This window comes from Nicotiana sylvestris, chromosome 3 (genome assembly GCF_000393655.2).
Source record: "Nicotiana sylvestris chromosome 3, ASM39365v2, whole genome shotgun sequence".
NCBI classification, from domain to species: domain Eukaryota; kingdom Viridiplantae; phylum Streptophyta; class Magnoliopsida; order Solanales; family Solanaceae; genus Nicotiana; species Nicotiana sylvestris.
Window position 1 is genome coordinate 129017851 of NC_091059.1, and position 72089 is coordinate 129089939.

At 39.8% G+C, this 72089-nt stretch overlaps 2 protein-coding genes across 2 annotated transcripts; one reads left to right on the plus strand and one right to left on the minus strand.

Moving 5' to 3' along the window:
• Positions 1-25083: 25083 nt before the first annotated feature.
• On the minus strand, positions 25084-25791 carry LOC104231988 (protein 108-like). The gene is made up of 2 exons (XM_009785078.2): positions 25452-25791; positions 25084-25299 (listed from the first exon to the last, which is right to left on the minus strand). Exons 1-2 carry the CDS (start codon positions 25723-25725, stop codon positions 25292-25294), a joined length of 282 nt encoding a protein of 93 aa, XP_009783380.1. The 5' UTR covers positions 25726-25791; the 3' UTR covers positions 25084-25291.
• Positions 25792-32449: 6658 nt separating this feature from the next.
• On the plus strand, positions 32450-33282 carry LOC138888020 (uncharacterized). Its single transcript, XM_070169815.1, has 2 exons — positions 32450-32844; positions 33156-33282. Exons 1-2 carry the CDS (start codon positions 32450-32452, stop codon positions 33280-33282), a joined length of 522 nt encoding a protein of 173 aa, XP_070025916.1.
• Positions 33283-72089: the final 38807 nt, after the last annotated feature.

The window sequence follows — 72089 nt, forward strand, 5'->3', positions numbered from 1 at the left end:
TACTCCCTAAATGAGTGCTTAAGTTTTGGAAATTTGATCGTAGTCGGAACAATGTGAAGACATCCTCGGAATGGAATTCTGATGGTTCTGTTAGCTCCGTTGGGTGATTTCTGGTTTAGAAGCATGTTCGAATGGTGTTTTGGAGGTCCGTAGCTAATTTAAGCTTGAAATACCAAAAGTCAAATTTTTGAAGTTTCCGGTTCGATAGTGAGATTTTGATTCGAGGGTCGGAATGGAATTTCGGAAGTTGGAGTAGCTCCGTAGTGTTGAATGTGACGTGTGTGCAAAATTTCAGGTCATTCGGACGAGGTTTGATAGACTTTTTGATCGAAAGCGTATTTTGACAGTTTTTGAAGTTCTGAGGCTTGAATCCGATGCTAAATTGGTGTTTTGATGTTGTTTTGAGTGTTCCGAAGATTGGAACAAGTTTGAATGATGTTTTAGGATTGCTTGACATGTTTGATTGAGGTCCTGAGGGCCACAGGTGTGTTTCAGATGCTCAATGGGGCATTTTGAAACTTGTTGAAATTGCAGAAAAATTTGCAGCAGCCCAGTTCTGGTTTCCTTCTTCGCGTTCGCGAGTAGGGTCTCGCGTTCGCGAATAGGATCTGGGGTTGGGGGAGTTTTTGTGCTTCGCATTTGCGAAGAGTCTCCCACGTTCGCGAAGATGGGAGGTTTCATACCTACGCGTTCACAATGGTGTCACGCGTTCGCGTAGGAGTAGGAGGATGTGCATCACGTTCGCAACCCGTGTACCGCGTTCGCGATGAAAGAATTTGGACCCAAGCGAATTTGTGCTTCGCGAACGCGAGGGGCCTTCCGCATTTGCGAAGAAGGAATATCTGGGCAGTATTTAAATAGCCCATCCATGAGCCTTCTTCCTTTTCCACCATTTTTGAACGAGATTGAAGCTTTTGAGGGTGATTTTTGAGGAAAACAAAGGGGAATCACTTGGAGGTAACATTTTTGATTTCATAACTCGTTTATATGTGATTAAAGACCTAATTAGTGGTGAAAAATTTGAAAAAAATGGGTAATTAGGGCTTTAAATTAAGAGACCTTAACATGGGTATTTAAGGGGTCAATTGAACTCCGATTTCAGTGTTCTGGTTATGTATAGACTCATGAGAGTACGAGGTTTCTGAAAATGTAAATTTTACTCGATTCCAAGACGCGGGATCGAGGAGCGTTTTGGTCATTTTACCTAATTTCGCGTATTAGCTTAGAATTTATTTGTAGAATCAGTTACTTGAAGTATTATTTACTTTATACACTTGAATTGAATAGATTCGGGCTATTTGGAGTCAAGTACTCGTGGCAAGAACATGATTTCGGGTTGACTTTTGAGCCGGTTCGATGCAAGTGGCTTGCCTAACCTTGTGTGGGGGACATTCTCCTTGGGATTTGGTATTGTGGTGATTGAAATGCCTTGTAAGTGAGGTGACGAGTGCGTACTTGTGCTAATTATTGAAAAATCCTGTTTTCACTTAAGTAGCTTAAATTGTGTTTTCCTTCCTTGCTTACTCTACTTGAAATTTAAATCTGCTGTTAGCTTAGAAAAGCATGTTTAATTTACTTAATTACTTTATTGTTTAAACTGCTATAATTGTATTATGTGAAGCATGTTAGGTTAGAATTACCTATTATACTTGGTATGAAATTTAGCTTAATTGAGTATTCCTTGTGTTGTTGCTGTGTGTTTTACTTTGGGACTACGGGACGGCATCCCGGGATATCCCCTGTACATATTGATGATTTGAGTTAAGGTGCGGGATACCGAGAGATCCCTATCACGTATATTAAGGATACCAAGAGATCCTCGGGATACCAAGAGATCCCTAGTATATATTGAGGATACCAAGAGATCCCCGGGATGCCAAGAGATCCCTGGCATGTATTGAGGGTACTAAGAGATCCTCAGGATACTGGGAGATCCCCGATTATTGTCTTTGAGAAGAGTGGTATTCCTGGTGATTGTTTTCTGTTTCTGTTTCAATTGTAGTTATCCTTATTATCCTGTATTGATTCTTATGGTTATCTTTCAACTGTACTACTTTATCTTATACTGTCACATCTTATATTTTATTTAATCTCAGTAGGGCCCTGACCTTCCTCGTCACTACCCGACCAATGTTAGGCTTGGAACTTACTGAGTTCCGTTGTGGTGTACTCATGCCCTTTTCTGTGCATGTTTTTCATGTACAAATTCAGGTACCTCCACTCAGACTCATCACACTTGAGACGAGGCGCTTGTAGAGACTCTGAGGTATATCTTCCACGTCCGCAGACCGAAGAGTCCCTTTGGGATAATGACAATTCTTCTCTTTTTCTCTTGTTAGCTCAGTTCTGAGTGCATCTCTCTTAGTCTCTACCTCAACCAACCTCTTCTTCAGCCTTTCAATCTCAGCATCCTTAGCCCCACTTTCTTGCACCAAGGAACTGACCTTGCTATTCACTGGTACCTTTTGGATGAACTAGGTTCTTTAGGAGTGACATTGACTTCATAATTGCAAGCATAGTATTAACCCAAAAATGATCCATGCTTGTACTAACCTCCTACTTTTTCATAGGTACATTGAAATGTGCAAGCATAGTTGTGAGAATGAAGCCATAGGGAATGGTCTGAGTTTTGGTGGCATTGATAACTCTATCAAGAAGCTGGATTATAGCTTTCAGTCACTTTCTTCTGTAGGTCTGCGAGGGTTTCCTCTACAGATGAACCAGGTTCATCTCCCCAAATAACCATTGCACCTGCGTCTTTGGTTAAACTCACAGGAGCGGGTGAAGAATCAGCCACTCTTGTCCCCTTTCCCCTCATAGTATTCCCAGCACCCTTGCTCTTTTTTTTCCTTTTCATTTTTACCACCAACTTCTCTAGATTCTGTAGTCTCAACACCTGCTATAGATCCTACCAATCTATTTTCCAATTTTGCAGCAAATTAAAAAATTGTCTCAGGAGAAACTTTAGAATCAGAAGATACCTATTCAATTTCGGAAGAACCACTTTCTTCCCCCTAAGTAGCAGTCTTAAAAGAATCTAGGTAGTTTAATACGGTCAGGAGTCTTGAACGTAACTGGTTCACTTGTAACGGATAAGTTCACAAGAACTTTGGTATTTGGTAGGACTCTGCTCATGATCCAAATATAGTTTTTCAAATTATGTAGAGTGTAGAAAATATACCGTGTTATCTTGATGAACCAGGTTCTTCACTGATAATTCTCTTGTGTAAGTCTAAATTTGCCAAAATAGAGAAAATATCATTAGAGATTAATGAGTCATTTTAACACATGGCACAAGAGTATACTATGGAAAGTATGAGACTGAGCAAGATTTAATCTAATTATACACAATTTACAGACTTTCTAACCAAATTTGTTTTCAATTTTTTTCATTTTTTTTCGTTTAACCTTGAAATTGTCCTTTCAGGTGATCTTAATCATCCCTAATTCCAACTTGTTCCTCTCAAAGTGATCTCTACTTAAGGATTTTGTGAAGATGTTAGCAATTTGCTTGTCAGTAGCACAAAACTCCACAGTGATCAAGCCTTTCTCATAGTTGTCCCAAAAAAATGGTGTCTAAAATCTATGTATTTAGTTCTCTTATGATGAGCCGGATTCTTAGTCATACTAATAGCACTAGTGTTGTCACAGAAAATAGGGATGCAACCAACTTCAATACCAAAATCCATCAACTGCTGCTTGATCCACAATAATTGAGCACAATCATGAAGCAACAACAACATACTCAGCTTTAGCTGTAGATAAGGCCACTGAGGTGCTCTTCCTATCCACTAGGAAACCTACATAATCAGCGTCAGCATATCCCACTAGGTTAAAATTACTACCTTTTGGATACCAAAGGCAAAGGTCAATGGTGCCTTTCAAGTATCTCAATATTCTCTTCACATTAGTCAAGTGGGACTCCTTTGGATTTGCCTGAAATCAAACACAAAGACCTACACTGCACACAATGCCAGGTCTGCTAGTACTGAGATATAAAAGAGAACCAATCATTCCCCTATACAATTTTTGATCAATAGATGAACCAGGTTCATCTATATCTACTTTCGTGGATGTTGCAATAGGAGTGTTAATTTCTTTGGATGTCCCTTCCTAGTTTTGTTACTGAGGAATAGGTTCATGGACAGGTTCCCTCGAGGTTTGAGGATCAGTTCCTCTCTAGTCAGTTCCCCCTATCATGTTGCCTTAGGTGGAAGGACATGTTCCATCACTTGTTCCTTCCTGTGATGCATATTCAGGATGGACTATGGTTTCACCATTTGAATTTCTTATCAGCCCAATCTCTTCATTATCTTGTTCCTGCCTCTTAGAAAGAATGTTAGTTTTTTAATAAAATAACATATACACTTTTTTCTAAACACTATTTCTTTTACTGTATATCTTATAAGCTTTATTATGTGAAAAGTTTCCCAAGAATACTCCCTCATCACTTTTGGGATCATACTTACCTAGGGAGTCTTTGCCATTGTTGTGCACAAAGCACTTGCATCTAAATGCCCTAAGACGGGATATATTTAGCTTTCTCACTTTAAGTGACTCATAGGGAATCTTCTTAACAAGAGGTCTAGTCATGCAATAATTTATGATGTAGCATGCAAAAATTTAGCAAACTTAACATTTTCAAATTTAGTTCCATGATTAGACCTAATTGATGTAAGTTGATTACCTAGTTGTTTCTGAGTTTTTCTAATAAAAGAAGTAAACATGTCAAATGATTCATCTTTAGATGTTAAAAATAATGTCCAAGTAAACCTAGAGTAAGCATAAACAAGCACCATCGCATATCTTTTACCACCTCTGCTTAATGTTCTCATTAGACCACAAAGATCCTTATGGACTAGTTCCATCGTTCTGGTGGTGCTTACCATTTTCTTGCATTTAAAAGAGGATCTTACCTGCTTCCTCCTTGCACAAGCGTCACAAACTTTGTCTTCCTTGAACTTGATGTTTGGCAGCCTTATCACCAGATCCTTGGAGACTAATTTGTTGAGTTGACTCAGACTTGCATGTCCAAGTCTCTTATGCCAAAGGAGGGGATCATTGTCCAACACACTTAAGAAAGTGAGTTCATTTTCTGAAAGTGTGGACAAATCTACAATGTATGTATTGTTTACTCTTTTTCCCTGCAAAACAATCTTGTCAGTGGTAAGATTAATCACAAAACATTTGGTAGAGGTGAATGCTACCAAGTTACCTTTATCACATAATTGTGATACACTAATTAGACTCTACTTTAGGCCATCTATCAAGTAGACATTCTCAATATAGTGAGAATCAATCTTACCTACCTTTCCAACCCCAATAATTTTCACCTTTCTTCCCATTTACAAAGGAAACATTACTTCCTTTGAAGTCCTCAAGTGAAAGGAACTAGTTCTTGCTTCCTGTCATATGCTTTGAGCAGCCACTATCCATGTACCATATTAGGCTTCTCTCCTTCACTTGGCCCCGCAAAAGGAAATCATGGGTTAGTCTTAGGAATCCAAACTAGTTTGGGTCCCTTTCTATAGGCAAAAGGGTAAATAAGACTCTTTTTAGCCCAACCTGGCAGCCTATTTTTCCCTTAAACAAATTCTTTATTCTTTTGACTAGCCTTTTCTTTTGCAATACATTCACTTTTATAGTGACCGGTTTTACCACAGTGTGTGCAAATTTTGTTCTCAGAAAGTGTGAAGTACTTGCTTTTGGGATCCCACTTAGATGCAGGGGTTTCGTAGCTAAGCCCTCTCTTGTTGCTACTATGGTGTTCGTATAGCCATGAATGTGCATCGGAGGACCTATTCCATTTACAGGTTCTGTCTAGCTTGTGCTTAACCTTGTTTAGATCCTCCTTAAGGACTCTTATCTACTCATCTCTTTTGTACAACTCATCTTTTATTTTTCCTACATCTTCTTCTAAAGTGAGTTGTGTGTGATCAGCTTTCTTTTTACCAATTCCTAATTTCAATTTTAAATTTTCAGATCTAAGCTCTAGGATAGTGGTGTCAAGTTCATGAACCTGGTTCTTTAACTTAGAATTTTTATTTTCACTTTCCCTAGCCCTAAGTTCAGATTTTTGCACTTAGCTTTCAAAATCACACACTACTTAGACAGCTATTCCTTTTCATTATTTAGATCCTCATATTCATCAATGAAATCCAGGAGTAACTCAGATAACCTTTCTTTAGATAAAAATTTAATCATATCTTTGAGATGAATTATACTTACCTCAAATTCCTCATCGGATTCTCCAATTTCCATAAGTGCTTGTTCATCTCTATCTTCACCCTCTGAGTCCTCATCTGAGCTTTCTTCCCAGGCATCAACCATAGCCTTTGTTGATCCTTTGTTCTTATTGGGTTGAACCTGCTCCTTCTTCTTGTTCCGTCGTTCAGCTCTTTCCTTCTTCCATTCAATTTCCCATTGAGGGCAGTTTTTGATGTGGTGATCAGTCTTCCCATACTTGTAACACCCCTCATTGGTTTGTTTTTCAGGAACCCTTGGTTTGCTATAGATTCCACTTCTTGAAGGACCCTTTCCTCTCATTAGGTATTTCTTGAAGTCCTTTGTGATGATGGTCATTTCATCCTCCTCTAGATCAGCACCTTAAGTGATTCTAAATGCCAGGCTCCTTTCCTTCTTGGATGCATCCATCTTCATGGTTTGCCTTCTAAGTTCATATGCTGTGAGATTTTCAAATAGCTCATCCAACGTAAGAGTGGCAATGTTCTTTGATTCTTGAATGGCAGTGATTTTGCTTTCCTAAGTGACTGGAAGAACTCTTGTCAAAATTTTCTCAACTTTGTCCTCTTCAAGAATAACCCTTCCAAGAAATTTAAGTTCATTTGTTAGTATGGTGAACCTTGTATGCATCTCCTAGATGGTTTTCCTTTCCTTCATGGTGAAATTCTCATATTGAGAATACAACAGTGTTCCTCTGGACCTCTTCACTTGAGGTATTCCTTAATTAGCCACTTGCAATGTATCTCAAATCTCCTTAGCAGTGGTACAACTTTGAATCCTGCTATACTCGTCTGGACCTAGTCTACACACAAGCCATTTCTTAGCCTTGGAATTTTTTTCCCATTTCTCCAAATCTTCAGCAGTACAGTCAGCTCTTGCCTTTGGCACGTCCACTCTTTCAGCATTCTTCATTGTAGTGGCCAGGGGACCATCAGTAACTATGTCCCAGAGTTCATAGTCTTCTCCTATGATATGGTCCCTTATCCTGTTCTTCCACCAGTATATTGCCCTTCCCATTTTCCAGGTGGTGCACTCATCTTGATCTGTTCCTAAGGTGTTAGCCTCTTCAAGGATAACCTGCTTTGATACCAATTGATATTTTAGACTTCAATACCACACAAAAGGGGGGGGGTGATTTGTATGGTGACCAATTTTTTGCTTAAACTGATTGTGGAAGGACATGGTTCTTCTATGCATTCCTTCTACTACTATTGCGGAATAATAAATATAAAAATTAAAGAACACAAGTATTTTACGTGAAAAACACCCGGCTCAAAAGGTGAAAATACCACGACCTACTACTCAATAGGATTTTCCCCAGCACTTCACTAAATCACTGAGCTAAAATAGCATTTACAAAACTCTTTGTAAACCTAAGGATTACCTCTAATCCCCTTGTAGAAACCAGCTCTAACTGTTGTGACAACTTCAAGTTAACTCTAACTTGAATACTCAAAGTACCTATTACAATTGCTTCTAGATAAAGGTGAAAGGTACAATACGAAAACACCTACTACAATTGAACTAGAAATAAAGAAAGACACATAAAACTCTTTATGGAGCTGGTTCTTCAATCTGGTTCATGTAGCTTCAGGTTTGCACACTTGACTCACACACGAACTGCTTGCAAAAAGACTTGCTATTTTTCTCTCAATTCACATTTAACTTCTATGTTTTTGTGCAACACTTGTAATGTAAGAACATCCTACAATTTATACAGTTAGTAGATGAAGAAGTAACTAGAGTTCTGATGCAACTCTTCCTTGGTGGAAGAGTTCTAGTTGATTTCAACTTCTAACTCCTTCCCTATCTTAGATAGTGTTCTCTTTGATTAAGGAGTCCTTCTCCTTATCAATTATGCAACCTTTTCGATCAGGATATATTAAATACACCAAGTTAAGCTTATCTACTTTACGTGCAACCCACATGCTCGAATCTACCCGTTTTTGTGCACCTGAGGGATGGACTTGAGGGATGGACCTGGTTCATGTCTGAGTTCCTTTGTCAATCTTTAAAACTTAACCTTTATTTGGGCCAACACATGGAAGCTAAATCTTTTTCCCTAATTTCTTTTTGTAGTGACTGTGGTGTATACGTTGCGGCATTTTCAGAATATGTCAGCATTGGAGAACTAGCGATTTCAAAGGAAGACTTTTCTGATATTGATCAACATCGTAGATGCTATGAAGCGCTAATTTGGGATTATGCTAGGAAAAAGTAAGAGCTTGGTGAAATTAGTGAGAGTGAGGTAACTGACATATTAGCAAGAAGAAAATGTGCACCAGCTATGAACGAGAGAACACAAGTCTGGAAGAAGAAGAATTAGTTGCCCTTTTATGTAGGAAAATTATAGTTAAATTGTTTAGTTGTAGCTTGTTTGTAGTAAAGTTGTAGACAAATTGTTAACTAAGAACAAATTGGTTAAAATTATGTATAGCAGATTTGTGCTACAATTGTTTTACCTTTTGTTTTGCTATTTTGTCCAGGAAACTACTACTTAGAAAGAAAAAACTAAGAAGAGCCTTTTTGGTTCAATATTATTAGTACTTGATTCTACTACTTTTGTTTTGTGTTGTTACCTTTTATTTCATTATTTTTAGCATATAATTTCTTTACAACTTAACTAAAATTATGAGGTGTCGTTATGTATTAAGAGAGTGGGCTGGGGAGAGATTGATGTCCCTAGGGTTCGGACTTGCGGATGTTCCTCATTTGATTAGTCTATCTAAGAGTGTTGCAACACTTGCTGATCTTATAGTTGAGTTTTTGAAACTGGGAATGTCATTCCCATTCTCTTACTGTTGCTGTGATAAATCCACCCTAAGGCTGTTGGCTGAAGAAATGTAGTTGAACAAAACAACTACAAACCATTTGCATTAAGAGTTGAAAACATTTCATTATAGGAGACAATCTTTATTCAATTTATCAACATAATTACACCTCAACTATAATTCTCAAGAACACCTCAATACAATTTATCAAAAAGTTGTAGTGACTTTATCAATTTTTATTTCCTTTTGGGAGCATTCTTATAAGATCTTTTGTTATGCCCTATTAGTCCGCAGTTGCCACATAAAACTTTGTACTTCTTTGCATTTACTTCATCGTATGGTTTGTATCTTTGTTTTTGAGTCTCCCTGGCTGTCTTTTCCCAGTATGTGGCTTTACAACTTCTTCAGCTATATATTGTGGCACATTCCATTTGCTTTTGTTAGGCAGCGGGTCTATTGGTATTTCATAAGTATGCAAAAGGCTCTCCCTCATGTAATAAGGAGAACAATAGCTTTCATAAGACTCATTCATGTGCCTCAAAGATGCCAAAGTATGTGCACAAGGAAGTTCATCAAGCTGGAATTGTCTACAGCTACATACCTTGTTTTGAAGACAAACAATAAAGCGCTTCACACCATCTATCACTGTATGGATGTGTTATGTGGAATCCCTCGCCTACAATTTCATTACAAACACACAACAAGTTGTCAGCAACATATACAAAATAACTATAATTATACAATAATTTATCTACAATTAACAGTATATATTTAGTTTGATAGAATCATTGATCTGATGTTACTGGATATAACTTACTCTCATCTTCTGCGATAATGTCCTGTTGTCCTCCAAATCTTTGTTGTATTTTTTCCCAAGGTATGTGAATGTACCCTTTGCTTTCGATAACTTTTCATTAATCCAACTTTCAAGAAGAGTTCTCATGTACTCTAATAGTTCTATTATGGGCAGCTCTCTTGCATATTTTATTACTGCATTCAATGACTCTGCAATGTTTGATGTCATCGTCCACGTTCTGTTCACCGTAGCATGTACGTGAGACCATCTATGATGGCCAATATCGTATAGGTATGCTTTAACACGCATGTCGATTTTGACATTCTTTCATTAAATTCATCAATTGTGTATGATTGTGCCGTGGCAAAGTACAATTCGCTTAACTTTAGATGACCCTTCTTGAACTTTGACCCTACATTTGTCCAAATATGCCACATGCAAGCATAATATGGCATTCCGGTATAAACAGTAGATGTTGCCTTCAAGATACTCTCATTCCAGTCCGAAATAACACACATTTTTTATTTTTCACCATACACATGTTTGAATTGCTCAAAAAACTAATTCCATGCTATATCATTTTCTGAATCAACAACAACGTATGCTAGTAGTAATATGCTACTTATCACACAGGTGGCAAAAAGAAAATCAATTTCTGTAATAAAACTTGATAGTATAGAAATACATACAAAAAAAAACTTTACAACAATATTTCTATAATTAATCTACAATACATGCTGCATCCATTGTGCTAGCTGTTAACATTATTCCCCTATACGCTGACTTCAAGAAGGTTCCATCAACTACTACAACTGGCCTACAATACTCCCAACCCTTGATGGATGTACTAAGTGCAATAAATGCATACAAGAAATAGTCATCTTCAGTCTTCTACAATTTAACTACCAACCCCGGATAAATCTTCTCCAGAATATACAAATAACTTGGCAAACGACTGTAGGAATCAGCAGGATGACCTCTCAAATATTCCAAAGCCTTTTCCTTTGCTCTCCAAACTTGCATGTATGTTAAGTTCACACCATGTTCCGATAACATATCATTTTGTATGTCTTTTGGTGTGTATATTGTCTTAGGATCAACATATTTTGGTATAACCATGCTACCAACTACCATGACAATAGGTTTGCGTTGTATGTATGTATTATTCATCAAAGAGCATGTATGCAAGCTGTTGAATTTTCGAACCTTGAACAATGCTGATTCGTTTATGCGGGTGGAATTGAAGTGCCATGTACAATTGTCCCCAACACATGCCAGGCAGTAGCTAGAGAATAAAAATAATTTAAAAATTATTATGAAAAATGTAGCTACAAAAATAATAGGTTGTTTAAGCACAAAAATCTTATATTAAACAATTTATATACAAAACAACTATAAATTATGTACAATTTATATACAAATAAAGTACAAACTATAAAAAAAAATACAAAAAACTACAAATTAAAAAAAAATATGAATTTGACAATTGAACTGTTCCTTCCTTCTTGCGCTAGACTTCTTCACCCTAACTTGGAAATTATTCATGACAGAATAGTGCTTCATTGCATTGACAATTATTTGCTTGTGTTTGTAGACTTGGCCTACTTCAATAACATTTGGCGTATGTTCTGTTATAATGATACTTTTATATTCCACAATCGCCGGAGATGTTGGCCTATCAATCAACTTCAATATTCCAGATGAATCTACACTCATTTAAAAGTATCTACAATTCAGAAACATATTGTAGCTAATTTGTAGTAAAATTGTAGAACACATGAAATTGAATACTTCAATAGTCATAACAGTTGAACTACATTTGTGTCATGACCCAAATCCCGGTCGTGATGGCGCCCAACACACTACTAGGCAAGCCCGATCATTATTCAACACTTAACCCAATTTATCAAAAATAGCGGAAAGAAATATCAATTAAGCAAGATTAAAGTACTGAAGATTTTAACAAAATACACAATATAATCTCACTAGGACCCGGTGTCATGAATCTGAGCCTCTAGAATACAGAATATCATCCTAATACATGGTATATCCAAAGTCTGATAATGCGGAAATAAAGAGATAGGATAGGAGGGAGAAGATCAATGGCTGCGAACGCCGTGCAGCTACCTCGATACTCCCAGAAGCTGGATCTGCTGATCAACTAGATCTAGTGAGCCTGAGACTGCCCTGGATCTGAACACAAGGTGCAGAGAGTAAAGTGAGTACTCCGACCCAGTGAGTAATAAAAGTAACTACAGTCCGAAGATAAGAAAATCCAGTAAATACACAAAGTAAGCTAAAATCCAAATATACAACAACATATGGAACTAAGCAGCTAAACAACAGTATAAATAGAAATACATGAATGCAATGCAATGCATATGATGGTACATTCCAGTACCCACTGCGGCGTGCAGCCCGAGCCATCCATATTTATTTATCGTCGACGACGCTCACTGGGGGTGTGTACAGACTCCGGAGGGGCTCCTACAGCCCAAGCGCAATATCTTGGTCAGTCATTGTTACCTGACCGGTCAGCCATTGTTACCTGACCAATTTATATCATACAGTGCCATTGTTACCACTGTTCAAGTATATCATCCAGTGTCATTGTTACCACTGTTTCAAGTATATCACACAGTGTCATTGTTACCACTGTTTCAAGTATATCACACAGTGTCATTGTTACCACTGTTTCAAGTATATCACACAGTGTCATTGTTACCACTGTTTCAAGTCACTTTATAATCAGTCCAGAAAATAATATAATAAGCCCCTTGGGCATTTACAAAACAGAAGTTCCCAGCCCGGAATACATTTAAAAATATCATTTAAGTTTTCAACACTTAGAATTATGGCTGAGTTTGCAAAACAGCATTTAAAACCTTGGACTGAAATTAAATGATATGCAAATCATGCTAAGCAGTAATATCAATCCTCGAAGGATTTTACAAATCGGCACAAGGCCCCAAACATGGCATCAAGCCCAGTAATATCAATGAAGTATGTGTATCAATCACCAGTATAGTATAAACATCACACGGGATGGACCAAGTCACAAAACCCAATAGTATCCTACACCGCACTCGCCATGGAGTGCGTTTCACGGCTCAATATAGCGTTACGATGTGAAAGTCCGGGATTTCAAACCCTCAGAACAACATTTACATCTATTACTCACCTCAAGACGGCCAAAAGTCTACTCCGCGATGCCCTTTCCTTTCGAATCGACCTCCTCGCGCGTCGAATCTTGCCAAAACCACAAGGAATATATTACAATAGGTTAAGGGAATATAACCCAATCGAAAAGACTCGAAAAATATCGAAAATCACTAAATTTGCAAAACCCGAGCCCTGGGCCCACTTCTCGAAAAATTACGAAAGTCACATCACCGGATTCCTCGTCTTGCCACGAGTCCGTACATATAAAATTTACCAAATTCGGAGTTCATTTGACCTCTCAAATCACCAAAACTTATTTTCAAATCCCTAGGCCTAAATCCTCAATTTTTCTACAATTTTCATGCTCAAATCCATACATAATTGATGTACTTAACTCAAAATAGGTGGGGATAACTTACCTTCACATTGATGATGAAAATCTCTCTTGAAGCTCTCCAAAAATCGTCCATACTTTTAAGAAATGAAGAAAAGTGAGCTAAATCCGTGTATAAAAGAATCTGCCTGTGCTTCGTCGAGTTGTACCTTGCACTTGTGCTATACAAGTTGTACATCCTATTAAAATTATTCTTCTGTTTAAACACCCATAACATCTTGTATAAATATCCAAATGACAAACAGTTTGAAGATTTAAAAATTAGACTCAAAGATCTTTAATTTGACAGGTTGTACACCATATAACACTTTATATATCCCGAGATATGAGCTTCTAAAGTAGGCTCCCCGAAATTAGAAAATTCTGGAGAACGAGCTCCACCAGTCATATTCAATCGACCGTAACATTCTCTACAGATGTCCAAATTACGATTTCTTTAGCTTTCTGGAAACTAGACATGAAGGGCTACAACTTTCGTTTTTGAACCATCTCAAAATACCTTATATATCAAAAGATATAGGCCTCCGAAGTACGGTCCACGATTGCAGTCCAAAGACCTTCTGCAGAAAATTGCAGCAGAAATTTCTGCAACTTTTTCTTTTCTTTTTGGTCCGAATTTCATTCTGTTAACCTTCCGAAATCCACCCGAGGCCCTCGGGACCTTAACCAATTATATCAACATGTCTCACAATATCATTCAAACTTGTCCCAACCTTCGAAACACCCAAAATAACATCAAAACATCAAAGCATCATCGGATTCAAGCCTATGAATCTCACGAACTTCCAAATTTCATTTTTGATAAAAAACTCAACCAAACCACGTCCGAATGACCTCAAATTTTGCAGACAAGTCCAAAATGACATAACAAAGCTACAGAAACTCTCAAAATTCCATTCCGACCCTCGGATCAAAATCTCACCTATCAACCGGAATTCGTCAAAATACTAACTTTGCCAATTCAAGCTTAATTCTACACCGGTCATCACAAAAATATTCCGGACACACTCCTAAGTCCCGAATCACCTAACAAAGCTATCCGAACCATAGCTCTAACACATAAGTCAATATCCGGTTGACTTTTCCAACTTAAGCTTCCTTAAAAGAGACTAAGTGTCTCAAACCTTACCAAAATCATTCAGGAATGACTTCAAATTTTGCACACAAGTCACATTCGACATTACGGACTTGCCCCAACTTTCAGAATCGCATTCTGACCCCGATATCAAAATTTCTACTTCCGGTCGAATTTTCTCAAAAACCTTCAAATTTCTATATTTAGCCAAACGGCTCCAAAATGACCTACGGACCTCCGAATTCACTTCCGACCGCGCTCCCAAATCCAGAATCACCATATGGAGCTAGTCCCAGTCTCGTAATTCCAAACGGACATCAATAACACTGAAATGCATTTTAAGACAAACTGATGCAATTTCTTCTAAAATGCTATCTTCCACAATAGGCGCCAAAACGCTCCCGGTTTATCCAAAATCCGATCCGGGCATATGCCCAAGTACGAAATCATCATACAAACCTGCTGGAACCTTCGGATCCCAATTCCGAGGTGTTTTACTCAAAATTCCAATCCTAGTTCATTTCTTCAATTTTAAGCTTTCAAAATGAGAATTTCCATTTAGATTTGACTCCAAACTTCCTGAATTTTAATTCTGACCATACACTCAAGTCAATATACCTGAGATGAAGCTGCTCATGGCCTCAAACTGCTGAATGATGCGCCGGAGCTCAAAACGACCGATCGGGTCGTTATAATCTCCCCCACTTAAACATACGTTCGTCCTCGAACATGCTGAGAACTACACTAAAGTAGTCTGAAATCACTTGTTTAACACCTCATGCACCTTCCCGTGCTACCACCACTCAGTTGAGCACATTAGCTCGACAACTCTGTAGGCATACTCCCCTATTCAAGCAAATAAGCCATTAGGTCCAATTCCAACATCCTGAATTTCCTGCCAAGCCTGTTTCCATCATACGACCACCATATCAATCTCCACACGCTGTACCCAACATGGCTGCATAACTTTGCTGAATTCACACTTTGCATCACTTTACTCATAGGACCACAATAACATTCTTTAAACATAATAGTCGAAATTCCACAAATCTGATGCTCCCATTGCATCTCATGACCTACATAGGTCTTGCTCTAGTTTTTACAACACCGATACGACTGAAGAGATGTGCCGAAATTCATAATCAACTGTTGAATCAACAATTCATTGGATCTATACTCCTGACAAGTTCCATTACCTTGTCTCAAACCAAAGAATGATCTTTGCTCTATAATATACTTCATATAATCAGTTTGCACTGACCCCAAATCTAGTAACCTCGTCTCACCCAGTACGAACTGCTCAGGCAATAAGTCACCTCGGATATAATCAAAAATCCCACAAGACGCCACAATGTGCCAGTGGCCTACCAATTCGAACGCGATACAAAAGGAAGGCGAACTCTGGGAGGAACTACTCAACTCGCACACTAACATAGACTTCCTCAGAAAACAGGGAAACAGAACACACAAAAGCAATTATGGGCACTGAACTGAACATCACACTGTTGCGGCGTGCAACCCGATCCAAACAACATACACATGGCGGTGTGCCACCTGATCCACATATAGAACTCACATAAGGAGATATACATCGAGCTGAATAGCTCATCACATCAAAATACCGAATATCGGTCATAAACACACTAAGGTGCATAATATCATTCCCAAGGAAACATATAGCGCTATAGGCTACAAACTCAAGCACAACTGAGGTGCGATACATGATCTAAGTCTCATCCTGCTCATATAACATCACCGCTGAGCGGAACCTCAACACATAAGGAATTTACCAAGCCGTCTCACAACTCATACGGTGCAATATATCTTTACATGAATTAACTGACCACGAAATAAGACTGCGACTATCCTTCCATAAAGAGCGCATTGCTGAAATAAACACAACTGGCCTGACGTAAGGCTCACTTCCACATTTAAATCTATCCACCGACCTCAAGTCGATCCTGATCGTGCCAAGCTAGGCCAATAATCTTTCACAGGTCCATAACCCAATAAACAGAGTGCCCTCCAGGCATAAATTCTCAAATGGATGATATTACCAAAATCCTCATACTTGGTTTAAATTTCTAATTAATCAAGTGACTACATGTCACACTTATACAATATTCCTGTGGGACAAGCTCCCACCATCTTCCGAAATAATTAACGGGTCTGCACATCCAAACCACCGGCTGCACTAACGCTGAAAAGCGATCAAGAATCCCTAACCAGGATGCAAAGCCTTTCTCACAGAACACCGACCTCAGGTGATACTGACGTCAATACCCATCTTACTCAAAACACTGAAACTCATATACTGCTCATCCGAGATCGTGACATCACAGTCATTGACCAAACTGCAACCTTGGTCCTTACTTCAAATTCCATACCACTCACTGCACCTCACGTGCCAATATACGATAGACGCGATTTCCATCACAACTCTGGAACCGCCGATAGGCTAATACTTCATCACATAAGACTTTCCATTTAACTCACTTCAGGAGAACTATAGCAGCATACAGGCGAATCCTCATAATCGTCGAATATGCCAATCTCTAAGTAGTTGTCCAAGCCACCATAACACTTTCTGGGATCCGCCTACTCATAATAGGCCCTAACAAAAGAATGCTTCAGAATAACATCAATCACTGCGGCCGACAAGCCTCACATGCATAACTCGATCACGCTGAACGAACCGATCACTGACACCAGTATACCAACTCAACTATGGCTAATCAATCTACTTCCTTCCAATTTATCCTTGATTGCCTTAGAAATAATAATATCTCCCTTTAACACCTAACTTATTTCAACCAAACTCACCCCGAGTGACCTTAAATCACGAGACCATGCTGTCTCAAATACCATGACCATTTCATGTCTCTCAAATGCTACACCGCAAGTCAAAACATCATAGAACATTCTGTGCCTTTCTTCATAAGCTGCTTCAAAAGCTTGACTCTTAACCGTACTTATAGACTCAAAATCATTAGGCACCACACTTTACCTCTTGAATTAACTAGGACCGCTATTGAGAGCCACCCAGCTCTGACTTGGCCCCGAATGCAACCAACTCTACTGAATTTTATAACATATGAATACCCTCTCGATAAAGCACCTAGAGGGATCACTTCCCTCGAAGCCTGCACCTATACGAGGCATAAATCATGAATCTTCCCTCAAGTCTGAACATGAGCCAATAAGGCTAACCATAACATGCATCCAACAATTGATTTACTCAAATTACCACTCATGGTCCTTTTCCGTAGCTGCAATAACCCACCAATACGCCAATAACCAGAATTCACGCAGGTAATAAACCGTGCAATCAGCTAATCAACAGCAAGCTCCCCAACTTGGCTCGAAGCCATAGATCACAACACATATACTCTATTGCTGTCGTAATATCATGGTGAGATTAAACTCACTCCATCATAAGCTCGTGGAAACACGAATCATCTGGAATTTTAACTCTTCTGCAATTCTTGCATTTACTCACACAACAGTTAAGCCCACTCTCTAGGCGACCATTAATTTTTTACTAAGTCCTAAATTTTTCAAAAATTTCGGCAGAGCCTCCTTTGTAATTGGTCCTATCCACCTGCCAAAGAATCACCAAAACCATCCTAACAACACATCCACAACTTGACAAATCATCACAATGCATATCAATTACATAAATCTAAATTGATACATGGACATGCGTTGCACCTATTTGAATCATAACACATAGAAAATACCCTTCAACCCTCCATTATTGGGATATTCAATCAAGTAGGAACATATTCTTTCTTTAATATTTTCGACCTTCAAGGTGGTCTCCTTGACTCAACGATTTCGTCATTATACATTTACGGAAGCGATCTCATCTCCCAGACTTATCTAACTAGGAGACACGAAAAATATTCTTCACGCGCCCATAACTCGGGCTACTCAACAGATCACAATAAGAAACGAATCACTTAACAGTTCATCTACTATCCAGTAGGCTTCTTCGCCACTACCAAGTCGTACAAATACACCTCGCAACACTAACATACTCATCACGTGGATATCCAACCGCCATTCCGGCTAACAAGGACAATAATGAACATATGAGTTCAAAACACTTGCTCACAAAATCAGCACCTCGGTGCTCAAGCCATTGGCAAAGATTTGGCCTCAAGTCCTCCAGACTGGTCTAACTTCAAACTCACAGAGATTACACCTCGCCCCTCGATCGGGGAATCAAAAGCCATCGAGACACATCTGATACTGAGCGCCCGTTGGTGCATACGATCACGCGGAAGGAATTTCAAAAGTTTCTTTTCAAGCTGAATCAAGGACGCACGATAAGAATTCAAGAATGTGAAGTTTTCCTAAAGGTTCGGCAGCCTCTCGAGGATAAGTACAGACGTCTCCGTACCGATCTGCGAGACTCTACTAAACTGGCTCATGACTCGCGAGACCAAGTAACCTAGGCTCTGATACCAACTTTTCACGACCCAAATCCCGGTCGTGATGGCGCCCAGCACACTACTAGGCAAGCCCGACCATTATTCAACACTTAACCCAATTTATCAAAAATAGCGGAAAGAAATATCAATTAAGCAAGATTAAAGTACTGAAGATTTTAACAAAATACACAATATAATCTCATTAGGACCCGGTGTCACGAATCTGAGCCTCTAGAATACAGAATATCATCCTAATACATGGTATATCCAAAGTCTGATAATGCGAAAATAAAGAGATAGGATAGGAGGGAGAAGATCAATGGCTGCGAACGCCGTGCAGCTACCTCGATACTCCCAGAAGCTGGATTTGCTGATCAACTAGATCTACTGAGCCTGAGACTGCCCTGGATCTATACACAAGGTGCAGGGAGTAAAGTGAGTACTCCGACCAAGTGAGTAATAAAAGTAACTACAGTTCGAAGATAAGAAAATCCAGTAAATACACAAAGTAAGCTAAAATCCAAATATACAACAACATATGGAACTGAGCAGCTAAACAACAGTATAAATAGAAATACATGAATGCAATGCAATGCATATGATGGTACATTCCAGTACCCACTGCGGCGTGCAGCCCGAGCCATCCATATTTATTTATCGTCGACGGCGCTCACTGGGGGTGTGTACAGACTCCGGAGGGGCTCCTACAGCCCAAGCGCAATATCTTGGTCAGTCATTGTTACCTGACCGGTCAGCCATTGTTACCTGACCAATTTATATCATACAGTGCCATTGTTACCACTGTTCAAGTATATCATCCAGTGTCATTGTTACCACTATTTCAAGTATATCACACAGTGTCATTGTTACCACTGTTTCAAGTATATCACACAGTGTCATTGTTACCACTGTTTCAAGTCACTTTATAATCAGTCCAAAAAATAATATAATAAGCCCCTTGGGCATTTACAAAATAGAAGTTCCCAGCCCGGAATACATTTAAAAATATCATTTAAGTTTTCAACACTTAGAATTATGGCTGAGTTTGCAAAACAGCATTTAAAACCTTGGACTGAAATTAAATGATATGCAAATCATGCTAAGTAGTAATATCAATCCTCGAAGGATTTTACAAATCGGCACAAGGCCCCAAACATGGCATCAAGCCCAGTAATATCAGTGAAGTATGTGTATCAATCACCAGTATAGTATAAACATCACACGGGATGGACCAAGTCACAATCCCTAATAGTATCCGACCCCGCACTCGCCATAGAGTGCGTGTCACGCCTCAATATAGCGTTACGATGTGAAAGTCCGGGATTTCAAACCCTCAGAACAACATTTACATCTATTACTCACCTCAAGACGGCCAAAAGTCAACTCCGCGATGCCCTTTCCTTTTGAATCGACCTCCTCGCGCGTCGAATCTTGCCAAAACCACAAGGAATATATTACAATAGGTTAAGGGAATATAACCCAATCGAAAAGACTCGAAAAATATCGAAAATCACTAAATTTGCAAAACCCGAGCCCCAGGCCCACTTCTCGAAAAATTACGAAAGTCACATTACCGGATTCCTCGTCTCAGCACGAGTCCGTACATATAAAATTTACCAAAATAGGAGCTCATTTGACCCCTCAAATCACCAAAACTTATTTTCAAATCTTTAGGCCTAAATCCTCAATTTTTCTACAATTTTCATGCTCAAATCCATACATAATTGATGTACTTAACTCAAAATAAGTGGGGATAACTTACCTTCACATTGATGATGAAAATCCCTTCTTGAAGCTCCCCAAAAATCGTCCATACTTTGAAGAAATGAAGAAAAGTGAGCTAAATCCGTGTATAAAAGAATCTGCCTGTGCTTCGTCGAGTTGTACCTTGCACTTGTGCTATACAAGTTGTACATCCTATTAAAATTGTTCCTTGTCGGACACCTTCTGTTTAAACACCCATAACGTCTTGTATAAATATCCAAATGACAAACGGTTTGAAGATTTAGAAACTAGACTCAAAGATCTTTAATTTGATAGGTTGTACACCATATAACTCTTTATATATCCCGAGATATGAGCTTCTAAAGTAGGCTCCCCGAAATCAGAAAATTCTGGAGAACGAGCTCCACCAGTCATATTCAATCGACCGTAACATTCTCTACAGATATCCAAATTACAATTTCTTTATCTTTCTGGAAACTAGACATGAAGGGCTACAACCTTCGTTTTTGAGCCATCTCAAAATTCCTTATATATCAAAAGATATACGCCTCCGAAGTACGCTCCATTATTGCAGTCCAAAGACCTTCTGCAGAAAATTGCAGCAGAAATTTCTGCAGCTTTTTCTTTTCTTTTTGGTCCGAATTTCATTCCGTTAACCTTCCGAAATCCACCCGAGGTCCTCGGGACCTTAACCAATTATATCAACATGTCCCACAATATCATTTAAACTTGTCCCAACCTTCGAAACACCCAAAATAACATCAAAACATCAAATCATCATCGGATTCAAGCCTATGAATCTCACGAACTTCCAAATTCCATTTTTGATAAAAAAACCCAACCAAACCACGTCCGAATGACCTCATATTTTGCAGAAAAGTCAAAAATGACATAACGAAGCTACAGAAACTCTCGAAATTCCATTCCGACCCTCGGATCAAAATCTCACCTATCAACCGGAATTCGCCAAAATACTAATTTTGCCAATTCAAGCTTAATTCTACACCGGTCATCACAAAAATATTCCGGACACACTCCTAAGTCCCAAATCACGTAACAAAGCTATCCGAACCATAAAATTCGCATTTTGAGCGCTCTAACACATAAGTCAATATCCGGTTAACCTTTCCAACTTAAGCTTCCTTAAAAGAGACTAAGTGTCTCAAACCTTACCAAATCATTCAGGAATGACTTCAAATTTTGCACACAAGTCACATTCGACATTACGGACTTGCCCCAACTTTCGGAATCGCATTCCGACCCCGATATCAAAATTTCCACTTCCGGTCGAATTTTCTCAAAAACTTCAAATTTCTATATTTAGCCAAACGGCTCCAAAATGACCTACGGACCTCCGAATTCACTTCCGATCGCACTCCCAAATCCAGAATCACCATACGGAGCTACTCCCAGTCTCGTAAATCCAAATGGACATCAATAACACTGAAATGCATTTTAAGACAAACTGATGCAATTTCTTCTAAAATGCTATCTTCCACAATAGGCGCCAAAACGTTCCGGTTTATCCAAAACCCGATCCGGTCATACGCCCAAGTACGAAATCATCATAGGAACCTGCTGGAACCGTCGAATCCCAATTCCGAGGTCTTTTACTCAAAATTCCAATCCTAGTTCATTTCTTTAATTTTAAGCATTCAAAATGAGAATTTCCATTTAGATTTGACTCCAACTTCCTGAATTTTAATTCTGACCATACAGTCAATATACCTGAGATGAAGCTGCTCATGGCCTCAAACTGCTGAATGACGCGCCGGAGCTCAAAACGACCGATCGGATCGTTACAATTTGTTAGGTAGTATCATTGTAGATATTCTGTAGAATAATTGTAGAACACATGGAACTGACAAAACATCACCACTGAAAATACAGAGCAAACATGCAATTGTGCTCGAATTAGAGATATTGCATTTCAAATTGAAATCACACACTATTATACACAACAAATACATTCTTAAGCTTTTGTTTTCCTTTTTCGTTTCCATGTATACTCGAACTCCCATATCGTTCCGAATTTTCATTGGAGGACAACGTTTATTGACAATTTATTTGATTTCGATTATTTTTTTTGGAGGTATCGATCATTAGATGCTCTGCAATTGCAGGATTCAATTGACTATAATTTGAATCCTCGCTGACTACAATTCCATCAACATTAAAATCTTTGTATCTCCCAATGCTATCCCAATGACCATTTAGTTGAAACATAGTATCTAAATTTGACATTATATCGCAGAATTCAATATAATTGTAGATAATTATTTGCAATTTTTTTTCAAAACCTTCGCTTATGGTTTTGAAACCAGAGGAGACAGAGAAAATCAGAGAATAGAACTTGATTGTGCGACGATAATCAGAGAAAATCGGCGTAATAACAGGCTTAATTAAATTGCGATGATTGCGTCAGTAAAATCTCCGATGAATCCTCCATGATCCCAAATTCTCGCGTCTAAAAAAGGAAGGCTACTACAAGATTATAGTTTAAATAAATGTATATATTTTGTAGACAAAACTTGTTTAAATCGGATAATTAACTAAACATAAATACTTTTGGTAATAAAGTTTCAAATATTATATAGGTAGATAAAAATCTCTTTAATAATAAAATGACCAGAAATATGGTACTCTTATTTATTCCAGTGGGCTAAGCAAACTTCCAATTACTTCTAGTTAACAATTAGAAGGATCTTCACATATTGGACATCTTCCTTTATAGTTCACGTGCTGCGTAGAAGTGACAAGTCCATGGACCATGAAGGCAACTCTGCCCCAAATCACAACCTGGTCTTGGACAAGCCTTAATTGGTTGATGTTTTAACTTGTATACCCTAAAGCCCTCTATCTATTTTGATCTTAATTTTTGAAATTTTTTAATGTGCCATCTAGTTTTGTGGCACACATTGAATTTATAACCACTTTTTCAATTTTTTTTAATGGATTCCCAAGTTTTGAATATTTATCTTCTTCTTTACTGTTGTTTTCTTCTTCTTTGTTCTTAGAGTTTATTCTTCTTCATCTTCTTTCTTTCTTCTTCTTCTTCTTAGTTGCAAAATAAGTTTATTAAATTTGTTATTTTTTTGGATAATATGCACTTTCGTCGTCTACCATAATTCGTTTTACATTGGTATCTAAAATGCGCAAAGTAATAACAATAGCATCATAGTGAGGAAAGGTCAAACTATGGGTATCTGACTCGTCGAAGATGATACTTTCTTCGAAGTCGTCATATCGTTCATGGGTGATTGATTGTTTCAACTTATGGGTTGTTGTGAACTTTACATTGTTGATTTTCGAGTCGTCGCCTCCACCGATGATCATTTGGGTGGTGCAGGCTGGGGAAGGTGGCTTTGGGGGGCCTTGATGCTGTTCTTGTCCTCGAGTGAAGTTAGCCCTTCCTCGGTTGCTTATTAGTTCTCTCAAATGCCCTTGGTGGAGCATGTTCACTACCTTTTGCCTTAAGGCGATGCAGTCTAGAATGCCGACTACATGGGAACAAATGTTATATAGGTTGATTCTAATTCTTGCTGCCCGCTCGATTCCGAGGAATAAAAGGTGGGCTTGACCACAATTTCCCAAGTAAGAGATAGAATCTCACTAATTGGATTACCTTCAGGAAATCTAGGAGGACAGCTCGCCGAGCCTATGGTGGACGTCGGTTGGGTTGTCGACGATTACGACCATTCAAAGGCATTTTTTTGATGATTGAAATTTTTTCTTTATGATATTTGAAAGTTATGTTTCAAATTAGTTGAGCTCGTTTGGATATTGGATCATGTATTGAATTGTTGAAATTCGAGAATAAGTTTATGTTTAAGAACTTAAGATTCAAAATCTGAAGTTGCTTTCAAAAGATTGAACTATTTAAGATTCTAATTTCTGAAATTACATTTGAAAGATAGAAGAATTTAAGATTTGATTTCTGAAGTTGCATTGAAGAGATTAAACCACTTCAGATCCGAACAGGTACACTTTACAAAATTTTGTACAATACGGGTAAAACCTCAATGGATGGCCCCAAAAGTGGGTATATATGAAAATGCCTCTTAATTTTTCTATTGGTCTATAGTATAGAACAAATATGAGGGTTTAACTAATAAATTTACCGAGAGAAGTAAGTGGCGGTCATTTTAATTGTCATATTTGGTTCTCATAATTGTTGCCAACTCATTTTTTTTTTTTTTTCTGGTTGAAAAGTTTTTTTTTCTAGCTTTGGGAAGTAGGGGAGGCCCGGTAGGGAATGGGAAGTTCCTTTTATTACCCTTTTCCTTATTGTATATGACAGAGCTATCATATGTTATGTAATATATCATGTTTAGTTTAACATATGAAAGCGAAGGCATAATTTTGTTGTGATTAGCTAGACATATCAGATTTTATGAGAAACTTGGATCGGATCGATAACCCTTCCTAACCCCGCAAATTTAGAAACGAGCTCCATCTATCAAACTAAAGAGTCTGTAGTATGAGAATGCGAACATCTTTGTCTTATTGATTTCACAAAACACACAGCGGACTCTTGTCTGACCTACATTACATCAGAGGACACAAAACATCTCCCTAAAGAACAAAGCAAACAAAAGAGAAAGCGAGGGGCGCATATAATTTATTGCCATATAACTCTGCACATTATTCGCCTAATAGCTGTGGTTGTTGGCGTCGTCAACATACAACTCAGTTTGCTGCAACAAAAAATAAAATTCAGTAAGCAGTAAGAATGTTTATTACTCACCTAAGAACTTAGTATGATTTATATACATGGAAGTGTAAAGAATTTTTATACTATTCTTTTTAATGGACGACCTGTTGGTATTTTTATATTACTGATACTGACCAGCACAAGAGAGGGGAGGAAGGTTGCATTGAGCTGGAAGGCGGGCAGAGATACGGAGAGTGTTGCAGAGGCATTCATGGTCCACTGACTGGAGTGCAGAACAACAGTCCGCACTAGGGGTCGGGTTGGTTGTCCCTGGAACCACGAATGGCGCGCACACGTTCAGGTTATTAAGTGATACAGAGCAAGTCATTTGTCCCTGACATTCAATCACTCGGCTTTGAAGCACAACTGCTAGCAGAACAAGGGAAACAATGAACTTCATCGCTGCCATATTAATTCCTTCTTTAAATAACTGCTGTCCAAAAGAAAAGTATTAGCTGAGTTATTGTATGTTGTTCCAGGAAGGAAGCGTAGGCTCCTATTTATAATTATTAAGAAAAGAATGAAACAGGAATGTATCCAAAAATTAAGACCCTTATGCATGAACAACCTAATACAACGTTTTGATACACAGCTTTTTTGTGTTTAACCACACATTTTGTACTTACAAAATTTTTTATACTAAGTTTTGAGACAGCTTTTTTGTGTTTAGCCACACATTTTGCAATTACAAAATTCTTACTTAATTAGCTCTAGGTATTTGGACTTTGCAAAAGATTGATATGCAACACCTATACCGAATGATACAGCAATTTGCATATACAAACTGCTAACCTCAGTGTGCTTTCTAACTTGATAATTGCATCGCGCAACTCATTTCAACAAGAAAGAATTTGAGCTCTATTCAATGTCGTTAATTTCCTAAACCATTTGAATATGTTGGAGTTTGATTTTATCGATAACAAACTTTGATCTGGTTGCAATACTATAGCATCATCAGAACATTTTCTATCCTGAAATCTAGCTAACAATAGTTGTATATACAAATTAAAGATAAATTAATGACCCTTAGAATAGAGGGAATATATAAGATTTGGAATGAGTTAAATTAAAATAATAGTTGAAATTTTATGGTGTTTTTGTGTGAGTTCAGATCCAAATATATATATATATATATATATATATATATATATATATATAATTGAGGGCCATTGATCCGGTGACGTGGCAGGCCTTGATGAATAGGGACTGTCCTTGTCTTTTTTCTCAATTTTTTGGAGTTTTCTCTAATTTATTCTCATTTACCTAAGACAAAAACCACGGTTAATTTATTAGAAAAACCCAAACGTTTCCTCTTCTTTTCACTGCCAGTCGTAACCCTACAATTTTTAATAAGGTCTTTCTTCTTCAAAACGCTGATCTCTCTTCTCTCTCTACTATGAAGAAAAAAAGGTTGTTTCTGTTTTGTTTCATAGATTTCTTTCTTCTAAGTTCGAACGACCCTTTTCTTTTGACTCCAATCTCTGGAAATCCATCTAACCACTGTCAGAATTGCAACACCCGTCATCTGAATCGGAATTCATTTAAGCTGGTAAATTAAGAAGAAGAAGAAGAAAAAAAGCATGGTAGCTTTTTTGTTTTTTGTTTTTTAAATCTATCAAATACAAAAAGTTAATTTCTTCTAAAAATTTTGACCCGAAATGTCTCTGATATTCTTTTACTTTCTGCTCTCTTGATATTGGATTGTGTTTCCGGTATATGTCCTCTCTAAAGGTTCAAAGTTTTGGTAACTTGGCTTCACTTTCTTGTTGATTCGACCACAAAGTGAAAGAGACTCGTCCTATTCTAGGAAAAGATCAACCACTTATCAATTGTTGGTAATGTCTTCCTTCTCCCTTTCTCCTCTAAATTACTTTTTATATCAAGATCTATTTCTACTTAATTATTGTGCTTACTATCCGAATCTTTTCACTAAGACACTAACATAAACTTACGAATTTCGTAAGTTTCTAGACCAATATTAGCTATCTTAATGATAAATATTTTATTGTTAAAATATATTCACACCCGACGTTTGTACCATCTCAATAAATTTATAATATGTTTCTTTACATAATCGTTAACACTTAATTATATCCAATCAATACGGGTTTTTAGATGGAAAATCGACAAACACATTAATTTGCTGATTCTTTTGCCCATGTTCTTTTAGTGGTAAATGAGAAATGGTATTGATTTGTGTCAAAGTTTTACAACGAAAGCAACAAGGTAGACTGGTGCCCTACTCTTTTCATTGAGTTTGCCCTTCATTTGGTTAATTCCATAAAAGTTGATATAATTTTTTTGGTTTGGATTATATGAGTATCATGTAGCTAATTATACGTATTAGTCAATTAGGATACCCGAAATAAGTGTTTTAACTTTTTTCGTGGCTAAATTTTGACAATTATGATTGAAAAGCTTGAAACTTTACTCGCCAATTTGATAACGTTTTCTTACGGTTTATATGTTGGTTGTATATACAAATTTATGTTCTCTTCAAACGAAAATATATTATGTGCTTATTTTCCAACTTTTGAAGTCTTTCCCATCTCTCTCTCGAGAGAGAAGTGACGTGACACCTCTTCTAAGCCAGGATCTCTATTTATTTTATTCTCAAATATTTGTCTTTATTCTATTTTCGGATGTATTAATTTATTATTTAAAAGAAGAAAAATTAATTTGATATGACTTCTCTAAATAGTTGTGTCCAATCTAAATAAGTAATATACGTACATTTTTTCCTTTCCTTAAACTCATTCATAACATAATTACTTCCGTATTTATTCGTTTTTATTTCCCATTGTTTTGATTAGTTTTTAATGTGTTCTTTTGTAGTTCAAGTCTATTGCTTGACTTTTGAGGTTTTGGTTGTAATATATAGGGATTTTAGAAGTTTCAGTTTTTCATCACTTCCCAACATGATCAAAGGGGCATGGGAGTCTGGTAAAGGGAACTTGGTAATAGCTTTTAGTTTTCTCTATTGGTTGGTATATATTTTTTGTTACTTCTTGTATTTCTTAGTTAGCATTAAAATATGTATACCTGTCAATCATTATATATTTGTAAATGGATCTTTCCTAAGATATCTTTACAGAGTTTCTTGCTTTTTAAGTATTCTAATTACGAGTTTATGTTTTGAAAAAGAACAATATTCTAGCTTCCATCTTTGGTATGATTCTGCATTTTCCGAACTTTCTTTGGTCTGGTGTCACTCTAATATTTGCTTTTTCTCTTTGATTATTTATTCTTTATATTTATAGTTCAAGTTGTGTTACTTTATAGGAATGTGGTTTATGCATATTAGAATTTGACACGATCATTATTTTGCTATTCAGATTGGTACAACTTTTTCATATTTGATTGGTGTTTATTTCATGTGTCTCTGTATTAATATTTTTGTTTACATTTTATATCAGGTATTGGTAGAGTAAAGAGTCCAAGCATGTGGACTCCGATGAAAAACTTTGAGCATTGCCTTTTCCCGTTCTATCTGATTTCACAGTGTTTATCTTGAAAGTGGAATTAGCTTTTGGCACAGTATGAGTCCAACCATATAGATTCAGGTGAAACTTTTATATCTTCTTCTTCCTTCCCATTTGGCTTTCCAATATTTTCTCGACAGTGTTATTGCAAGAGACAGACTGAAAAAGAAAAACTTAAATAATCAGATTACTATATATAATTGTTGAAAAGATTAAAAGCACCACCAGTTAAGAATTATAGTCTTCTTTCCCTTTCTTTCTTAAGGCAAAAATTCAAGTAGTGACTAATTATAGAGAAGTTGGATGAATAAAGAAAAAATTGAAAGAAAGAGACAAAGTGGCGGGGAGGGGAGAGGGGTGGGTGAGAAAGGATCCAAATCGGGCTTCAAAGATAATAGATCAGATACTTAGAGTGGGAGAAGGAATTGGTTTCTTATGATCTGCAGAAGCAGTATAGAACCCTTTGTAGATACGTAGCAAAATATATTTTTCAATCTATTTCTAAAGCTATGTCACCATCATTAAATAGTCAACCATTTTTATTTATTTATTTATCTCTTTTGGATTTCCTCTGGATATGATTTTGTTCTAATCTATGTTTGTTTCCTCACTTTGTTCAAAGTGTTTCGAGTTTATTTTGGCAGTAGTAGTGACATTGTTAATATGTCTACATTTAGTCATCTATTTAATGGCATGGAAGCTTTCTCTCTAATCATACATCTTATAGGTTTTATGTTAGTTTACTTAGCATACTTTTAGACCTCTGTCGAACTTGTGCTCTGTTCATAGCGAGTGAGAAAAATTATTAGTAACTCCATTTTATATATAAGACTTATATTAGTTCCATGTTAAAAATGAGTTGAACTTAAAAGTTTAGAGGATTTCAAGGGAAAAAAACCCGAGTATGATATCTTTTAGCTTCATGATTCCTTTGCTTGCTTTAATTTTTTTATTCAATTTGTACAGTACTTAATAAGTTTATTCAAGTACAAAAGCTACACCTTTAATATTCTGATAAGATTTTTCCTAAATTGGATATGCTGATTGAGACCTCCTTCCTGCTAATTTTTCACTATCTTATTAATTTTGGAATTGAATGTTCTGCACTCAATATTGATGTATAGAAGATCTCTTGGTTTTCTGCTTGATATTTCGAGATGGATATAAAGCATATCTATATTGCAGTCTTGCATGTATGATGCTACTGCAACTTACTAATGATACAACTATTATTTTTATGCAGGGTTACAGCTGAACATTCAAATAATAACCCTCCAAAGCAATAATAACAGTTGCTAATGTGAGACATGACCAAATGGAGAATAGTCCTACAGACTATAAAGAATTTATAAAAAGTCTGACAAGAAAACGATGAAGTCTTGTAACTTTTGTTAAAAGAAAATTCATATATATTGCAATTGAAACAAACTCGAATTAGTACTGAAGTGAGGAAGATGTTGTGAAAAGCTTATAATCATCCCATGATGCAAACAAAGGTGTACCATCCTTTTTAAAAAAAAGTCAATTTACTATATCATTCTTTAATTAACACTCTCAAAAAGAATATGTAATTTTTATGATTTCTATTTGTGATAAACGTTCAACTCATTGAGCAAGAGGAAAAAATTTGTCGCTCTTATATTCGTTGCAAGTGCATTACCTCCTTTTGTAAGTTTTATTAGAGAGATTATACAACAAGCACTAAGATTTCATTTGTTCTATACTTGATTGTTCAGTGTATACTTTCTCAAATGATCATGGTATGATAGTGACTTAATTAATTCTCAAATTCAAAATTTTAGTTGTCTTTCAATTGGTTGTTTCCATTTCAATTGTATGTTTCAATTAGTTCAACTATAGATATCTTTTACCAAGTCTATCACATGGAAGACAATTAAACCTCGATTTTTTATTTATCATTTTACTTAAAACTTATATGTTCTATCTCCATTTTATTATCAAAATGATATATTTCATAAATTTAAATGTCTGTTAAAATCGCGCGAAGCGCGAGTAAATTAACTAGTTTTATTTATATTCAAAGAGGTACAAAAGCTAGTTATGAATTTAAATACATGGGGCATAGCCCCTCCATCTAAAAGGACTCTTTTTATCTCCTTTTATCTTTGCGTGCCAAAAACTGAGAAGGGCATAGGTTCTTCCTGTGCATAATTTCTTTTGTTAAACTTTTACTTGTTTTTCAGATGATTTTCCCATATGATCTCAGTAACAGCTCATATAACAGTCCTGTCAAAAAATTTCTGTACCCCAAAAACTTAGATCATTGTATTTTTGTGTCGATAGTTAACCATTAATTTGGAATAATGAGCACCATTTTCAACCATATATAATTTTATATTATAAAATATATATACCTCTATTTTAAATAATTATTTTTATATTACATACATGAAGTATATGTTGTAAAAACTTTATTCTCTCTTATTCTCAGTAACGGACTTGAGTAACGGACTCCCAACTTATTTGTGTTTAGAACCGTATTTTGTGGTTGAACTATTGCATATTTGTTGCCTATTAATCAATGATATTTGGCCCTCGTAAAATTGATGTAGCCAGCAGCTAGGCATCAGTTTGCATGACGACCAACTCTGATTAGTCTTAATACTTTCTGGCTCGTAGAGCTTTTAACTGAATTGTTGCATATTCATATTCGCGCATCTTCTCAACAAACTTTTACTAGGATTTGAGCTCCACTCATATTCATTTACCTATATCATTTGAAATTTGAGTCTAACTCTTAGAGCATGCCTGGAAAGCCGCAATGTAATTGAATTTGGATGTAATTTAACGTGATTACATAGTTTAATTATTTGACCAAATAATTACTTGATTGGTAGGGAATTGAGGCTTGAGAGTTGGCAATTGCATTCTCTAATTATCAAGGATTATATGAGTGTAACCTTTCAAATTCTTCCTCTCCCTCTTTTTTCTTTCATATATTTTTCTAGGAGAAAGAAGACTTCCATATCTCATATGATACGTCTTCCTTTGTCTTATTTATTTATTTATTTATTTGTTATTCCATCAAATTTTTGCTTCTTATATTTATATTCTTGAAAGATAGTTTCGTTACTATATTTAGGAAACTATTTTAGGTAGTTATAAGCTCAATAGAAATGAAATGCTAGAGCAATTAGATAAAGTTCCATATGTTTTCTTGTTTTCAGAATAATTTAAGAAGAAGACGTTAAGAATTTATATTTCACTAGTTTATTTTCTAATCGTTAGTATAAATATTTATTATAAAAATACTTTCAAAGCTCATATTTAATTTTCTTACATTCACATGACTTGATAATTAAATTACATTGTTGTTGAAATTTTTATAATGAATTTAAGTAACAAAAATTATTTAGTTGGAAGATACGGGTTATTTTTATGATATATATTGTATGCTAATTTATATATAAAAGATATTCTTACATAAAAATATTTATTTTAAATACCTCATAACAAATTAATATATGATATTTCTTGTTTAATTTTTTTTGTCATTTGCCAAAACTTTTTATATGTTCATTTGGATTTTTTTATTTAACTATGTAATTAAACTTGTTTAATAATTCGAGGATCAGGTGGGGAGCTTTATCTAAGAATAAAGCGCAGGCATTGGAAGGGCGGTTGATGAATATGGGTGCCTGGAAGAGTGGTGGGGACGCTAGCGCTATGTGGACAACGACGGCGGACTGTACAAGGGAGGCAGCAAGAGAGGTGTTGGGAGTTTCGAAAAGTTACTTTGGCGGGCACCGAGGCGACTGGTGGTGGAATGACGTGGTCCAAGGTAAAGTGGAAGCCAAGAAAGCGGCTTACATTAAGTTAGTAGAGAGCACTGATGAGGATCAAAGGAGAGCGAATAGAGAAAGATATAAGGAGGCTAGGAAGGAGGCGAAATTAGCAGTCACAGAAGCTAAGACTGCTGCTTTTGGTCGGCTTTATGAGGAACTTGGGAGTAAAGGTGGGGACAAGAAGTTATTTCGATTAGCCAAAGCGAAAGAGAAGAAGGCTCGCGACCTAGATCAAGTGAGGTACATCAAAGACGACGACGGTCAAGTATTGATAGAAGAGGCCCAGATTAGGCAAAGTTGAAAATCATACTTTCATAAACTTCTAAATAAAGAGGAGGATAAAAACATGTGTTAGGGCAATTGGGGCACTCCGAGAGTCACCTAGACTTTAAGTATTGTAGGCGCATTAAGGTTGAGGAGGTCGTGGGTGCAATGGGTAAGATGAGTAGGGGCAAAGCGACCAGACCAGACGAGATTCCAGTAGAGTTTTGGAGATATGCGGGTAGAGCAGGCTTGGAGTGGCTGACTGAGTTGTTTAATATTATCTTCAGGACAAAGAGGATGCCTAATGAGTGGCACTGGAGTACAATGGTTTCAGTGTACAAGAACAAATGGGATATCCAGAATTGTGACAACTATAGGGGTATCAAGTTACTAAGTCATACCATGAAAGTTTGAGAGATGGCGGTGGAAGGGAGGATAATGAGGGAGGTGTCTATATCAAAAAACCAATTTGGGTTCATGCCGGGTCGTTCTACTACGGAAGCTATCCACCTTATCAGGAGGTTGGTGGAACTATACAGGAATAGGAAGAGGGATTTGCATATATGGTTTATTGACCTAGAGAAGGCATATAACAAGGTCCCTAGGGACGTCCTTTGGAGGTGTGTGGAGGTGAAAGGTGTGCCGGTGGCTTACATTAGGGTGATAAAGTATATATATGATGAAGCTATGACTCAGGTTAAAACTGTGGTAGGTGACTCAGAGCCTTTTCCGGTGGTTATGGGGTTACACCAAGGATTTGCACTCAGCTTGTTCTTATTTGCTCTGGCGATGGATGCACTAACACACCATATCCAAGGAGAGGTGCCATGGTGTATGTTGTTCGCTGATGATATAGTTCTGATTGATGAGACGCGAGACGACGTTAATGGGAGTTTGGAGATATGGAGGCAGGCCTTAGAGTCTAAAGGTTTCAAGTTGAGTAGGACTAAGATGGATGTATACGGTAAAATCGGAGGGTCCAATTTTCCATCGTTAGGACACCCCGAAGGCTTGAAATCACGGTTGAGTTTTATCCCTCGAGGTCCATCGATGCTCGACCTCGGAACCGTATAAGGCTGACAATTACGGGAAGAAAATGGGAAGTTCCCAAGGTGTGAAGCTGGAACCGACAAGATCTGTTAGGCTAGTCTGAGCCCGTATCTTGGCATTAGTTAGGTGTCCCATATCCATATCTTTGTAATAAATGCACTTGTACTATATTGGGATTTCCCCTGTTATATAAAAGGGATCCTTATCATTTTGTAAACATCTGTTGCTCCATACTAAATATACTAGAACATTCTCTCTGCTCTTTAACACATTCTCTTGATCTTATTACTTAATTTATTGCTTGTACTTATTGTGATTCTATTCATTGTTCATCATTTATTGCTTATTATTGGCCATAAAGAGCCGCCCTTGATCTATTTATAACTGTTACTCACCATCAACCGCCTTCGATAGCTTCCAGCCGAGCTTCGGACCCGACCTCGAGGCCCTCGAATAGGCAAGCTCGAGGCCCCGATTGACAGCGATTCGGTTTGATTAACACCCCGTTCTTAAGCTCTTATTTCTTTTCTAAGTCTTTCACACAACATCTACTGCCTAACAACTAGCATAAAAATAGATCACATATTATTAGAACTACTAAATCAAATTTAGTTGTTATTACTATTATCACGGTAAACAGTTTGGCGCCCACCGTGGGGTTAAAAATAATAGTGATTATTTGTTTGCTGGTTTAACTACATAATGCAAGTTATCTTTCACGCTTTTTCTTGTCCAAGATCTTAGATTTCAGGTCAAAATGTCCGATCAGTAAACAACAATCTTGAGAACCACGGAGAAAATGGCGTAGATGTTCCAAGTGCTGGTGTACCACCAGGAAATCCTGAGAATGCGCCAAAACCGATCTCCGTGAACGCGGTCTCATGCAATGCTCAACACGTCGATGTAAGCTTCCATACTAACAGGAGTGTGCAACGGGGAGACCAACAAGAAGCCTAGGAAACCCCGGCTAGGGAAGAACGGGAGGTTAGCCTTCACGTTATTTTTGAAATGTTGCAGGCACAACAACTAGCGATTTCTCAGCTACAAAGTCACCAGAAAACTCCCAGCATGGTAGCGCCGGGGACGGCTCCCCCAACCGAGTAGATACCGGAGAGGTCAAGCGACAACGGGTCGGTAGCGACTTCGCCATCGTAAAGATGCTTGAGGACCTCACAAGGAGGATCGAATCAGGCGAAAAGAAGATAGAAGCCAACGACAAAAAGGTCGAGACCTACAACTCCAGGGTCGACCAAATTCCAGGCGCACTCCCGATCCTGAAAAGTGTGGATTCGAAGAAGTTCATACAAAGGCCATTCCCAGAGGAAGCGGCTCCAAAACCCATTCCAAAGAAGTTCAGAATGCCAGACCTTAAAAAATACAATGGGACCTCAGACCCCAACGAGCACGTTACTGCTTACACTTGCGCAGTGAAGGGCAATGCCATAAAGGACGACACGATCGAGTCAGTCTTACTAAAGAAGTTGGGGAAACACTCTCGAAGGGGGCCATGATGTGGTATCACAACCTAGATCATAACTCCATAGACTCATTTGCCATGCTGGCAGACTCCTTCATAAAGGCACATGTCGGTGCCATCAAAGTAGCAACAAGGAAATCTGACGTCTTCAAGATCAAGCACAGGGAGAACGAAATGTTGCGAGAGTTCATATCTCACTTTCAAATGGAACGAATGGAACTACCTCCAGTCTCCGATGACTGAGCAGTATAGGCCTTCACTCAGGGTCTGAATGAGCGAAGCCCGGTGGCTTCGAAGCAACTGCAATAGAACCTGGTCGAATATCCCGCCGTGACCTTGTCAGACGTCCACAATTGATATCAATAAAAAATCAGGGCCGAGGACGACCAACTAGGAGCCCCCTCGGGCTCGGTATACCCAAGCAGATTTTTGGCGAAGGATCTAAAACCAAACAAGGAAAGGTACCATCCATACATCGACGACAGGAGAAATGCCCCGAGGCGTAACATACCTCGCAATGACCCAAGGATGGACAGAGGTCAAAACCCTCGGGGATTCGTCAACAAAGCCAATTTCGACAAGAACACGGGGCCAGCAGAGGCACCTCACTTGTCGAAGTATAACTTCAATGTAGATATATCAGACATCGTGTTCGCCATTATTAAAATCAGAGACGCCAGGTGGCCCAGGCCTATACAATGAGATCCTTCGCAAAGAAGTCATAACTTAGTTTGTGAGTTTCACAACACATACGACCACAGGACCGAGGATTGCCACCAGCTCCGAGAGAAAGTTGCCAGACTACTCAATAAAGGCCACCTCCAAGAATTCCTCGACGATAGGGCTAAAAACTAGTTCCAAGAAAGAGAGGCAGACAAGAAGAACAGAACGAATGAGCCACAACATGTCATCCACATGATCTTTGGAGGCATTGATGCCCCACAAGAGCCCGTGATGAGAAGAGCAAAAATATCCATCACCAGAGAAAAGCGAACTCGGGATTACATACCCGTGGATGTCCTCACATTCAGCAATGAAGACATCGAGACCTTGTCTCAGCCCTACAACGACGTGCTAGTAATCTCTTTTCTTGTAAATACATTTCAGATTAAATGTGTACTTGTGGATCTAGGTAGCTCGACCAACATTATCAGATCGAGGGTGGCAGAGCAGCTCGAACTGCTTGACCAAATCGCACCTGCCTCTCGAGTCCTCAACGGATTCAACATGGCGAGCAAACAACAAAAGGGGAAATCACCCTTCCAGTCAATGTGGCCGGCACGATCCAAAATGCCAAATTCCATGTCATCGAGGGAGATATGAGGTACAACGCCTTGCTTGGAAGGCCATGGATACACTGCATGAGAGCAGTACCATCCACCCTCTATCAAAATGATGAAATTCCCCACAAAGGATGGGATTAAGACCATCTATGGGGAACAACACGCAGCAAAATAAATGTTTGCGATACACAATGTGGCCCCAACACTGGAATCTCCACCTTCGAGGTAGTCAACGGATAAGCAAACAGTAAAATGACAATAACAAACTACACTCCCGGCTATACTGACTAAACATAGTAGGGGACCGTACCACGTCCTCATCATAAGCAACTAAAACATATCAGGGCTCGAAACATCGCCGACACCTTCTATACTAAGGTATGACTATTTTCTTCTCTCTTTCAATTATATTCTACACTTACCTAAGTGCAGGTATCCAATCGAAACGGCCGAAATATTCTCCAACTCGAAGGCCTTAGGTTTCAAAAGCACGAGTTGCACTCTTTTCCTTCACCCGGGTTTTTATCCCGAAAAGGGTTTTACCAACAAGGTTTTTAACGAGGCAACATCCATATGCTACCTAAGGAAGACTCAAAAAGTATTCAAGGCTTCCTTTGCAATCAACCTCGAATACTGGGGGGCATCCCCCCGGGAGGTCACCTACTCAGAGAATGCCAAGACACATCAAGTGGGGTCTCGATAGGAAGATAATGTACCAGTCCAAACGGTTGAACGAACTATGTCCGTATAGAACAACTAAGTCCTTAAAAATCAAAGAGATGTATACTTACGCCAAGTAATCAAAGAATACTTCACAAAAGCACTTTGCGTGTCAAGAAAGCTCGACATTGTTTTGCAAAAAATGGCTCCAAAGACAAAAGACGACCCGAACACTCGGGGACTGGCGTCAACAACGCGACCCCCGGGATAGAGCTTCGAGCTCGTAAGCCCTCAATGAGGCAACAACAAGATCACAAAATGGCTCCAAAGCCAAAAGACGACCCAAACACTCAGGGACTGGTGTCAAAAACCCAAATGACCTTTGGGTCAGAAATTTTGAAATTGTAAGCCCCCAATGAGGAAATACCAAGTTTACAAGTAATGGCTCCCGAGTCAAGAAACCCTCGACGACTCGGGAACTGCCGTCAAGCGCCACCTCCATCGGCTTATCGAAATCCGAGGCCATAAGACCACAACGGGCAGCCTCGGTCTCGTAAGACCTACATAAGGAAACAACAACATCTGTAAGACCTCAAGCAAGGCATGAACAATACTTGTGCCAAGTATCCAAAACTGTAAGACCTCAAAGGCATGAAAAATTTGTAAGACCTTACTAAAGGCATAAACCCGATCTCAAAGTTTCGGCTATATATCGAACTTGTAAGACCCCTAAAAAGGCATGCCCTCGATATAGATGCCGAAATTACTTCACTCGGGACATAAATGCTTTGTCCAAACACAAATGACTCCGGTCACAAGGCTGGACCAGCCAAACTAATGCGACTCGGGGATGTCCGACCGTCGCTGTAAATCACAGGCCTTCAATTACTCCGAATATACTTCGAAAAGAACCGGTTAAACAGGCTACCCTCCATATAGGCAAAAGAGCTTTGACCATGTCAGCTCCTAAACACCGGCTTCGAGATACTCAGCCTCTGAGCCAAACCTCCCAAGGTGCTTGACCATCGCCATATAATGACTCACAATCGAGGTTTTTTATTAAGCCGTCGAAGAGTCAGGCAAACACTATTTTAAAAATTCCTTATCGAGGGAAAAATAAAGCCTATATAAAAGGTCGCATCGACCTAAAGCATAAGAGCCACTATCGCCAGCCCACATATATAAAAGGTCGTACCGACCCAACGCGTAAGAGCCTAAGGGCTAGCTTGCAATTCAAAAACTTGAGGGTCAAATGAGCTCGAGTCGTAACCCGATTCGGAGACTGAACCCAAAATAGTTAACTAAATATGCCTAAGGGCAAAGGCATAAGATCCATTGTCGCCATCCCACATACACTAAAAGGTCGTATCGACCAAAAGTGTAAGAGCCATTGTCGCCAGCCCACATACACTAAAAGGTCGCATCGACCAAAAGTATAAGAGCCATTGTCGTCAGCCTAAAAACACGACAATTTGAAGGTCAAATAAGCTTGAGTCAATGCCCGACTCGAGGACTGAGCCCAAAACAGTTGACCTAAATATGCGTAACACCAAAAGCGCGTAAGAGCCTACGGCAAGCCCAATGAGCCTCAAGGCCATACCATGAATACAAGGATTCCACTCAGATCAAAGACCAGTTCATCTGGCTAAAGTAGAGGCGAAAAGAAATACAGGAGAAACAAAACCGCAAGGTTTCTTCTTTATACATACATACAAAAAATACAAGCTACATTTACAACATACTTCGAAAGTATTACGTATGGAATCAGAAAGCAGAATCTACATCCCCCCTGGGGGCTATGGCTCGTCGGAATCATCTTCGCTATCCTCGGCGTCGAACAGAAGAAACCGAGTACCACGCTCGTCTGCCCTCGCTGCGACAACTCTTCCGAGAGGTCAAATCCCCTAGCACGGATCTCCTCGAGGGTTTTCCACCGAGACTTACACCGCGCGTATTCTTTGCTCCTATATTCGTGGTCAAGGATCTTTCTCAGCTTAGCTTGAGCATCGACAACGTCCTTCAAATAGACCGCCACTTTCTGGTCAGTCTTAACTCGGCTCATTACAGCTTCAGCTCAGGAATCCACAATCTCGGCCCTTATCTTCGAGAGCCTGGTCTCGATCTTCACAATCGTACGTTTTCGAACCAAGCTATTGTCACGAGCTAAGAAAAGTTGAACCTAAAGGGCGAAAGCCTTAGCCACAACACCCTCCTCTGTCGAAGCCTGAGCATCCGCCTGAGCCTTTAACTCATCATTCTTGCACTTGGCTCAGCCAATATCATCTCGAAGGTGATCCAAGCCCTCCACCTCTTTTTGCAACTAAAATAAACAAAATATTAATTTCGGGGGCTAGAAGGAGGAACACTCGCTCACTTAGAGCAAAAACTACCTGCCCCTTCAAGTAGTTCTCATAATTCAATCTCCGACTTGACTTATACCGTAAGTATGCCAATTCGACATCCCTTTCATTGCAAAGGAGCCTGAGGGATTTCTCCTCGTCTAGGGCTTTCCGCAGCCTGGCCTCACAGCGAAGCAACTCGGACCTAAGCTTGCCGAAGGCCTGCAAAACAAAACTCAGTAAGGAAGGGAAGGCACGAAACTTGAAAGGCCTGTCCAAAAAACACACCATAGAGTGAAGCCGATGTGCTTCCTCGAAGGTGTGCACATCTGCTAACCTAGTTCCCTCAGCTCCAAAAAAGTTGACCCCGGCTGAGACACGATCGCTCGGTGCATATGATCCCGAGTTTCGAGTGTCCCTCGAAGTGCCTCCAACGGAAAGAGAAAGCGACAGTGGAGGATAAACCGCCTCTCCATAACCAGAGATCACGGGCGCGACAGGCTCAATCAATACTTCCACTCTGGGCCCCCGGCCCAGGTTCACCCTGCCCCGAGCGCCATCCCCCTGCAAAGGTATATCTTGTTTATTATTATCATTCTTTATCCCAGAAGCTAGTGATACTCCTTCCCCCAAAGGGAACACGGGCTCGCCTCAGAAGTCTCCCGATGCCTACAATAATAAGGTTAGCATGCAGAAAGAGAAAGTGCTTTTTCAACTAAAAGAGGGGAACAGTTCACACAACACATACCGTGGTATTTTGCCTCCCACCTATCCTTAGATAAAGCTCGTCACTTACGCTCATTGTGAGACGAATGGGTTGCCAACTTCCGAACCCAATCCGGCAGATTGGGAACCTCACCTGGCATCCACAGAGTCGATGCAGAAGAAGAAAAGAAGGCACATTTACGGGACACCCCTTCGCCATAATTGAAGAACTGTGAAGGCACGAGTGTACCACTTACGTGTATAATTCTATTCCTTAGGGATAATATCTGGGGTTTGTACTCGGACAAATTAACTCCTCCACTCCCGACCCCCATCTTCTTCATCATCAAAAATGAAAGGCATGGCCAACCGACATCGTAAGATTAGCAGACCTCAATGATGAAAAGGCCGGTATAGTCTGATAAGATGGCTAAGCATAAATTCAAGCCCTGCCTTCTCCGCAAATAGCCTCACCATCAACACTATCCACCAAAATGACGGGTGAATCGTAACCTGGTACTTTTGACAGAAGTCAAGCACAACCGTATCAAGGGGCCCAATGTGAAGGGATATGTAAACACATTCAGAAATCCCTCGGCACGGTCCGTAATACCCTCATCCGGGGAAGGTACCTGCAGTATCACCTTTCCCCCCATCCACAGTCTTTCCTCACCGACTCAAGGTGTCCTTCTCCTATTGAAGAAGTAAACTCCAAGTATGCTCCTGTTGGTTTTGAACATCGGGGCACTTTTCCGGTGAAAAGTCCCCTCTCGAAGCAGAATGCTCCAAGCTAACAAGGAGAGAACCGGGGGCGGAACTCTAGACTCCCTGCCAAATGGATCCTGATGTATCAGTCATAACTACAGCAAAATTGGAGAACTGAAGAAGGAATTCAGACCAGAGCGTCAATACCAGAATAATGAAAAGCCTAGCGTAGGAAAAAAAGGTTAACTCCACAGAATGGTAGCATCTCCAAAAGGGCGGAAGCAGCCCTATATATGGAAAAAGTGGCAACGATCCGCCTGCCCCTAGAGGCCTATTAAAATGTTGGCCGAAATCACATTGGGAAGATGTGCCGGTGGGGTCGCCTCGGTCACTTTACAGCCATGTTGCCAATTTGACAAGCGTCGTGCGATGTTTCAGGGTCGGAGACTGATCGGGTCCAACCCTACACCACTAAAAAGTGGCGAGAGCGGTCAAAGCAGTTTTTACCCGAGATGGTCGGGATCGAATCCACAAGGAGCTAGAATTGGAAATTGGATTTCTATCTAAGCTACAAATGCGTAGTGCTCTTAATTACACTTCCAATCATATTCGTTTGTTTTGTTAGTTCTAATTTTTATGCTAATAGTATGCTAAATTAAACTAAGAGTGATTGCTTGTAAGGTTTTCTAAATAGTTAAAGAGGCACTATGGAAGTGACTTTCTCCTAGGTGAATACTTGACGAGATCTAAAGCCTAAGGCAAAGAAGTTATGTTGGGGATTGCGATATAGCCAATACACGGAATTACTCACTCTATAACTCTCGTTAGCTTGAGTGACTTTGCCCTAATTGACTTTCTTAAGAACAATTGGGCGTCAAAATTATGCAAGCAATATAGGCTCAAGTCGGGTATTACTATCTCTAGGTTTAACCCTTTAATTGGGGCTATCAATCTATTGATTACACCCCAATTCCTTGTTGGACTGATATTTCTAGACTCAAGCTCTCTTTATCAAGAAGAGGCCAAGTCAAATAGGCACAAATTAGTGTTTACAACCACTAATTCAACATGAAAAACACAAATCAGTCAAAATATCAACTACTCATAAACATCTAAGCCTTAAATCAAAAGATGCATCAAATACCCACACTAGGATTGAGCCACAACCCTAGCTAATTGGTCTAACTACTCATAATAATGGAAGAAATCAGTAAAATAGATGAAGAATAACCCATAAGATTTAATTACAAACTCAGATAATGAAGATTCAGTGTTAATATAGCTACAAATTACTCAAAATGGAACTAAAACATCGTTCACGTGCTCTGTTCTCTAACAGATTACAAAAGATACCCTAAAAATGTGAAAAGAAAGTATTTATACTTGGCCAAATTTTCTAGACAAAAATACCCCTGCGGAGGTACCGCGGACCGCAAAAAATGCACCTCGGCCGCGGTGAGGCATTTTGGCTTGAATATTCACTCTCTGAATCTGGCCACCGCGGGCCGCACAAAATGCACCGCGACTTCGGTCCGCATAAAATGCTACTTGGGCCGCACTGGCTTCAATTGTCTAAACTTCCAACTCTTTGAAACCGCCTCTTTGCGGACAACATAAAATGGATTGTGGCCGCGAAGAGGCTTCTGTGGCCGCGAGAAAACCTCTGCGGACCGCACTGCATTAAGCTCCAAATTTGCACCTCTATGAATTTCCTCACCGCGGACCGCACTAAATGGATTGCGGCCGCGGTGGGTCTGTTGCAACTGTGCTTTCACTTGTTCTTGGTATTTGTGCATGTTTCACTCCTTTTTGAGCTGGTTTTGACTACTTGTCACCTTTTTGACCAAACCCTGCAAACAAGCACACCATGTAAGCCTTTGGGACTATTTGTATACATTTTAAACCAAAACTCAAGTAAAACAGAGTGTAAAATAAACTAGAATTCCTAGTTATCAACTCCCCCAAACTTAAGTTTTTGCTTGTCCTCAAGCAAACAAAATAAGTCCCACATCCTTAAGAGTAAAACCAAGAAAATTCAGCTGACCTAAAGTGACCTCATCTAGCATCAATTAGGACTAACAATTGCCCTCAAGTCAAATGAATCATTAACAACATTCAACCTTTCAAGCACCATGGTTTTAGTGCGACACAAGAGCATCAAGAGTTGACTCAACCCATCAAGGAAACTCTTTCTACTGCTTTGGTCATTTTAGAACCCAAACTCATACTCCTCAATCTCTTTTAAGCAAACCTCACTTTTAGATTGTAGCACTCAAAACGAGGATTGTGGAAACACACTCATCTCTCTTAAAGAAAAGTCACAAGTCCGGATCTAAGTACCATAATCTTGCCCCTTATGTGCGTCACCACTAATGTAAGCTTCATTAAACTCAAGATCATATAGGGCTTTTGTGGAGATGTAGTGAAGGCTTTTGGTTTAGGGTAGGACATATTTGGTCTAAGTAGGTTCCATCTTCCCTTAAGAACTTTATTTCTTCATTTTGGCATGCATTCTCTTGACTATTTGAGTCATTTACTTCTTTCTTAGGGGTTAGAGAGACACACTGTCACTCTTTCTTGTTATTTTCAAACCTTTTTCTCCTTTTTAAACTTTCCACGCCTTTCATCTCTTTTCTTTTATTGAATCCCTTCATTTCTTCTACATTGTTCATTCTTATTGACTTTTTTGATTTTCTTTATTTTTCATTGCCTTTCCTTCTCTTCATTTTGTACCTTTTACCACTTTGTTCCATTCCTCATCTCTCCCCCCAAACTTATGCTTTTGCCTTGTGCTAAGGAAAGATCGGGTTTCAAGAGAGGGTCTTTTTTAGAATGGGTAAAGACTTGTATCTTGGTCTTTGAAAGAAAAAGGTCTATGGCTCAAAAGGGTTGACTAGAGATATTATCATTGATAGGCTATGGATGTTTTCAAGATAACATTCGGATCAAGGAGAGCCTATAATCACTTCTCAGGTCAAACTACACTTAGGATTTTGCCTAAACAAACATTCAGGGCAAGTTCTAAACTAATGGTACGGGACTTGGATTTGCAATTCAAATTCTTACCACACAAGCTATAGGATTGCTATAGACACAGAGTCGGGGGCCCACAACAACCTTAGTTAAGATTTGAGCAACACAATGGTCCCAAAAAACCATTTGATGATTATCGGCCAACACAAGAGTCTCAAGGTCACAACTTTCACCATCCTATACACAACAATTTGTTTTTGACCATAAGATCAAAGGCAAATGTGCTAGGCCCAAGTGAAGCTTTTCTTGAGGCACCATTACTCACTAACTACTATTTACACAAAAACAAAAAAAAAACAAAGACTCAAACCCTTAAGAAGGTTGTTATGTCATTCATCATCGGGAAGAGCCACCCGGTTCACACAAATTCTACCTTTGGAAATAACCGTGACATTAAGAAAACCAAAGGCTTATTGAACGCAAAAACTCAAAATAAGAAGCTACGAAAGTAAAATAAGAAGCTATGAAAGAAAAATGCAGAAAGTGGAATGAAAATGTACAATAGGGGATTTAGATTAATATACATAAGGGAGAATGAATATATACATCAGAAAGTAACTTTATATACAGACAAATGTTGCAAAGTACGAAAAGTGAACTAAAATGGTAAAATTATATACATACCAAAAGTGAAAATCAAACCATAATAAAAAGAAAATAGTATCATATTAACAGCACCAAATCATCCAAATAGGGCTACCCCCTAAAAATGAAAGCTAGCATTGTCGTCAATGCTAACTAGCCAAAAATAACTCAAAATAAGATAGATAGTAAAGACAACTCCCTATTGGCCCTCCGTCTACATAGGATCATGAGTCTGGGTCCCTGGTTCCTCGGACTGCTCGGGAACCTGTGACTGGATCCCTGTAATCTGTGTCTGTACTAGGACCTGAGCCTGCACTGGGACCTGGGGTTGGCTGGAGGAACCATCCTGGGGGTCTGCTAACTTAGTCAATGCATCATTAGCACGGGGAATCACTCTCTTCCTCTTTGTTGGCCTCTCCACCTCGTGCTCTAGCTCAGGCTGGGCTATTGGAGTCGGGTCATGCAATAATAGCTCCAAGGGCAAGTGATCAACCTTTAATTTCTCTACTTTCTCCCTCAACTCTTTCACTGACTCCTTTGATGCCCGAGTCTTTCTGAACTTCTTTGTTTCCTTTGTCAGCTCCTTCAATGCTTTTCCATGAGAACCTACAGCCTCCAAAATTAATTTTTAGTTCTCTAGTAGCTTCTTCTGGTTGTCTAGAAGCTCCTTGAGAGTATCCTCCACTGACTGTGGAAACTGTGGCTGATGGGGTACAGACTGGGCTGCCACCGAGCTAGAAAGCACTGACAGCTTAGAAGTAGCTATCTGCATCTAGTTCTTGATACTGGCAAATGTTTGGCTCAAACGGTGGGAAGTTAACGCGTAAGCTGGGGATGAGGGGATATCTGGAACTGTGGAAGTAGAGGGTCCTGGGGCAATGTCTAGTATAGCTGAGGGAGGCTGAGAAGAAGCTACTACTACTACTACTGGCTCTTCAAACTGTCCAGTGGTTTTACCTTTCAGATCTTTAGGGTTTCCATCACCCTTGAGGCTGTACCAGGAGAAGGGTGCCTTTGGTTTCACCTTTACATCAAATTTTCTTTTCTCCACATCTTGATCCTCAAAGTACATGGTCAGGAAATGAGCGAAGGGGTGGGATCTATCAACTTCATTCACCACCCGTGTAATCACCCTGGACATAACATTCCCAATGTTTATCGGGTACCCTGCCATGATAGAAGCCACCAATATAGCTCGGGGGATAGGAAGAGAGTTCTCGTGAGTGGTGGGGTCTAGCCTGCTGCACACAAATCTCTCCTACCCTTTTGCCTCGAAGTTTAGGGTTTTCCTCAAAATTTTGACTCCCGCTGTCAACCATGCTGGGGTGGTACCGGGGATTGCTAAGTACTCTGCTAACCACAGATGAGCATCCTCCCCCAATGCTACCTTTTCTAAGTATAAAATTTCATCCTCCTCTGGAAAGCCCAGGTAGTCATTGATTGTTTTCCCATCAAACTTTACTTTCAAATTTCGCACCTTAGTCACTGTAGTTCCCTTTTTAATGTGGGCAACATTAGTGTAAAACTCTTTCACCAAGTGCTTATTTGCATCCTCAACGGTGCCTATGAAATAATCCCAGCTCAACCTCTCTCTGAATTGCCTCTACACATTTGGGTTGTGAGGCAGAAGATCCTTGTTAATGAATCTCCATTCAAGTAACAACTTCCTCTCGAGCCACCGTTCTCGGAATTTGTGGTAAGCAAGCTCACTAAAAAGTCTATCCTACCAAGCCTCCGGCTTTCTAGTTCTCTCCACTCCCCTACTTGAGGCACACCCCCTCCTTCTTCTTCTTCTATGGGATCCCTACCGGGTGTTGAAGCTGTAATTGAGGTAGAAGAAACATCATCACTGCTCTCAGCTGAGCCCTTAGAAGACTCAAAAGAAATTGCCACTGAAGCTTGAGCAGTAGGAGTGCCCGGAGGTGTATCTCTCAATATTCGCCTTTCCGTCCAGTCAGGAACATATTCCGACACTGACTCGGAGTTGAATGCCTCCCGGGAGGGCAAATACTCACTTCCCGAATGGGAAGAAGCTCTATCCGCAACCCTTATAGACTTTCTAGTGTCCTTAATTGCTTGCCGGACTTGTGGGGTCAATCTAATCATGCCTCGTCCCCTACCCCGGGAGGACTCTTCTTTTCCTTTATGTTTATCACCTTCGCCTCGTGATTTCACCATTATCTGCAAGAAAAATTCATTTAGTTATTGTTAGTATCATAGTACCAGATGAAGCAGTGAAGATTATGATTGCAGACAGTTGATAATGTAAAGAAGAACTGTAGACTGCGGACCACATAAAATGTAGTGCGGCCATAAAGGAACCACCGCAGACCGCATTGAGGTGTGGGTCAGACTACCCACTCTCTGATAAAGGCCACCGCGGACCGCAAGAATTGGAGTTCGGCTGCGGTAAGGCATCGCAGACAGCAGAAAATCCACCGCGGCCGCGGTGTTCAAACCTTCACTCTCTGAAGTTTCACCACCGCGGTCCGCATAAAATGCCATCGCGGACCATAGAAAAGCAACGCGGACCGCAAAAAATCCACCGCGGACCGCGATGAACCTCATTCAGCAACACTAACCTAGGGTTTTAGATTTTTCCCATTTTGAGCCTAAATGCACATATTATGAACCCACTAGGTAGTTAATCATTATATTTAACTAATTAACCCTACTATAACAGTGTTATGTAACCCTAAGTTATCAATTAAAAGAAAAGGGAAATAGGTGAAACATGAACTAATATATTAAACGAAAATAAAACAAAATTAAAGACTAAGGAAAGATTAAAAGTACCAGTAATGAGATGCAACACAGATGAATGAGACAGTTGTTGAATTCGTGCAGTTAGGGTTAGGGATGAACAATACTTTTTTCTATTTGGAAAGCAAATGAGCGGAAAATTTTAAATGAAGGCCTCATATCATATTTATAGAAAAAGGACCTGGGGCCCACTTCACCTTCCCACCGCGGACCGTACAAAATGGTACCGCTGTCCGCGATACTCAAAGGTCTGAAGCACTGGGAGGCAACTACTGCGGACCACAAGAAATGCTCTGCGGCCGCAGTGGAGCACCACGGACCGCCAGAAAGGTAATGTGGCCACGGTGATAACTTCAGAGAGCATTCACTTTTTTTCAATCAACATTGCGGAGAGCAATGAAATTTTGCCCCCGCAACAAGACCATTGCGATCGCGAAAAATGCATTGCGACAGCAGTCCAAACTTCAGAGAGTGCAACATTTTTCCATTTTTCCAGTTTAGTTCCTGCATTGCATCAAACCAATCCTACACACATCTCACAACCAGTTAGACCAAAAGCAAATCCTATAATATAAAAAAATCAAATAAAAACAAAAAGAAAGACACATGGGTTGCCTCCCAAGAAGCGCCTGATTTAACGTCGTGGTACGACGCAGGTTACCATCAAATCACTTTAGATGGAGCAGTGCCACCACGTGACTATCATCAATCTTGCCTAGGTAGTGCTTGACCCTATGCACATTAACTCTGAAAACCTCCCCATTTTTGTTCTTCAAGTCAAGTGCACCAAACAGAGTCATAAACACCACTTCAAAAGGTCCACTCCATTTCAACTTAAGCTTTCCCGGAAATAGACGTAACCGAGAATTGAACAAGAGAACCAAATTACCCACTTTGAACTCCTTTCCATGAGCATACTTATCATGAAGGTACTTTATCTTGTCCTTATACAAGGACGAACTGGAGTAGGCATAGAATCGGAATTCATCAAGTTCATTAAGCTGCTCCACACGAAGATTTGCTGCCACATCCCATTCAAGATTCAGCTTCCTCAAAGCCCACATAACCTTGTGCTCTAACTCAACCGGTAGATGGAAAGCCTTCCCAAACACCAACCGGTACGGAGACATACCAATTGGAGTCTTGTAAGCAATTTTATAAGCCCATATAGCATTATCCAATTTCTTTGACCAATCGATCCTATTTGTATTGACCGTCTTTGACAATATACTCTTGATTTCCCTGTTTGAGACTTTAACTTGGGCACTCGCCTGAGGATGATAAGGAGTAGAAACTTTGTGATTGACACCATACTTTGCAAGCAAGGTGTCAAAAGCTCTATTGCAAAAATGAGACCCCCATCACTTATGATTGCTCGAGGAGTGCCAAACCTTGTAAAAATACTCTTCTTGAGAAATGCAATAATACTCCGAGCCTCATTGTTGGGCAAAGCCACGACTTCAACCCACTTTGAAACATAGTCAACTACCACCAGAATGTATGTGTTCCCACACGAACTAACAAATGGACCCATGAAATCAATGCCCCATACAACAAAAATATCAACTTCAAGAATGTTATTGAGAGGCATCTCACCTTTCTTCGAAATTTCACCCGCTCTTTGACATTCGTCGCATCTCTTCACAAGTTCACTTGCATCTTTGTACAAAGTTGGCCAGAAAAACTCACAACTAAGAACGTTTGAAGCTGTCCTCGCCCTACTATGATGGTCACCATAGGGAGAGGAATGACAAGACTCTAAGATACTCAATTGCTCCTCCTCCGGGACACACCTTTGGATCACACCATCCGTGTAGATCTTGAACAAGTATGACTTATCCCAATAGAAGTCCAAACTATCTCGTTTGAGCTTCTTCCTTTGGTTAGAAGAGAGCTCACATGGGATTATACCAGTCACAAGGAAATTAGCAACGTCCGCAAACCATGACATACCATTCACCGACACAGAAAGGAGTTGCTCATCGGAAAATGAATCATTGATCTCTAGGCCATCATGAGGCCTCTCCTCCTCCAAGCGGGACAAGTGGTCCGCCACTTGGTTTTCACTACCCTTCCGGTCCACAATCTCCAAATCAAACTCTTGAAGTAACAGGACCCATCGCATCAGCCTAGCTTTGGAATCCTTCTTCGTCATCAAGTACCAGAGTGCAGCATGATCGGTATGAACTATGACCTTGGCACCCATGAGATACAACCGAAATTTCTCCATTGTGAATACAATAGCCAAAAGCTCTTTCTTAGTCACTGTGTAGTTCACTTGAGCATCGTTCATTGTTTTGCTCGCATAATACACCGGATGAAATATTTTATTGACTCTTTGATCCAACACCGCCCCAACCGCAATATCACTCGCGTCACACATGAGCTCAAAAGGTAAGCTCCAATTGGGTGCGGTAATAATAAGAATGGTGGTCAACTTGTGCTTGAGAAGTTTAAAGGCTTGCATACATCCCTCATTGAACACAAATTTGACATCTTTTTCCAATAACTTGCACAATGGATTCACTACCTTCGAAAAATCTTTGATAAATCTCCGGTAGAACCCTGCATGCCCAAGAAAACCTCTAACTCCCTTGACAGAAGTAAGGGGAATGAGTCTTGAAATCACATCAATTTTTGCTTTGTCTACCTCTATACCATGCTTTGAAATATTTTGCCCAAGAACTATGCCCTCCTCAATCATGAAGTGGCATTTCTCCCAATTAATAACAAGATTGGTTTCTTCACAACGGGCCAACACTCTATCAAATTTTTCCAAACATTCATCAAATGAGTCACCCACAACACTAAAGTCGTCCATGAACACCTGCAAAATGTCCTCCACTATGTCAGTACATATGGCTATCATACACCGCTGGAAAGTAACTGGTGCATTACACAACTCGAATGACATCCTAGAAAAGGTAAAGTTACCATATGGACAAGTAAAGGTGGTCTTCTCCTGATCTTCCAGAGCAATCAAAATTTGGTTGTACCCAAAATACCCATCCAAGAAACAGTAGAAGGCACACCCAACAAGTTGATCTAACATCTGATCAAGAAAAGGCAATGGAAAGTGATCCTTGCGGGCACTTTATTCAACTTGTAGTAATCTATGCACACCATCCACCCGGTGACAGTCCTTGTTGGAATCAACTTGTTTTGCGAATTGGTAACCACGGTCATACCACCCTTCTTCGGTACACATTGCACCGTCGAAGTCCAAGAGCTATCAGAGATGGGGTACACAACCCCGACATCTAACCACTTGATCACCTCCTTTTTCACAACTTCATGTATTGCCTTGTTCCACCTCCATTGATGTTCCAAGGAGGGCTTTGCATCATCTTCCAGAATTATCTTGTGCATACAAAAGGCGGGGCTTATCCCCCGAATATCAGCTAATGTCCATCCAATTGCCTTCTTCTACTTTTGGAGCATCGCCAATGTTACATCAACCTGCATGTTAGTAAGACAAGAGGAAAGAATAACTAGCAAAGTTGAAGTAGGGCCTAAGAATTTATACCTGAGGTGTGGAGGCAGCGGCTTCAACTCCAACACCGGAGGTTCCTCGATTGAGGGCTTTGTTGGTGGAGTCTTCCTATTCTCAAGATCCAAAGAGAGTTTTATAGGCTCATAAGAGTAAGAGCCCATTCCATGTAAAGCATTTACATACTCCACTCGGCCTTTATCCTCATTTACATCAAGATTCAACAATACCGCCTCAAGAGGGTCCTCCACATTGATCATTGCACTAGTATCATCAACTATCACTATCGTGACAATATCCACAAAAGAGCACACTTCAGAACTGTTGGGCTGCTTCATTGACTTGCACACATGAAAGACCACTTTCTCATCACCCACTCGGTAGGTGAGTTCCCCTTCTTCCACATCAACTAAGGCCTTCCTAGTAGCAAGGAAAGGTCTTCCCAATATGATCGGAACCTCATAATCCACCTCACAATCCAAGATTACAAAATCAGCTGGCAAGATAAATTTTTCCACTCGAACAAAAACATCATTGATTATACCCAAAGGTCTCTTCATTGTTCTATCCGCCATTTGCAATCTCATGGAAGTCGGCCTCAGTTTCCCAATACCCAAAGTCTTGAAAACTGAGTAGGGTATCAAGTTGATACTTGCCCCCAAATCACATAGAGCCTTAGCAAATTCTGCATTCCCAATGGTGCAAGGAATGGTGAAAGCACCGGGATCTTCTAGCTTCGGGGCCATTGAGTGCACTATTGCACTAACTTGATGGGTCATCTTGATAATTTCACAATCCATGGATCTTTTCTTTGTCACCAAATCTTTCATGAATTTAGCATAACCCGACATTTGCTCTAGAGCCTCCATCAAAGGCACATTAATGGATAATCTCTTCATCATGTCAATAAACTTCTTAAACTGATTCTTATTTTTTTTCTTCGCAAGCCTTTGAGGATAAGGTGGAGGTGGCCTTGGCAAAGGATCCTTGGCTTTAGGAACAACCATTTCCGGCATGTCTATTACGTGTTCCCTAGACGGGTTCACGTCATTCTAAGTTTCCACCTCAGCATTTTGGATATCAATCCTCACTTCCTCATTCACGTTCTTATCAATCATATTCTCAACCACCAAAGGAATCTCATATTCTTGCAACTCAACTTCATTACTCAAAATTTCTTTTTGCTTGGAGGCATGCACATCACCGCCTCATCCACTTCTTGTAGTTACTGCCATAACATGCCCGAAATTGTTCCCACCCTTCGGGTTAACTACCGTATCACTAGGTAGAGCCCCCTTAGGATGAGTATTCAAGGATTGTGAGATTTGGCCTAATTGAACCTCCAAGTTTCTGATTGAAGTATTGTGGGAAGCCAACTGAGAATCAGAGTACGCATTTTTTTTCATCATCTGTTCAAACATCATTTCAATTCTCCCCATTTCATTGTTGGAAGAACTAGGACCTTGGGATGGAAATGTGGGTAGATTTTTCGGTTGTTGATACATTGGGGGCCTTTGAAAGCCTTGCCCCCGATTTCCTTGGTGTCCATTGTTCCAACCACCCTGATTGTTGTTTCCACCCCAGTTGTTGTTGTTACCACTCCAATTACCCTGATTGTTCTGGTTGCCCCAATTGGAATTTTGGTTGTTGTTCCCCCCAATTACTATTCCCTTGTTGTTATTGATTGCCCCAATTGCCTTAGGGTTTCCATTGTTGTTGGTTAGAAGAATTTCCCCTTTGACCCTGATAATTGTTCACATATTGCACTTCTTCATTCTGCCCATCATAACCATCATCTTGGAATCCACCACTATCATTGTCGTACTGATCCAAACTCCCTTGGTTATGTTAACCTCTTTGTCTGATTTTGTTCACTAACATGTTGATACCCTCCATAACATTTACTTGACGTGGATTTTGAACCTATTGTAACTGTGCCTTTGCTAGCTGGTTCATTGTTGTTGTCAGCTCTGCTATTGCCTGCCCATGATCATGTAGCTCTTTATGCAAGTGAGTGACCGTGGGGTCACCCTGTGGCACATTGGCTCTACTTTGCCAAGCGAAGGACATGTCAACTACTCATCAAGAATGTCACAAGCCTCATCATAAGACAACTTCATGAAATTACCCCCGACAAGTTGGTTCACTATGCAGTGATTTGTTGTGTTAATGCCCGGTAGAATGTCGGTTGTATCATTGCCTCAGTCATATCATTATTGGGACATTCTTTTACCATGGTTCTGTATATCTTCCAAATCTCATGTAATGGTTCGGTGGGCTCCTGCTTGAAAGATAAGATCTCATCCCTCAAAGCTACAATATGTCCTGGCGAGAAAAACATAGCAATGAATTTATCCGCCAACTCATCCCACGTAGTGATGAATGGTTGGGAAGCCTTGAAAGCCAGTCCAAAGCCCTCCCTCTAAGTGAGAAAGGGAATAATCTCAACCGAAGTGCATCCTCTGACACATTAGTTTGCTTGCTCCCCCAACAGGTATCCACGAAACCCTTAAGATGTTTGTAAGCATTCTGATGGGGAGCATCCATAAAATACCATCGTTGCTCCAACAAAGTCAGCATCACATTTGTAATTTGAAAATTGCCTGCCCAGATCCGGGGTAGGACAATTGCACTAGCCTATCCTTGGTTGGGAAGCACTCGAGGAGCCACTCTTGGAGGTGGCGGGGGAGGGTCAGGAATATTATCATTGGCCTGGCAGCCTCTCCTTTGAGCTTGAGGTACTATAGGAACCTCAACATCAATATTGTCATCTACCCCCTCCCCCGGTGGAAGATCTCCAAGAGGTGTGTTGTTTGGTATCATTTTGTACATGAATTTGCGACACCCACAAATTAGTAACGCAGAAGGAAAGAAAAACAATACACAAAACTATTTAGATAGATAGCAAAATCTGTTAGCTCCCCGGCAACGGCGCCAAAAAGTGATCGGGGACAACCCTACACCACTATAAAGTGGTGAAAGCTGTCGAAGCAGCTTCTACCTGAGATGGTCAGGATCAAATCCACAGGGAGCTAGAATTGGGAATTGGATTCCTATATAAGCTAGAAATGCGTAGTGCTCTTAATTACACTTTCAATCATATTCGTTTGTTTTGTTACTTCTAATTTTTATGATAATAGTATGCTAAATTAAACTAAGAGTGATTGCTTGTAAGGTTTTCTAAATAGTTAAAGAGGCACTAGGGAAGTGACTTTCTCCTAGGTGAATACTTGACGGGATCTAAAACCTAAGGCAAATAAGTTATGTTGGGGATTGCGATATAGCCATTGCACGGAATTACTCACTATATACCTCTCTGTAGCTTGAGTTACTTTGCCATAATTGACTTTCTCAAGACCAATTGGTTGTAAAAATTATGCAAGCATTATAGGCTCAAGTTGCGTATTACTATCTCTAGGTTTAACCCTTTAATTGGGGCTATCAATCTCTTGATTACACCCCCAATTCCTTGTTGGACTGATTTTCCTAGTATAGTGGTAAGTACTTCCACCTGTCACGTTGGTGACCCGGGTTCGATCCCTGGCAACGGTGCCAAAAAGTGATCGGGGCCAACCCTACACCACTACAAAGTGGTGAGAGCGGCCGAAGCAGTTTTTACCCAAGATCGTCGGGATCGAATGCATAGGGAGCTAGAATTGGGAATTGGATTCCTATCTAAGCTAGAAATGTGTAGTGCTCTTAATTACATTTCCAATCATATTTGTTTGTTTTGTTACTTCTAATTTTTATGCTAATAGTATGCTAAATTAAACTAAAAGTGATTGCTTGTAAGGTTTTCTAAATAGTTAAATAGGCACTAGGGAAGTGACTTTCTCCTAGGTGAATACTTGACGGGATCTAAAGCCTAAGGTAAAGAAGTTATGTTGGGGCTTACGATATAGATAATGCACGGAATTACTCAATATATACCTCTTAGTAGCTTGAGTGACTTTGCCCTAATTGACTTTCTCAAGACAAATTGGGTGTCAAAATTGTGCAAGCAATATAGGCTCAAGTCGGATATTACTATCTATAGGTTTAACCCTTTAATTGGTGCTATCAATCTCTAGACTACACCCCAATTCCTTGTTGGACTGATTTTCCTAGTATAGTGGTAAGTATTTCCACCTATCACGCGGGTGACCCGGGTTCGATCCCCGGCAACGGTGCCAAAAAGTGATCGGGCCCAACCCTACACCACTACAATGTGGCGAGAGCGGTCGAAGCAGTTTTTACTCGAGATGGTCGGGATCGAATCCACAGGGAGCTAGAATTGGGAATTGGTTCCTATCTAAGCTAGAAATGCATAGTGCTCTTAATTACACTTCCAATCATATTCATTTGTTTTGTTACATCTAATTTTTATGCTAATAATATGCTAAATTAAACTAAGAGTGATTGCTTGTAAGGTTTTCTAAATAGTTAAGAGGCACTATGGAAGTGACTTTCTCCTAGGTGAATACTTAACGGGATCTAAAGCCTTAGGAAAAGTAGTTATGTTGGGGATTACGATATAGCCAATGCACAGAATTACTCACTCTATACCTCTCGGTAGCTTGAGTGGCATTTCCCTAATTGACTTTCTCAAGACCAATTGGGTGTAAAATTGTGCAAGCAATATAGGCTCAAGTCGGGTATTACTATCTCTAGGTTTAACCCTTTAATTGGGGATATCAATCTCTTGATTACACCCCAATTCCTTGTTGGACTGATTTTCCTAGACTCAAGCTCTCTTTCTCAAGAAGAGCCCAAGTCAAATAGGCACAAATTAGTGTTTACAACCACTAATTCAACAGGGAAAACACAAGTAAGTCAAAATATCAACTACCCATAAACATCTAAGTCTTAAATTAAAAGACACATCAAATATCCACACTAGGGTTGAGCCACAACCCTAGCTAATCGGTCTAGCTACTCATAATAATGGAAGAAATCCGGAAAATAGATGAAGAATAATAACCTATAAGGTTTAATTACAAACTAAGATAATGAAGATTCAGTGTTAATCTAGCTATAAATTACTCAAAGTTGAACTAAAACGCCGTTCACGTGCTCTGGTCTCTAACAGATTAAAAAATATACCCTAAAAATGTGAAAAGAAAGTATTTATACAAGGCCTAATTTTCTGGACAAAAATACCCCTGTAGAGGTACCGCGGACCGCGGAAACTGCACTGCGGCCGTGATGAGGCTTTTTGGCTTAAATATTTACTCTCTGAATCTGGCCACCGCGGGCCGCACAAAATGCACCGCGGCCGCGGTGGCTTCACTGCAGTCCGCATAAAATGTTTCGCGGATCACACAGGCTTCAATTGTCCAAACTTCCAACTCTCTGAAACCCCCTCTTCGCGGACTGCATAAAATGGATTGTGACCGCGAGAAAACCTCTACAGACCGCACTGCTTTAAGCTCCAAATTTGCACCTCTCTGAATCTCCTCATCGTGGACCGCACTAAATGGATTGCGGCCGCGGTGGGTCTGTTGCAACTGTGCTTTGACTTATTCTTGGTACTTGTGCATGTTTTACTCCTTTTTGAGCTGGTTTTGACTACTTGTCACCTTTTTGACCAAACCCTGCAAACAGGCACAACATGTTAGCCTTTGGGACTATTTGTATACATTTTAAACCAAAAATCAAGTAAAACGGAGTGTAAAATGAACTAGAATCCCTAGTTATTAGAGACCCCCGCACCAAACAAGTCCCGAGATGGTACCCGATCTCGAGGACCTCCGTCAAAAAGAAGAAAGGCTCCAAGAAGACATTAATGTCATAACAAGTCCCGAGATGGTACCCGATCTCGAGGACCACCGTCAAGAAGAAGAAAGGCTCCAAGAAGCCATTAATGTCACTACAAGTCCCGAGGCAGTACCCGACTTCGAGGACCTCCATCAAAAAGAAGTTAGACTCCATAAAGCCTTTGGCATCATCACCAGTCCAGAGATGGTACCCGAACTCGGGGATCTCTCCATGGGGCCATCGATGTCATTATAAGACTCGAGATGGTATGGTTTTGAAGGCTCCTCTCAAGGAGAAAAACAAGCACTTAAAACACTGTTCATATGGGCTTGGCCTCAAGATACCATCTAAACCCGGGCAGTCCCTCATCCGAGATCAATCTACAACGCCTTAAGGCTATGTACACTAAGTTCAAGACAAGTTTCCAAACGGCCTGAGTCAACCCTTATTCGGGGACTACTCTTGAAAACCTAAAGGCAGTCTCCATTCTCGAGCTTCCGAGCGAATTCTCCCTCGAAGATTATCGTAGGGTCTAAAGGCTAAAGCTCGATTTAGGGTTTCGGAGCCTTACTCTCGTTCAACTCGAAGTCAGGTTTACGACGACTCAAGTCTATCAGTCCAAGCTAGGCTCGATATTTGCATCGACCAATGGGGTCATGCACTTAGATTCTACACAAGCATAGATAAAGAGAAAATAGTGTGCATCAGAGACAAATTAAAGGAACATTTTTCATTCATAAACATTCGATTACAAAAGCCCACGAGGGATCCTTACATATGATTACAAAAGCCCGCAAGGGGTCCTTACATAGAAATAATGTAGCAAAAAAGGTACATATGCAAGAAAAGCCTAGAGTCTAATCTCTGCTCGGAGGTTCATCCTTGGCGGCAACATCTCCGAGCGCCATCTCCTCGGGTACGCATCTTCGACGATAACGTCTTCGACCGCCACCTCCTCGGGGGGCTCATCTTGGTCCTCCAAAAGGGAATCTCCAAGGGAGAAGACGAAGAAGAGGAAAGGGAAAAGATGAAGAAGAGGAAAGTGAAAGGGCAGAAAAGGATGAAAAAATGCCATAGCCCGCCAAAAAGCAATGACTTTCATCGGGCCGAAAGGATCACGACCCAGTAGAAGACTTGGAAGGCGTCGGCCTTACTTGCATGAATACTTTGAGTCCACTTCTTGGGACATTTCGCCGTGCAAGCTACCTTCCAGAGGTACCACTTTACCCCACGGAGAGAAAAAGGGGTAAAGTGCCACACCAGGCCGAGGAAGGAAAATGAGTAGTGGTGTATAGTCCGAACACCCTCGTGAGAAATGGTGTATGGTCCAAATACCTTCCCAAGATTATAGAGATCGACCTCCCTATCTCCCCATCTCGAGCCAATGATGACAACAGTAAAAACAACAACGGCAACAATAACAAGAAGTTGGTGTAATCTTTCTTGGCAAGGAGGGGCCCCGGGAAAAGGCCACGGTATAACAGTTGAGAGCGCCACCAGACAACATTAAGGTCGTGGGCCTCAGGCATGGGAAATGACAGTGTATGGGGATGGTAGGAAGAAATGGGAGAAAGGCTGATTGAAGAATGCTTGAGTAAGGAACTAGTTCCAGAAAGCCCCCATTTATAGAGAAAGGGCAGAGTAACCGGCAGGCACAATCAATGCCCTTTTGAAAAACGCAACCGACAACGCCATCAATGTCCTTGAAAGATGTATCGACAGGCACAATTAATGCATTTTTGGGAACTGAATCAACAATGATACTATCGCCTAGAAGGACGAGGATTGACTGTGCATTGAAAGATGTTAAAAAGACAAGTCAGTAAGATGCCTCGGTTGCCACAAAAGCCTATATCATGAGTATGATGTCATCAATATAACATTATCGTGGGAAATTCGAAAAGATGGTTATCAATGTCAGTTCTTGTCGTTCTACTCTAAGAAACGCGGGGACTATCTATATACGGTAAAATCGGAGGGTCCAATTTTCCATTGTTAGGACACCCCGAAGGCTCGAAATCACAGTCGAGTTTTATCCCTCGAGGGCCATCGATGCTCGACCTTGGAACCATAAGAGGCTGGTGATTATGGGAAGAAAATGGAAAGTTCCCAAGGCGTGAAGCTGGAACCGACAAGATCTGTCAGGCTAGTCTGAGCTCGTATCTTGGCATTAGTTAGGTGTCCCATCTCCATATCTTTGTAATAAATGCACTTGTACAATGTTGGGATTCCCCCTCTTATATAAAGAGGATCCTTATCATATTGTAAACATTTGTTGCTCCATACTAAATATACTAGAACATTCTCTCTACTCTTTAACACGTTCTTTTGATCTTATTACTTCATTTATTGCTTCTACTTATAGTGATTCTATTCATTGTTCATCATTTATTACTTATTATTGGACATAAAAATCCGCCCTTGATCTATTTATAATTGTTACTCGCCATCGACCGCCTTCGATAGCTTCTAGACGAGCTTCGGACCCGACCTCGAGGCCCTCAAATAGGAAAGCTCGAGGCCCCGATGACAGTGATTCAGTTTGATTAACACCTCGTTCTTAAGATCTTATTTCTTTTCTAAGTATTTCACACAACATCTACTGCCTAACAACTAGCATAAAAATAGATCACGTATTTTTAGAACCACTAAATCAAATTTAATCGTTATTATCATTTTCACGGGAAATAACGGAATATGTGAAATGTAAGTTCAGCGACGTGACGGGGGAAACAGATGTGGAAGTCAGGCTTGACTCACAGGACATCCTCAAGAGAAAAGGTCTTAAGTACTTAAGGTCAACTATCCAGAGAGATGGAGAGATCGACGGGGATGTTACACACCGTATTTGGGTAGGATGGATGAAATAGAGGTTAGCGCCTGGAGTCTTGTATAACAAGAAAGTGCCACCGAAACTCAAAGGTAAGTTCTATAAAGTGGTGGCTAGACCGGCCATATTGTAGGGAGCTGAGTGTTGGCCCATCAAAAATTCACTTATTCAGAAGAAAAAAGTAGCAGAAATGAGGATTTTGAGATGGATGTATGGGAACACTAAGCTGGATAAGATTCAGAATGAAGATATTCGAGAGAGTGTGGGTGTGGCTCCCGTGGATGACAAGATGCGGGAAACGCGGCTTAGATGGTTCAGACACGTGCAGAGGAGAAGCTTAGATGCACCGGTTAGGAGGTGTGAGCAGTTGACTTTTGCAGGTACAAGAAGAGGCAGAGGGTGGCCTAAGAAGTATTGGAGCAAGGTGATCAGGCAGGACATGGCGCAACTTCAGATTTCCGAGGACATGACTCTTGATAGCAACATGTGGAGGTCGAGCATTATGGTGGTAGGCTAGGGGGTAGTCGAGAGTTCCTTTCTTTTTGTATTGGGTAATCTGATAGAGTTTTGTTTAGGTTTGTTAGCGGTCTATGTTGTGTCACATTGTTGTTTTGCATAGTTTTGTGTATTGTCCTTTCACTTATTCGTTGTTCTTATTTTCTTTTTGGCATCTATTGTTGTTATGCCTTTTCTCTTTTTTTCTTTTCTGATATTATTGTCTCTCCTATTGAGCCGAGAGTCTCCCGGAAATAGTCTCTCTATCTTTTTCAGGGTAGGGTAAGATCTGCGTACACTCCACTCTCCCTAGACCCCCACTAGTGGGATTTTATTGGGTATATTATTATTTTGGTGTAATTACACTTGTCCAACCAAACATGATAATGAGAATTATACTGTAATTACGTTATACCAAACAAACATATTATTTAATTACTCTATCGCGTAATTACTATGCAACATAATTACTAGGATAGTAATTACAGTAATTACTAGAACAGTAATTACACAACCTAGTAATTACTCATGGTATTTTCAAACAGGCCCTTATGCATTTCTCATTGTCTTCATTCTTTCAAGTTCTTACTTTAATTACAAGTGACATATATCTCGTTTTAATAAAATAATTTAGATTTAATTAGCTAAAGCAAGATCTTAACAATAGTTAGAATAATAAAAATTTCCCCAATTAATTATAGGAGCCTCTCAAACTCGGAGGAAGGTGGCGTTGAAAAATTAGTGGTACCTCAAAAGAAAATTTCCATGTTAGTTTGAAATTTTCTCTTTGAAGTATTATTTTTGTATCTTCTTATTATTAGTAAATTATTTTATATTTAATGGAGTCAAACTAGTAATTATCTAGCTGTTGGAGCAATACCTATATATACAAGATAATTTTGGAGACTTCAGAAAATAACTTTTTGAATTTTTTTTCTTTCTCCTATACGCTAGGTTTCTTTTTAGAATTTTATGCTAGTTATGTGTCCAGTTTAATAACTGAAAGATCTTATTGAATCCTGAGAATATGCCTAATTTTATTCATTATTGTATGTGTGAAATAACATTAAGGATAGTATCCTTGACGCGCCTCAAGCTAACTCTTATTCTCCATAACCAATTTTCCAAGAGAAGGTTGACTTTTCTGTCTGACTTTGTGGTTTAAGAAGTGGTTAATGCCATAATGATGTGCATGGATCAAAGAAATCTATCTATATTATTATAGAAGTACGAATGTTAGAATTCTAAATATTGAACGACAAAAATATCCTAATAATATTGACCGACTATTATATCCTTCACAAACTAAAGTTTCCATCAAAGAAACTAAATTACATGTCAGATAAAATTGAAATATTAGAAAAAAATTTAAACTATTTGGATCTGTTCCACTAAAAATAGAATCCTATGTTTAAGTTTACATCGTTTGTCACGACCCAAAATTCACTAAGGGTCGTGATGGTGTCAGACACCACTGTCAGGAAAGCCAACACCAAGAAGTTAATTAAATTCTCATTTTTAGTATTTATTGAAATTATTCCTTTGATACACTAAACAGTAAATAATGAAATTTATTGAAATAAGATGATGTTTTTAACAAACTTAATATTTAATAATCCCATAATCATCCCAGAACCCGGTGTCACAAGTGCATGAGCTATTTTTAGGAAATCAAATGAAGTACAATAACTGGCCCGGATACAAATTGGACAGAAGGTAAATACTATACACTGAAAGAGACTATGCCGGCTGCGGGTCGCCTTGGGAGATGCAGCTCACCTAAGTCTCCGTATCATCCATGCTGCTATGTCCATTAGGCCGCTAGAGGTACATGTGCATGTGCAACAAAAATGCACAGTAAGTATAGCATGAGTACAAAAACAATGTTTAATCAGTAAGTATCCCGCCTAATCTCGAAAACGTAGAGACGAGAGGTCGACTTCGACACTTACTAATGGTCCAATAATAATATACCAATAATATAGTAAATCGAGGATTTTCATAAAAGGGTTGCAACTCAATAGAATGAGGTAAGTAAACAATTCTTTCTTTTATAGGAGATTCCCAAATTCATCATCGTCATTTATACATTTATCTCAGGTCAGGAAGAAACAAATATCAACATCAATGAATTTCAAGGCAAGACATACAAGCACGCGCAAGTCATGCCGAGGTTGTACGGCCTGATCCAATAAATATTTAAACTGTGCACTGCCAGAGGGTCGAATAGCACGAACCATAGATGCATCTATTTAATCTACCGAGGCGTTCGGCCCGTTCCACTATAGATAAACACATTCAAACAGTCGAATTAAGAATTCATCAAGGAGCAATTATTCAGAAAAAAAAGCAAGCTTCTCCTTTAAAAGTCAAGAAATGATGTCTAGCCTTTTAAAAATTTATTTATACGTTCGATATGTTTTAAGCATTTTTAAGTTGACAACAAGGTTGCAAATATTACAAGTAAAGCATGTTTTTGGGCCATAGACTACCCGAACTTAAGCATAATAGTAGCTACGCACGGACTCTCGTCACCTCGTGCGTACGTAGCCCCCACAAATAGGAGCACATATCCAATTATTTCACCTATGGGGACAACTCCCTCTTACAAGGTTAGAAATGAGACTCACCTCGCTCTGAAGTTCCTTAACCAGAATTCCACGCCCTTCCGAAGACTCAAGTTGATGCACAACGTTCCAAATCTAACCAAAAATTATGTAAACCCATCAATACATGATCAATTACTCATAATAATCCAATTTATAACAATCCCTAACCTTGATCAAAAAGTTGACAAAAATGCCCTCGGGTCCACATGCCCGGATTCTGAAATTTTTCGAAGGTAAAGTTTACCAATAATCTCACGAACTAAAATATGTAATTTACTCTTAATTTCATGTCCAAAATCATGGTAAAAATCTGAAAATACCAATTTTCTAGGTTTTCCCCTCAACCCTAAGTTTTTACCAATTTTCATGCTAAAATCTATACAAAATCAATGTATTTAACGCAAAACTAACATAAACCAGTTACCTCATGCCTGGTGGTGAAAATGGCACCTCAAAGTTGCTCCAAAATCGGCTCCAATGGAAAAAATGGGGTTGAAATGAACCCAACTCCCGATTTAAAAGATCCTCTCTACCTCTAGCATTTCCGCACCTGCGGTCACTTGACCACTTCTGCGGTTCCGCAGGTGCGACCCACAATCCGCTACTGCGGTCCTCCTCCAGGCCTTCAACTTCCGCATCAGCACCCTTCCTTCTGTAGGTGCGGTCCCGCCTCTGCGGCAAGATGACCGCATCTTGGGTCCCAACCTAGCCCAGCCACTCCCACTTTTGCGGCTCCGCACCTGAGGCCAAGACCTCGCAAGTGCGGTTACACCAGATGACAACAGGCTTCAACTCTTCCTCCCAACTCCAATTCGATCTATTAACCACCCAAATTTCACTTGAGGCCCCCAGGACCCCGTCCAATCATACCAACCAGTCCCATAACATAACGCGAACCTGCTCGAGGCCTCAAATCTCATCAAACAACGCCGAAATCACGAATCATACCCCAATTCGAGCTTTAGGAACTTTAGAACTTCAAACTTCTACATCCGACGCCGGAACTTATCAAATCATGTTCGATTGACCTCAAATTTTGTACACAAGTCATATTTGACATTATGGACCTACTCCAACTTCCGAAATCGAAATCCGACTCCGATATCAAAAAGTGCACTTCCGGTCAAATTTCCCAAAAACCTTCAAATTGTAACTTTGTCCAGATGACTCCAAAATGGCCTATAGACCTCCAAATCTACTTTCGATCGCGCTGCCAATACTAGAATCACCATATAGAGCTATTCCCAGACTCAGAATCCCAAACGGACATCGATAACACTGAAATGCACTTCAACCCAAACTTATGAATTTCTTCCAAAATGTTAGCTTCTATAATAGGTACTGAAACGCTCCCGGGTTATCCAAAACCTGATCCGGACATACGCCCAAGTCCAAAATCATCGTATGAACCTGTTAGAACCTTCAAATCCCAATTCCAGTCGTTTACTCAAAAATCCAATCTTAGTAAATTCTTCCAACTTCAAGCTTTTGAAATGAGAATTTTCTTTTCAAATCAACTCCGAACTTCCCGGAATTCAATTTCGACCATGTGTACAAGTCATAATGCCTAAAGTGAGGCTGCACATGGCCTCAAACTGCCGAACGATACACTAGAGCTCAAAACAACCGGTCGGGTCTTTACATTCTCTCCCACTTAAACATACGTTCGTCCTCAAACGTGTTGAGAATTGCACTGGAGTTGTCCGAAATTACTGTTTAGCACCTCGTGCACCTACCCTTGCTACCATAACTCAGTTGAGCACATCAGCTCAATCAATTCTGCAAATCTCCTTTTTTATTTAGGCAAATGAGCCTTAGACCCCAGTTTCGACATCCGAAATTCTCTCCTAGGCATGTTTCCAATATATGAACATCGCATCAATCACTACACGAGGTACCAAAACATAACTGCATACCTTCGCTAAATTCTCACCATGCACCACATTATTCACAGGACCATAACAACATTCTCGGATCATATAACCGACATTCCCCATATCTGGTGCTCACAATGTACCTCATGACATATATAAGCCTTGTTCCAGCTCTTGCAATACTGCCGCGATGGGAGAGACGTGTAGAAAATCATAGCCAACTGCCGATTTGACAACTCATTGAGTCTATACTCCTGACAAGAATCATTACCTCCTTTAGAACAAAATGATAGTATTTGCCGTTTAATATGCTTCATATAACCCGATTGCACTGAACCTAGATCTAGTAATCTTCTCTTAACGAGTATGAACTGCTCAGGCAATAAGTCACCCCAAAACTGACCAAAAGTCTCATATGATGCCAAAATGTGCCGGTAGGCCACAAACTTGAACGTGATACATAAGAGAAATGAACCCTGGAAGGGACTACTCAGCCTACGCAACTAATATGAACCTTCCTAAGAAAATGGGAAGAAAAACACACAAAAAATTAGGATATAGGGGACTAAACTCAACATCACACTATTGCGGCGTGCAACCCGATCCAAGCAACATATAACTCACATAAGGAGATACACACCGAGCTAAATTTCTTGTTACTACAAAATACCAAATATCGTTCACAAGCACGCTAAATGTATAATACCATCCCCGGGAATACATAAAGCACCATAAGCTACAAAACTCAAGCACAACGGAGGTGCAATATATGATTTGAAACTCAAGAGCCATCCTGCTCACATAACACCATCGCTATACGGAACCTCAACACATAAGAAAATTATCAAGCCATTTCACAACTCACATGACACAATATAACATTACATGAGATAGCCGGCGACGAAGTAGCATCCAACGTCCGAATACTCCTTCATAAGGAGTGCTACGCTGAAAGAAACACATCTAGCCTGATATAAATCCCATTTTCATATTTAAATCTATCCACATACCTCAAGCTGATTCTAATCGCACCTACTAGGCCAATAACGTCTCAAGGGTCCATAAGCACCCGTTTTTCCTATAACTCACAAGAACAACCATTTTAACTGGAGTAAACCTCCACCGTCTACATCCCAATAAACCGAGTGCCCTCCAAGCATAAATTCTCAAATTAGCGACATTACCGCAATCTCCATACTTGGTTCATATTTCAAATCAACTAGGTGACTACATGTCACATTTATGATATATCATCATGAGACACGCTCCCACGACCTTCTGTACCAGATAACAAGTCTGTACCTCCATACCACCAACTACACTAACGCTGCAGAGCAAATCGAGAATCCATAACTAGATTGCAAAGCCTCTTTCACAAAACACCGGTCTCAGATGATATTGGAAATAATCCCAGCTTACTCTAAACATTCGAATTCCTTCCATGCTCATCCGAGCTCGTGACATCCTTGTCAACACCGAACCGCAACCTCAGTTCCTCATTTTCAATTTCCATACCACTCACTACACCTAGCATGCCAACATGTGACAATATAAAAATTTCATCATAACTCCTGAAATACTAATATGGTAAACACTTCCTCACCTAAAAACTTTTTACTTAACTCATTCCAAGAGGACCATAGCAACACGCGAGTAACTTCTCATAACCGTAGAACATTCAAATCCTCAAGTAGTTGTCTAAACCACCATAACCCTTCCGGGATCTGCCTACATATAACAAGCCATAATACTTGAATACCTCCAAATATAATCAATTGCGGCAACCGTCGAGCCTCGCACGCAGCGCCACCACTATGCCAATTCAACCATGGCTGACCAATCTAACTTCTTCTAATTCATCCTTAACTTGCCTTAGAGATAATATTAGCTCCATTCCTTACATCACCAACCTAGATCCGCAATCGTCTTGAGTGACCTCATTCCACGAGACCACATTGTCTCCAAACCCAAGAACCATTTCATACCCTCTTTGCACGCACCTTCGCATCTTCAACTGATGCACCCATTCTAATAATCCATCTATGAATCCGATGTCTTTTTTTCTCTTTTTCCTCCCGATGCTACACCGCAAGTCAAAAAGGTCATAGATCATTCCGAGCCTCTTATCATAATCTGTTACAAAAGCTCGATTCTTAACCATACTACGGGCTTGAATCCTTAGGCACCGAATTTTTAATCCTTTGAATTCACTAGGACCGTTGTTGAGAGTCACCCACTCTGGCTTGGTCCCGAATATAATCAACTCCGAGGCTCTGCTGGCACATAAACTCCCATCTAAATGAAACACTCGACTGAATTACTTTTCTTGTAAATCACCTCTGTACGGAGCATAAATCCTGAATCTCCCCAAAGCCCAAACATGAGTCCATAAGGCCAAATACAACACACCTTTATCAATTTTTTTGCTCAGCTTACCACCTATGTTTTTTTCCCCTAGCTGTATTAACTCACCATTACGCTGATAACCCGAAACCTCATAAGTAAATAACCATGTGACCCAATCGTAGGCGGTGGGACTCTCCCACTGAGCTTGAAGCCATCATTACACAACTCCAGAATCCAACAAGATTCTTTCTTTATTGTTGACATGATCTAGAACCACCAACCCGCCAAATTCCTCGAAATCTTTCTGTAAAACCATTTATGAATACTCTGAATCATCAACCACATTTACATGACCGATCTCTTTGCCATATAGCCAATAGAATTCTTCGTAGAAGCTTCACCAACTATGCGACTGTTGATATGCTCACAAGAGATAACCCACCTGTGGAAATTACATGCCGATATCTCCCAACAACGTTTCACGGGGTACAACTACTATGACATGTGCAAGCCATCTTGAGGTCGTGCTCATTCGCCGCATGCACTAGTCCGTTCTCCTCCTATGGTCATCCACTAAGTACACGACAATATCTTCCAATTCAAAGTCATGTTATATCCTTCTTCACATCAAGCAACTCCTTTCCGTTGTATCAAATCTCTTGCCGTATAATGGCCGATATTTCAAGTCAAGTCCGAAAACCCAGTCACTGTCCACCTGAATCCCAATTCACTCCGGACTTTTTCTACGGGTGTGGTTATTGTTCCACTAATCCCATATGCTACTCTGCCACTCTACCACTTTGGTCAAACTTACTCCTCTAAGCAACTGATCGGCTCTTATCTTCCACATCAGGATTTCTAGAAGTTTAATCACCACAAGACACTTCCTACATGTCCTTCCTCGTCCTTTGCCGCCCAGTTGTTGCCTCAAATCAACATCTATCTCGGTAGCACTTGCACCAACAGACTGCTATTACTTTAACCTTTCTGAAAGTCATCTTCCTAGAGCTGTCAACATAAGAAATACTGATTCGATCCCGAACCATTGCACACCGCGATCTCTAACAGTTGTTCCCTGAAACCATCTCACAATACCCTGCCTAAAGGCGAATTGAAGAAGATCATGAAACCGGAAAACTTAACACATTCAATCGAGGACGACGACACTGCGTCAGAGATAAAATTCCACTTCACTTGAAAACACCAAGGCTCGTTATTCTATTGACCCAAACCTGATCATTCTTAGTCCGATTGCCTTTCCTCCGCCGGAAATAAAATACCGAATCTCTGAATCATGCACTGAGTAAACCTCCCTTCAAGTCATTCACTACACCGACATGTAGGAAAGCATCCTACCATCGCATCAATACTGCGCGACAATCATTCATAAGCATCATGGCAACTTGTGCTTAGCCTCAGAGCTCTTAGAAGTACAATTACTGAGGTGAAACGATAGAATATCCTTCCATCAGGCGACGATGATAACTCAAACAACCACGCAAGGAGAAATATCCCGCACCACATTCATAATACCATCACAATTACTCACTCGCCGATTCATGACCAGTGCTTCGCGTCGCGTAAGATTGAATGGAAAGAAAATCAAGGCATAGCCTCAAAGGGAACCAAATTGCACGATGAGGAAATCAAGAAGGGAACTGCTCCTAACAGCCCTGTAGCCTCTCGAAGATAAGTACAGATGTCTTCGTACCGATCCGCGAGACTTTACTAGACTTGCTCATGACTCGTGAGACCTAAGAGAACCTAGTGCTATGATACCATGTTGTCACAACCCAAAATCCACTAAGGATCGTGATGGTGCCAAACACCACTATCAGGCAAGCCAACACCAAGAAGTTAATTAAATTCCCACTTTTTGTATTTATTGAAATCATTCCTTTGATACATTAAACAGTAAATAATGAAATTTGTTGAAATAAGATGATGTTTTTAATAATCTTAATATTTAATAATCCCATAATTATCCCAGAACCCGGTGTCACAAGTGTATGAGCTATTTATAGGAAATCAAATGAAGTACAATAACTGCCCCGGATACAAATTGGACAGAAGGTAAATACTATACACTGAAAGAGACTATGCTGGCTGCGGGTCGCCTCGAGAGATGCAGCTCACCTAAATCTCCGTATCATCCATGCTGCTATGCCTATTAGGCTGCTAGAGGTACATGTGCCTGTGCAACAAAAAATGCACAACAAGTGTAGCATGAGTACAAAAACAACATTTACTCACTAAGTATCCCGTCTAATCTTGAAAAATTAGAGACGAGAGGTCGACTTCGACACTTACTAGTAGTCTAATAACAATATACCAATAATAGAGTAAATCAAGGATTTTATTAAAAGGGTTGTAACTCAATAGCATGAGGCAAGTAAACAATTCATTCTTTTATAGGAAATTTTCAAATTCATCGTCGTCATTTATACATTTATCTCAGGTCAGGAAGAAACAAATATCAACATCAATGAATTTCAAGGCAAGCCATAAAAGCACGCGCAAGTCATGTCGAGGTCGTACGTCCCGATCCAATAAATATTTAAACTGTGCACTGCTAGAGAGTCGAATAGCGCAAACCATAGATTCATCTATTTAATCTGCCGAGGCGTTCGGCCCGTTCCACTATAGATAAACACATTCAAATAGTCGAATTAAGAATTCATCAAGGAGCAATTATTCATAAAAAAGGCAAGCTTCTCCTTTAAAAGTCAAGAAATGATGTCTAGCCTTTTAAAAATTTATTTATATGTTCGATATGTTTTAAGCATTTTTAAGTTGACAACCAAGTTGCAAATTACAAGTAAAGCATGCTTTTGGCCCTAGACTACCCGAACTTAAGCATAATAGTAGCTACGCACGGACTCTCGTCACCTCGTACGTATGTAGACCCCACAAATAGGAGCACATATCCAATTATTTCACCTATGGGGACAACTCCCCCTTACAAGGTTAGAAATGAGATTCATCTCGCTCCGAAGTTCTTAAACCGGAATTCCACGCCCTTCCGAAGACTCAAATTGATGCACAACGTTCCAAAGCTAACTAAAAATTATGTAAACCCATGAATACATGTTCAATTACTCATAATAATCGAATTTATAACAATTCCTAATCCTGATCGAAAAGTTGATAAAAATGCCCCTGGGCCATGTGCCTGGATTTCGAAATTTTTCGAAGATAAAGTTTACCCATAACCTCAAGAACTCAAATATGTAATTTACTCTTAATTTCATGTCCAAAATCGTGGTCAAAATCCAAAAATACCAATTTTCTAGGTTTTCCCCATCAAGCCCAAGTTTCTTCAAATTTGCATGCTAAAATCTATACAATATAAATGTATTTAACTCAAAACTAACATAAACCACTTACCTCATGCCTGGTGCTGAAAATGGCACCTCAAAGTTGCTCCAAAATCGGCTCCAATGGAAGAAATGGGGTTTAATTGAACCCAACCCCTGATTTAAAAGAACCTCTCTGCCTCCAGCATTTCCGCACCTGCGCTCACTTGACCACTTCTGAGGTTCCCCAGGTGCGACCCATAATCCGCTTCTTCGGTCCTCATCCAGGCCCTCAACTTCCGCATTTGCACCCTTCCTTCCGCAGGTGCGGTCTCGCTTCTGCGGCAAGATGACTGCATCAATGGTCCCAACCTAGCCCATCCACTCCCGCTTCTGCGGCCAAGACCTCATAGGTGCGGTTACACCAGATGATAGCAGGCATCAACTCTTCCTCCCAACTCCAATTCGATCCATTAACCACCCGGAATCCACCCAAGGCCCCCAGGACCCTGTCCAATCACACCAACCAGTCCCATAACATAAGGCGGGCCTTCTCGAGGCCTCAAATCTCATCAAACAACGCCAAAATCACGAATCACACTCCAATTCGAGCTTTATGAACTTTAGAACTTCAAACTTCTACATCCGACGCAGGAACTTATCAAATCACGTCCGATTGACCTCAAATTTTGCACACAAGTCATATTTGACATTAAGGACCTACTCCAACTTCCGGAATTAAAATCCGACCCCGATATCAAAAAGTGCACTTCCAGTCAAATTTCCCAAAAACCTTCAAATTTCTAACTTTGGCCAAATGACTCCAAAACGAACATCGATAACACTAAAATGCACTTCAACCCTAACTTATGAAATTCTTCCAAAATGTTAACTTCCATAATAGGCGCTGAAACGCTCTCGGGTCATCCAAAACCCGATCTAGACATACGCCCAAGTCCAAAATCTTCATATGAACCTGCTGGAACCTTCAAATCCCGATTCCGAGGTTGTTTATTCAAAAATCCAATCTTAGTAAATTCTTCCAGCTTCAAGCTTTTGAAATGAGAATTTTCTTTTCAAATCAACTCCGAACTTTCCGGAATTCAATTCCGACCATGCGTACAAGTCATAATGCCTGAAGTGAGACTGCTCATGGCCTCATACTGTAGCTAGATCTCAAAACGACCAATCGGGTCGTTATATGGTTTATATTACAAATTTAAGTTAGTCAATAACTCTTCCTTCTCATTATAATAAGATAATTTCATCTCACACAAAAATTATTACTTTGAATATAAGTAATAAACCGGTTAAAAGCAAAATAAAAATAAGACAAGAAAAGCTTTTCCCTAGCCCACGTGGCATCTTCCCAAAGCAAGAAAAATAGGTTCCATTTGAAAGACAACTTAGGTTATTGGCCGTCGAAATAGAGCTCAAAAATCGAAACAAATAATGCTTTTGGATTTGGTTCTCATTGCTAATTTTGTTTGTTCTACTATGCCTAAATATTAAGTCTAGCTCAAATACGTTTCTTTACAAAAAACAATCACGAAAGGAGTAAAAGTTAATTAAATTAATATAGACGACGTTCAATCCTATCTCACATGGAAGATGCATAACCAAGAAAATCTAGGCAGAAAAACCTAGGAAAAGGATTTGTCACGACCCAAAATTCCTCTAAAGGAGTCGTGATAGCACCTAGTCTCTAAACTAGGTAAGGCTAATATTTATTAAAATAACATTAACATTTACTGACTTCAAATTAAATAACTCTCAATAAATCATAATTCTCAAAACCGGTGGTACAAATCATAAACCTTTCTAAGAGTTGTTATACAAAATAAATACAACATTGTTCCAGAACGAGAAGGAATCAATGGGACGTAAATACAAACGAAGGTGACTCCGAGGCCTGCGAACGCAGCAACAGGTTACTGAGAGTTTC

Bases quoted from the DNA above. Each gene is read 5' to 3' on its own strand.
- LOC104231988 (XM_009785078.2), bottom strand. From the start codon at position 25,725: ATGGCAGCGATGAAGTTCATTGTTTCCCTTGTTCTGCTAGCAGTTGTG.
- LOC138888020 (XM_070169815.1), top strand. From the start codon at position 32,450: ATGGGTGCCTGGAAGAGTGGTGGGGACGCTAGCGCTATGTGGACAACG. The intron at 32,845-33,155 runs GTACATCAAAGA...TATTATCTTCAG, and splicing joins CGCGACCTAGATCAAGTGAG to GACAAAGAGGATGCCTAATG.